This window comes from Vicia villosa, unplaced genomic scaffold (assembly GCF_029867415.1).
Source record: "Vicia villosa cultivar HV-30 ecotype Madison, WI unplaced genomic scaffold, Vvil1.0 ctg.000222F_1_1, whole genome shotgun sequence".
Lineage (NCBI taxonomy): Eukaryota > Viridiplantae > Streptophyta > Magnoliopsida > Fabales > Fabaceae > Vicia > Vicia villosa.
In genome coordinates this window covers 311,457-383,545 of record NW_026705084.1, presented here as the reverse complement: position 1 = coordinate 383,545, position 72,089 = coordinate 311,457, and the positions used below count along the sequence as shown (strand labels likewise).

At 34.3% G+C, this 72,089-nt stretch overlaps 3 protein-coding genes across 5 annotated transcripts; 1 reads left to right on the top strand and 2 right to left on the bottom strand.

Moving 5' to 3' along the window:
• Nucleotides 1-40,504: 40,504 nt before the first annotated feature.
• Nucleotides 40,505-43,323, top strand: LOC131625577 (amino acid transporter AVT6A-like). Its single transcript, XM_058896425.1, has 6 exons — nucleotides 40,505-40,630; nucleotides 40,940-41,319; nucleotides 41,407-41,559; nucleotides 41,819-42,022; nucleotides 42,286-42,754; nucleotides 42,996-43,323. Exons 2-6 carry the CDS (start codon nucleotides 40,944-40,946, stop codon nucleotides 43,123-43,125), a joined length of 1,332 nt encoding a protein of 443 aa, XP_058752408.1. The 5' UTR covers nucleotides 40,505-40,630; nucleotides 40,940-40,943; the 3' UTR covers nucleotides 43,126-43,323.
• Nucleotides 43,324-55,797: 12,474 nt separating this feature from the next.
• Nucleotides 55,798-58,841, bottom strand: LOC131625584 (amino acid transporter AVT6A-like). Of its 3 annotated transcripts, none has more exons than XR_009290908.1 (6): nucleotides 58,035-58,841; nucleotides 57,780-57,932; nucleotides 57,498-57,701; nucleotides 56,914-57,385; nucleotides 56,320-56,830; nucleotides 55,798-56,114 (listed from the first exon to the last, which is right to left on the bottom strand). XR_009290908.1 is itself a non-coding variant. In XM_058896432.1 (5 exons), exons 1-5 carry the CDS (start codon nucleotides 58,435-58,437, stop codon nucleotides 56,707-56,709), a joined length of 1,356 nt encoding a protein of 451 aa, XP_058752415.1. In that variant the 5' UTR covers nucleotides 58,438-58,841; the 3' UTR covers nucleotides 55,798-56,706. The 3 variants fall into 3 exon arrangements, 1 of the variants encoding a protein (XP_058752415.1); XR_009290909.1 differs by having other exon boundaries at nucleotides 55,798-56,074; XM_058896432.1 differs by having other exon boundaries at nucleotides 55,798-56,830.
• A 5,393-nt stretch (nucleotides 58,842-64,234) lies between these two features.
• LOC131625566 (uncharacterized) lies at nucleotides 64,235-64,900 on the bottom strand. Its single transcript, XM_058896417.1, has one exon. It carries the CDS (start codon nucleotides 64,898-64,900, stop codon nucleotides 64,235-64,237), a length of 666 nt encoding a protein of 221 aa, XP_058752400.1.
• Nucleotides 64,901-72,089: the final 7,189 nt, after the last annotated feature.

Here is a 72,089-nt window from a genome sequence, read left to right as displayed (position 1 = left end):
ATCAAAATATTCCTCGAGGATAACTAACTTCGATCAATTTCAAAGCTAGCCACTTAAAAGGCCACAAGTCAAGTTCAACTAAAAAGGTTCTAAGACAAATTAGTGTTTAATGACATTTCGGAAGCCTAATATACTCCTTGATCGTTTTCAAGGGACATCAGTATAAACCAAAGTATCGCACTAACGATGACTACCAGATCAACCGTATCGGTACATGCCGTACAGTTTCCTTGGTCTATTGTCATATACTTAAGGTATCTCGAGATTCGGGTTAGAATCTTTCACACAAGCAAAATACCCAAGCAAGCCTTTGAAAAATAGAGCAATCAAGTCAATCAATTGAAAACATCGAAGTGATCTATTCTCTTAAGGTAACCCCTTTTGAAAACATTTTGTTTTTGAAAGTATTTCCCCAGCAGAGTCGCCAGTTCTGTGGACCTCCGATTTTTTTTAATACCGGGCCATACCTCTGATCTGTAGAGATACGTGAACTGACTCTTTTTTGTCGCTTAATGCTTTCGCATTTTTTTTGAAAATATCACAGAGTCGCCACCGACCTTTTATTTTATCCAATTAAGGAAAGGTTTATAAAAGAAACAGAAAAAAGACCTTTAAGAAATTCTGGGTAAGGGGGTAGGTTATACAAAGGGAAGGTGTTAGCACCCTTCGTATCCATGGTTATCCATGGGCTCTTAAGTTTGCTTAGCTCACTTGTTTTTCGATCACTTTTCAATTGCTCTGAAATTGCTCATATGTGGTTTCAAATACTTTTGTAAATTGAATTTTGTAATGATCCGTGTGTGGATGTATACAAAATGCTTGTTTATCTTTCGAAAGATGTTTTGAAAAGAACGTTAACTTTGTAATAACCCGTGTTTGGATGTATACAAAGTATTGTCTTTTTTGAAAGTTTTGAAAAATCAACAGTGTATGAGAATTTTGTTTGTTTTGATTTGAGCAAGCAAACTAGGAGGTCTACCCTGAGTTGTAAGGTCTTTATCCTATTTCCTTTAAAAATCTATCCTTTCACCGGATATAAAAGCAAGGTTCGATTTTGTACTCAAAACAGTGGAATTTTGACTTTGATTTTGAAAGGAATGAGAAGGGATTACCTTAAGAGGTGCAAGTGTGATTGTGATTGGATTCAGATATTTATCTTTGAAGTTAGTGATCTAACGGTTCAATTTTATCTTTGACATACACGCAGTTTATATGTGCTGGAAATTAAAGTGCGGAAATGTAAAGTGCGGAAAGTAAATCTACGCTATTACATCGATTGTGCGGGAAATGTAAACTAGCCTATTTACATGAATTTGACATCCTATACATTTATCTAGGAATTTTAAATTGCAAGAAAAATAAAAGGCATGTTTTTGGATTTTTTATGATTGATTTTAATTATAATTAATGCATGATTAATTAAATTAAAATGAAGAAAAAAGATGAAAATAGATTTAAACCTAGAAATTAAGTTTAAAATATGTACAAAATATTTGTTAATTAATTTTAAAACAAAACTAATTTTTTTGGAATTTTTGAAATTTGATTTCAAATTGATTTAAGTTAATTAAAACATAATTATGCAAATAATTATACAAATAATTAAAACTTAAAGATAAAATTATTCAAAATATGTACAAAATTAGTTTATAATATATAAACAATATTTAACACAAAGAACAATTTTTTTTATGATTTTTTGATTGGTTAGAATAATTAAAAAGCAAATATATAATTATATACTAATTAATTATGCAAAATAGCCTTAATTTAAATAAAATATTAATATTTTTATGCCTAAAAATAAATAAACATTTTATCAGATTAAAACTAAAAATAAAAATATTTTTGGTGTTTTATGATTGGTTGATTTTAATAAAAATGCAAAATATAGAGATTTATTAATTAAAACCTGCAGGGGGGTGTGCTAAGCAAATCTGGAAAAGAACTATGTTTAGTTCAAGAGATGCTTTTTGGGCCAGAAACCAGGGGTGTGGATATCACTACGTACAGGCCCAGTCCACTTGTTCTTTTATTTTTCTGATTTTTAGTTATGTGGGGTCCACGTTTTTAAACCAGAGCCAATCATGTTATAACGTTTTGCCACGCATGCCACAGACTTATTGACCAGCCAATAGGAGCGAGGGAAGGAGCCACGCGTGCAGTCAACCCTGCCCTAGCTTTGCTGACCGCCGGAATAGTGTTTTCCGGTTGTCTTCTCCGGCGAGGTAGCTTGCCAAACCTGCGAAAACGTTAGTTTAAACACCAAATGAAGGCCCTACCCCCCTAAATCGAGGCCTGGGAATCCATTGGTGAGGTTAGTTTGGACTGAAAGTGCTTGTGTTAAGAGATTCGAAGAGAAACATAAACTCACGGTTGACAATGGCAACCTATGTTCAGGACGTTAGAACTCTCATGCTAGGGTTCAAACCTGATCTGATGGTGATTATAAACTCAACCATAGCCATGAGACATGTTAACAACGCATAAAATTTGAATTTGAACTAAATGAAAGTTTACCAAATCGGAGAGTGAGAGAACTCGAGTTTCAGGCCTCTATGAACTTGGTTATGGATCTGAACTCACTCAAATAAGTTCCAGGAAGTGATTTATGGACTTAGTTTGCTTTGAAACTAGCTGCAAATTTGAATACGAATTTTGAAGTTTCTTTGATTATTTTTTGAAATATGAAGTGTGTTCTTGCTATATCTTTGATCTATTTCGTGTGTAAGCATCTAAAACTCAATTAAAGCTCCAGAAATGATCTACACACCACACCAAGTTCAAATATATGTCTACATCGTGCTAGATATGCTTGGGTTATGAGACACAAGTCAGTTTTAGTTTGGATGAATCGAGACCTGTAGCGTTTGATTCAAGGAGTTTCAGAGCTTGCAAATGATCTGGATATGTTCAGTGAAGCTCAAGGAACGTGTTTGAGTGTTTAGTTTGAATGGAAAGTGACTTAAATTTGGAATTCGAATTTCAAAATTCTTTGAATATTTTGAGAGATTACAAGTGTGTTACAAGCAAGAATTTTGCTCTCTATCTCTGTCTCTTCCATTACTGAAGTGCTATAGCCTATTTATAAGCATTAGAGTGCTTAGAAACTAAGCCAAAAGCATTGATGAGTTTTGTTGAAACTTTGATTTTTAAATATTAAAAATCTTTGAAAACTTGACCAAGTCACCTTGCCTTTACTTCTCTTGCCTTGCTCTTCAATCTTCTGCAGAAAGAGGAAGATTCTTTGAGGTGAGTCATGCTTGATTTGTAAGCTACCATTTATCCATGCATTTTCCTTTTAATTTTAATCTTAAAGTAAGATAAAATCATGCAAAAATGGATAAAAAAAGGTATGGGCTTAGTCTTGGTCGTGGGAGGCCCATAGTAACATGGAAATGATGTTTGAATGCTGAAAACTTGGCCCCATTTGGAAAAAATGCCATTTTGAACAATGTTGATTTCATGTATTTTCCCAAAATTTAGCCAACTTCAACAAGGTGTAAATCCTTCAATTTTTGTCATATGAAGGAGATCTTGCACTTTTTAGAAACCTCAAAGAGTCCTCTAACCAATGTCTTTGGTCTCATGTCAAAATGATTTTTGAAGCTCCTTGTGTGTCCTTTTGAAAAAAGTGTCTTTTTGTTGACTTTGAAAATGACCTGTAATGTCTTTGATCATATTTTTCAAATGGTGAATCCAATGACCATGGGATCAATGGCATTTGAAAGATAATTGAATTTCCTTCAAAACAAGCTTTGGTTTGAATTTTTTGGATGAAGGATGAGAGAGTTATGATCAGTCAAAGTTGAGGTGACTTTTCAGGCAAAAACCCTAATTTTGAATCTTAGGGTTTTGTTGATTTTTGATCTTTCCTTGATGAATTATGATCATCCAATGATCAAATGATGAATCCTTTGACAAAATATGGACTTTGACAAAAAATTTCATTTTTGACTGTCTGTTGACTTTTTTGGTCAAACGGGTCGTCTGTTGACTGTTTGAGCTGCTGACGGTGCGTCTGAGTGAATTGAAGTTTGAAAATTTGTATGATGGTACTTTGAGATATATGGATGTGTATGAAATCCATTTGAGCTCTCAAAAACTTGTTGCTCCTGTAAAAACAAGAAAAACCCTGATTAGGGACTGTTTGTGTAGGAGACAGTTAAGCGTACCTGATTTTTGTGCAGTGCTGAGTTTCTGCTAATCGCGTGATATTCAGAAGACTTCTAACACAAAAATCTTGGAAATTTGAATTGTGAAAGATTGATTTGATTGATGGTACAAAACACTGTGAATTATACTGCCAGCAGTTTGGCTGTCAACTGACTGTCCAGGTATTGATGCAGCAGTTAGAGTGAAAAATCAACAGTCAAAGTTAATTTTCTTTTTTTGTTGTTTTTTTGTTTTTGTTTTATGTGAAAAATGAAAGTTTATTTACATGACTTGTTAGAAAAACACAGACATAATAAATAACTAATATTTACGGTATGCGGGCAAAATTACCGATAATAACCCTGAAAATCATTTAATGCACAGAAATAGGAATATTTGACTGGCAGAAAACACACAAAATATTATCTTAGTAATTAAGCAATATTATGACAAATAGTACAACATTTAATACTGACAGTACAAATATCACATACTATATTGAACAGTACGACGAATAAACGGTACATTTAAGAAATAAGAAATACGGCAAATTTTAAGAATGACGATTAATGACCCATGCTATGAACAATAACATGTAGATAATTGGGAGTGCAACCATTGCAGGTCCACACTCTTCAGGACTATGTAGGCAGAAGAAAGTCATGATCACCGTAGCAATGGTGATGACTGTAAGAAACAGTGTCTCTATCCACTTTGCCATTCTTGTCAGGGAAGAAGAGAAAATAGATATGAGATGGGAATTTGAAAGATGAGTTGGAATTTGATGTGAGATTTTATGAAAGAAAATGAGAGGTATTTATAGAATGGAAAGAAGGAAAGAGACGTTGGGGAATGATGTGATTCCGTACAAAAGGAAAATTTGAGTGGAAGTAAGATTTGAAAGAAAGTGTATGATAGTGTTGGAAAAAAGAGAGATTTGATTTTTTGAAAAAGAGATTTGAAAGATTTTTGAAAATAATGGAATATAGTACAAAAATTAGTGGGAAACAAAAGATAGTAATAATCTACTTGTTACCAGTACAGTCTGAGTTTCCTGATTCTGCGCCTGCAAAAAGATTTAACTTTGTACCAATTGTGTCAGTACCATTTATCTGTAAATAAATAAATAGCATGTGTGAAGTAATACACAGTATTTGGCGTTTGCGTAAGAATAAATTCAACTGCAGGCCAAATTACTGTATACGAAAAATTCTAAAAACTAAGTATTTCATATGTCAGGATATTTGTTGAAATAAAAATCCATGATTATATGAGACCCTTAATTTTCAGATTGGAGTTTTCTTGAAAAATATGTGGGCAAATTTTGGGGTATAACAGTTACTCTCATATATCTGATAATCTTCTAGCTGACTTCTCATCCAGAGCATTTGTGTGCTACAACCAGCAGCAGCAACATATTCTGCTTCTGTTGTTGAGAGGGCAATAGTAGCTTGCTTCTTGCTGTACCATGAGATCAGGTGACTTCCAAGAAATTGACAACTTCCAGAAGTACTCTTCCTTTCTATTCTATCTCCAGCATAGCCAGCATCACAGAATCCTACTAAGTTGTAATCTTTGGATCTTCTGTAAACTAAACCAACATTAGTAGTACCTTTCAGATACCTCAGAATTCTCTTAACTGCAGTTAAATGAGATTCTCTTGGATCTGATTGGAATCTAGCACACAAACAATCACTGAAGAAAATGTCAGGTCTAGAAGCAGTTAGGTATAGAAGAGATCCAATCATACCTCTGTACAACTTCTGATCTACCTTCTTACTTACCTCATCCTTACCTAGGACACATGTTGGATGCATAGGAGTTTTGGCTTCTTTGCTTTCAGAAAGATTAAACTTCTTCAGAAGTTCTTTCACATACTTCGTTTGATGAACATAAGTTCCATCAGAAGTTTGGTTGATTTGAATCCCAAGGAAATACTTGAGTTCTCCCATCATGCTCATTTCAAATTCAGCCTGCATGGACTCAGCAAACTCCTTTCCAAGTGTAGCATTAGATGTTCCAAAGATAATGTCATCAACATAAATTTGACAAATTAAAATATCCTTTTTAAATGTTTTACAGAAGAGTGTAGTGTCCACTTTTCCTCTAGTGAAACCATTTTCCAGAAGGAAAGAACTCAAACGTTCATACCAAGCTCTAGGAGCTTGTTTCAATTCGTATAATGATTTCTTTAATTTAAAAACATGATTTGGAGACATGGAGTCTTCAAAACCAGGAGGTTGATGGACATAAACTTCTTCATCTATGTAACCATTTAAGAAGGCACTCTTAACATCCATCTGATAAAGAGTGATGTTGTGTTGAGTGGCAAAAGAAATTAATAGACGAATAGATTCTAACCTGGCCACTGGTGCAAAGGTTTCTGTATAGTCAATCCCTTCTTGCTGACTATAACCCTGAGCCACCAGTCTGGCTTTGTTTCTTACCACTTCACCTTTCTCACTCAGCTTGTTTCTGAATATCCACTTAGTGCCGATGATGTTAAATCCTTTTGGTCTAGGAACCAAGTCCCATACATCATTCCTTGTAAACTGATTTAGTTCTTCTTGCATGGCAATTATCCAGTCTGGATCTTCTAGAGCTTGATCAACAGAAGTTGGCTCGATCAAAGAAACAAGACCTAATTGACATTCTGCATTGTTCTTAAGGAATGCCCTTGTTCTGATGGGATCATCTTTCTTCCCAAGGATCACATCTTCTGAATGAGCTGAGGCAAGTCTATTGACTGTTGGTTCTTCAGAAATCTTGAGATTCTCTAAAGATGCAGCAACTTGATCTTCTGATCCATTGCTTCTGAGACTGCCAGCTTCTGCAGCTTTGCTTCTTGGTTCTTCAACTTCTGAGATATCAATATCAAAATCTGCAAAATTCTCAAACTGCTTTGGTTTTTCAAGACCAAGCTTATCATCAAACCTGATATTGATTGATTCTTCTACAATCAATGTTTCAGTATTGTATACTCTGTAGCCTTTAGAGCGTTCAGAATATCCAAGAAGGAAACACTTTTGTGCTTTAGAATCAAACTTACCAAGATGATCTTTAGTATTCAAAATAAAGCATACACATCCAAAAGGATGGAAATATGAAATGTTGGGCTTTATGTTCTTCCACAATTCATAAGGAGTCTTATTTAGAATAGGTCTGATAGAGATTCTATTCTGAATATAACATGCAGTGTTTATTGCTTCTGCCCAGAAATGCTTAGCCATATTGGTTTCATTGATCATGGTTCTGGCCATTTCTTGTAGAGTCCTATTCTTTCGCTCTACAACTCCATTTTGCTGTGGAGTTCTAGGACAAGAGAAATCATGGGCAATACCATTTTCTTTGAAGAACTCCTCAAAGAATCTGTTCTCAAATTCGCCACCATGATCACTTCTGACTTTTATGATTTTGCACTCCTTCTCAGATTGGATCTGAGTGCAGAATTCAAAGAACACTGAATGAGACTCATCCTTGTGTTTCAAGAACTTTACCCATGTCCAGCGGCTATAATCATCAACGATGACTAATCCATATTTCTTCCCTCTGACAGATGCTGTTTTGACTGGGCCTAACAGATCAATGTGCAAGAGTTCTAACGGCCTTGAGGAAGAAACAACATTCTTAGACTTGAATGCAGGTCTAGAGAACTTGCCCTTCTGACATGCTTCACAAAGAGCATCTGATTTGTATTTCAGATTTGGGAGTCCTCTGACCAGATTTAGTTTGTTAATCTGAGAAATCTTTCTCAAACTAGCATGTCCTAATCTTCTGTGCCAGACCCATTGCTCCTCAGAAACAGACATAAGACATGTTACCTTCTGCTTCTCAAGATCAGAAAGATCAATCTTATAAATGTTGTTCTTTCTCTTGCCTGTAAATAGGATTGAGCCATCCTTCTGACTTACATCCTTGCAAGACTTTTGATTGAAGATTATATCATAACCATTGTCACTTAATTGACTTATGGACAATAAGTTATGCGTTAATCCTTCTACAAGAAGTACATTAGTTATGGAAGGAGAGTTACCAAGACTTATGGTTCCAGAGCCAATGATTTTGCCCTTCTGATCTCCTACAAACTTGACTTCTCCACCTGGTTTAAGCACCAGGTCTTGGAATGTAGACCTTCTTCCCGTCATGTGTCGCGAGCACCTAGAGTCCAGGTACCATGACATTTTGCTTTTTGTCCTCTTTGCTGCCAAGGATATCTGCAACATAAATTATCTTCTCCTTAGGTACCCACAATTTCTTGGGTCCTTTCTTGTTAGTTCTCCTCAAGTTCTGATTGAACTTGGGTTTAGCAAAATATTTAACAGGAGGAACAGCATGATATTCTTTAGGTTTGTCAGCATGATATTTCTTAGGATGTGTCACAAGCTTCTTGGTGTGAACAGTGTAAAACTTCTGTACATGTGAAGTGAGCCTAATATCATGTGCATGGCCATATTTGAACTGATCATACAATGGCTTGTATGTGATCTTCAGATCATCAATAGGTTCAAATTTATGTGAGGTATCACCCTCATAGCCAAAACCAAACCTTCTGTTTCCAGAAACACCATATATCATAGAAGCAAGATGACTTCTGCCAATACTTCTAGATAAGAACTTTCTGAAGCTCGAGTCATATTCTTTCAGAATATGATTCATGCTAGGAATGGATTTTTCTGTTTCAGAAGGAGATCCACTATCTTTGGATAGATTTAAAACTTTTTCCTTCAGTTCAGAATTTTCCACTTCCAGCTTCTTAGTTTCAAATTCAAACTGCTTCTTCAGCTTTTTGTATTTGATACTAAGATGAGCCTTGAGTTCCAGAAGTTCTGTTAAACTGGAAACTAACTCTTCTCTAGATAGTTCAGAAAATACCTCTTCAGAATCTGATTCTGATGTAGATTCTGATCCATCATCTTCTGTAGCCATCAGCGCAAAGTTAGCTTGCTCTCCTTCAGAGTCTGATTCTGATTCTGATTCTGATTCTGATTCAGAATCATCCCATGTTGCCATAAGACCTTTCTTCTTATGAAACTTCTTCTTGGGATTCTCCTTCTGAAGTTTTGGACACTCGTTCTTGTAATGTCCAGGCTCATTGCACTCATAGCAGACAACCTTCTTCTTGTCAGATCTTCTGTCACCAGAAGATTCTCCTCGTTCAAATCTCTTTGAACTTCTGAAGCCTCTGAACTTCCTTTGCTTGCTCTTCCAGAGTTGGTTTACCCTTCTGGAGATCATGGACAGTTCATCTTCTTCAGATTCTGATTCTTCAGGATCTTCTTCTCTAGCCTGAAAAGCGTTAGTGCATTTTTTAACATTAGATTTTAATGCAATAGACTTACCTTTCTTCGGAGGCTCGTTTGCGTCCAGCTCTATTTAATGGCTTCTCAAGGCACTGATAAGCTCTTCCAAAGAAACTTCATTCAGATTCTTGGCAATCTTGAATGCAGTCACCATTGGACCCCATCTTCTGGGTAAGCTTCTGATAATCTTCTTTACATGATCAGCCTTGGTGTAGCCTTTATCCAGAACTCTCAATCCAGCAGTTAGAGTTTGAAATCTTGAGAACATCTTCTCAATATCTTCATCATCCTCCATCTTGAAGGCTTCATATTTCTGGATTAGAGCGAGAGCTTTAGTCTCCTTGACTTGAGCATTTTCCTCATGGGTCATTTTCAATGACTCATATATATCATGGGTTGTTTCCCTGTTATATATCTTCTCATACTCAGCATGAGAGATAGCATTCAGCAAAACAGTCCTGCATTTGTGATGATTTTTGAATTCTTTCTTTTGATCATCAGTCATTTCGCTTCTTGTGAGCATTACACCAGTAGCTTTAACAGGATGTTTGTAACCATCCAACAGAAGATCCCATAGATCAGCATCCAGAACAAGAAAGTAACTTTCCAGTTTATCTTTCCAGTATTCAAAGTTTTCACATCAAATACTGGTGGTCTAGTATAACCATTGTTACCGTTGTATTGCTCAGCAGAGCCAGATGTAGATGCAGTTGGATTTGTTTGAACTTCACCAACCATCTTTTACTGAAGCGTTTTTCTCTTCCTGAATCTTTTCTAAACACGGTTAAGTGCTTGCACCTTAGAACCAGGCTCTGATACCAATTGAAGGATAGAAAAACACTTAGAAAGGGGGGGTTTGAATAAGTGTAGTCTAAAAACTTGAACGATAAACACAATTTGCACAGTTATTTTTATCCTGGTTCGTTGTTAACTAAACTACTCCAGTCCACCCCCACAGAGTGATTTACCTCACCTGAGGATTTAATCCACTAATCGCAACAGATTACAATGGTTTTCCACTTAGTCCGCGACTAAGTCTTCTAGAGTATCCTGATCACAACCTGATCATTCCAGGAACAAATGCTTAGACACAAGCTAAGACTTTATTAGAGTATCCTGACCACCACGTGATCACTCTAAATACAACTGCTTAGACACAAGCTAAGACTTCCTAGAGTATCCTGATCAACACTTGATCACTCTAGTTACTTACAAATTAATGTAATCAAATAAGAGTTTTACAATGCTTCTGAAAAGCTATAATCACAACAGTGATATTTCTCTTAACGTTTAAGCTTAATCTCACTAATATATTACAACAGCAATGTAGTGAGCTTTGATGAAGATGAAGTTTCTGAGCTTTGAGTTGAATAGCGTTTCAGCAAGTTAATTATCAGCAGATTCGGTCAGGATTTGTTAACCTTGCTTCTCATCAGAACTTCATATATATAGGCGTTTGAGAAGATGACCGTTGGGAGCATTTAATGCTTTGCGTATTCCGTACAACATTGCATTTAATGTTTCACTATTTTGTCAACTACCTCGAGCCTTGTTCACGCTGTGTCTACTGACGTTGCCTTTAATAGCTTCCAACGTTCCTTTTGTCAGTCAACGTAGCCTGCCACCTGTACTTTCTTCTGATCTGATGTTTGTGTATACAACGTTTGAATATCATTAGAGTCAAACAGCTTGGTGCATAGCATCTTCTTGTCTTCTGACCTTGAAGTGCTTCTGAGCGTGATACCATGAGAACTTCAATGCTTCTGCTTCTGATCTCAAGTTCTTCTGATGCATCCATAGACCCATGTTCTGATTCTGCCTTGACCATCTTCTGATGTCTTGCCAGACCATGTTCTGATGTTGCATGTTGAACCTTCTGAGACAAAGCTTCTGAGTGCTGATTTGTGCATACTCTTTATATATTTCCTGAAAGGGAAATTGCAATGTATTAGAGTACCACATTATCTCACACAAAATTCATATCCTTGTTATCATCAAAACTAAGAATATTGATCAGAACAAATCTTGTTCTAACACTACCATCATCAACTTCTAATAAACAACCAGGAGAACCAGATGCCTCAGCCTAGCATCTCTTCTGGATGTTCAGAGCATCAATCTGAAAGTCCTTAAAGATATTCCATAAACTTCGAATAACAACATGATCCAACTTGGAGTCATGAGCAGCTATCAAAGTTTCCATCCTTGTTCTGAATTTAAGCTTGAACAGGTCAAAGTAGATATCAATAGAGGGTTCAGGAGGATTAAAGGTGAAACGATAATTAGGGTACAGAAGACTGTAGGGTTTGTATTTTCTTGAGAACAAATCAGGGGTTAAAGAAGGTGGAGAATCTATGGTGAAGGTGGATGAAGATGAATTTTCAGAAGGTGTTTGAGGGATAGTATTTAGTGGTTAAGGGTTCAGAAAAGGTATAGAAGGAAAAGGTTGATTACTGTTTATGGTTGAAGAAGAGGATGGGGTTACATAAGGAGGAGGCTTTTTTTGAGGGACAGAAGAATCTGCAAGAAAAGCTCTATGAATACGCTCGGCAAGATAATCATCAGATTGTACCTTGAGAGGATCGAAGGGTTTCTTCTGCTGTCATACCCCAAAATTTTCCCTCTTATATTCAATCAAAGGTACCTCATTTCATCCCCAATAACTCAAGGATTAAAGGTTTTCTCAAAAGTACTCTCTCCTATCCAAACTTAGGGTTTGCATTTTTATCAAAGGATTTTGAATCTCTAAGGCCTCAAATGGATCTCAATGAATATCATATGTCTCGAAGTATCTCCATGTCAAATGTCAAGCTTCAATTCCAAGGATTACTCACTCAATGGCTCAGGTGATCAATAATCGACTATGCTGACTTAAAGGTCAACTGTAGTCAAAGCGCAGACAAAACCTCTGATTTTTGGTCAACAAAAAGTATGTGAGGTTATATCCATCATTTGATCAAAGGTTGATCATGATCCATTAATAAAAACTCAGAAATGAATAAATTCAAAGATTCAAATTAGGGTTTTTTATAGGAAAAGTCAACTCAACTTTGACTGGCCATATTTTCCACATGGAGTATCATAAATTTCTCAATCAAAGCCCAATTTGAAGGAAATTGAGCCCTCTACAACTTTGTCTCTCACAAGCCAAGTCCAGAAATGCTTCATTCAAGAGATATGATCCAATATATTATAGGTCATTTTAAAAGTCAACAAAAACACCTTTTGGGTCAAAGCTCATAACTTGAGCATCGAAGCTCCAATTGAGACGAAACCAAAAGGGTCATTTAGAGGACTCTTTAAGCTCTCCAAAATGGTCAAGGTCACTTTCATATGATTAAAAACAAGAGAGATATGATTAGAAGAAGTTAGCTAAAATTTAAGAGATTCATAAAAAACAAGGTGATGAATTTTGAGTTTGTGACTAAATGGGTCTAAGAGATGGATTTCAAACTTGACCATGGGCCTTATAATGATTCTTAAAAGTACTTATTTTACTTTTATAATATTTATTTTTATTTATTTGAATTTTAATTCAATTAATATTAATAATTCATATAGAATGTAAAATAATTGGTTTAAAATCAAAGATTGATTTTCCAATCAAATCCAATTGATCAATATGTCAAATATATGGTACAAATTCGTGGGCAAAGAAATTGGAAAGAGATATGCAAATTTTAGCCAATTTTGGAAACTTTAAAAATCAAATTTCAATCAATATTTGATTTTGATTTCAAGAAAGATTTGCTGCATTCTATTTACCCTAAAGTGCTTTACTATAAGTATGGAAGGAGTAAGGATTGAGAAGGGGGGTTTTTTGGGCCGAAATACATACAGTGCAAAGCTTCAAAAACTGCAAATTCAGTGGCCATGGCAGAAGGAGCTTAAGGCCAATTCAAGCCACCCCACGCATCCCAAACAATCCCTCGGTCATCTATGAACAGGTTTGGATCATCATAAGTCGCCGCCGCTCCTGGAATCGCGTCATAAAGGGTCACGGTTTTGGCAAAAAAATCGTGTTTCGATTCCTATTATACAGACTTCATAAATTGATTTTGGTTGTATATTTGAGTTTATACTGATGTTTTTAATCTTTCTGCAGAGTTAATTGAGTTTTGGTGCTGTTTTGAAAGAACCACCATTGTTAGGGTTCTTAGCTTCGATTTGGGGTTTTCACGAATATGTAAAATTGGACCAAACTAAAGCTATTTTCGTGTTTATAATACAATTGCTAATCGAACCGTGTGATGATTTCGTATTTATTGGCCATGGTATGTGAATGCGAAATTTGCAGAATTGAAGAAGAATGAGGAAGACGACGGGCTACAGTATCCGCGCGCTGCACTTTTTTTGAATTCTGGTCTATTCGTTTATTTTAATATATCAGGGTCAGTGATCGTAGCCTTAACAATAGATGTGCGTAGCGCGTTTGGCTATGGGGATTAACTAGGAATCGCTGGGACCTGGGTTCGATCCCAGCGTCCCTCACGTATTTTTTCTTATTTTCTTTGGTAGCACACACTTACAGATCCAGTGGTTCCCACGTGCAAGAACCCACAATACGCCGTCACATCCGGACCATACAATCACATCACAAGAAGATCTAAAGGCCAAGAGCGCAGTCTTACCATGGGATTTCCCAGGTGCGCTGCACAGAATCACCACCCAGGTTTCTTTATACATTTTATTTATTTATTTGTTATTTATTTATTCAGTTATTTAGGTTAAATGTTAATTTAATTATACTTAATTTATTTAATTTGTTAATTAGGGTTAGAACATAAATTAGGATTAGAAATATGATTATTTTAGAATTATTTTCCCGATTTTTCTCAATGATTCAATTTAATTTGTTTTAACTTTTAATTTATAAAAATCATAAAACTATCAACGTTTTAGGGTTCGCTCAATCCCATTGGCCGGTGGCCAAAGTATTAGGATAAAGGTTTTCTAACCAACTCAGGTTTTAGCCAAACAATTTTAGAATTTTATTCGCTTCGATTAAATTAATTGATCGCGGTGGGTAATAATCAATCCTTTAAATAATTAAATTTAAATTAAAATAACATTTATTCTGCTAAATGGTTTTAACCAAAGCTATTGGTTACGATGATTAGCATTTCCCCTTTATAAAAATTCGTTATTACTTTTAATCAAAGCCATTAATTATGAGGGGTAACGATCAAATTAATTATTTAAAATACACACATTTGTTATTCGTGATAATCGAATCTATCGATTATAGTGGTTAGCAATCCTCCCTTCAATCTGTTAGCCATGGTAATCAAACCTATTGGTCATCGCGGTTAATGGTGACATATTAAACCAGGGTTGTACGCCCAAACATTCAAAAACACACTAAACCACGACACTACGGATTTTCATCTCTTCAATACTGCGATTTTCAAATCTACGACAAGGTAATTCAAGATACCTTCGAACTTCGCATTTCAAAAACTACGATAGGCCATTCAAAAAGCCTTCAAACACCTCCGTATCAAATTCTAAGGCGTACAACCCTGAGCCCGAACTACGTTGACTCTGATTCTCCATAAGGAGATACGTAGGCACTTGGTAACAAGGCGAGTCCCCTTCCTCAAAACCTCAATTCAGTTCTAATCTCACTTTTCACCCTATTCATTTCCTTAGCTATTAATCTTAACAATTTTAGCCATAAACCTTTATTCTGAACATAAAACCTTAGGAAAGGGTTGAGGGTGCCTAACACCTTCCCTCGACCTGATTATAATAATCTTACCCCGATCTCTTAACTGCGTAGGGTTTCCTATTCGCCCTGGTAGAATAGGTGGCGACTCTAAAATTTATATTTTTAGGGCAGGTTGCTACATCTGCTTCTTTGCTGGCTTAGCATTAGGTCCTACTTCTGAGGCCTTTCTCTTCAATCTCTTTTCTTTCTTCTTCTTTTCTTTCATTCTCAACTCATCTAGAGATGAAAGAGTTCTTCCTCAAATCCACACAGGATCAACAGAAGTTTGAGCTTTAACGCATGACTTCAGATAGCGTTTGACAGATTTGTCTAGCTCCTCTTTAAACAAGTGAGAGAAACTCACAACAGGGGTTCTGCGAGTCAGAATGTATGGAAACAACCTTGGAGGAGTAGTCACTTCTTTAATCAGTTGCATCCTTTTCAGAGAATGAGCATTAAGAACGACTCCTTGGATAACAGTTAAGAACTTGGGTGAACCAGCTGCACTCAGAACATCAATCAAACCACTTTCGATCAGAATATCTGAAATCATCCTTCCAAGAGGGATAGTAGTCCTCAAGAGATTCTGATACTTCTGACGTTCTTCATCCCTAGTTTCTTCAATGTTAGTCTCAGATGATGAAAAAGAATGTGTGGTAGATTTACTCTCATCCCTTTTTCAATGCAGAAGATGATGTACTTCTGATCCTGATTAACATAAGTAGCAGCGCTTGATTGCTTCCTATGATAGAGAGATCCCAGAAGAATCTCAACCCATATTCTGTAGGAGGACTTCAAGGCAGTATTGAACGGAGATGCAATACCAGAAGAAAACAATCCTCGATCAACTTTCTCCCAATTAATTCTTCCATGAAGAACACCAGTGATTCCATCCAAACCATCAAAACCATATAGCTTCCTGATCAGTTTCTCAGTGACAACAACTTCATGCCCTAGCACGAAGGAGATGATAGCAGTTGAAGTAACCGTAGCATGTATCCAAAATTGCTTAACCAAAAGTGGATAAACTGGGCCAACGAATCTATCAAAGTAGTTTGTCCATCCTTGAACTAGCATTGCAGCTTTGGATTTGAAATCATGTGCCATAAGATTTTCAAAATCCACCATTGTTTCGCAGAGAACTTCCAATTCATTAGAAGGAATCGAACAGGTCTTCAAAGGCGTGAGAACAGGTGAAACCTTGCGTTGAATGTATGAAGATGAAGCCATTGATTCACACTATGAGATTAGGGTTTTACTTCTGAATGAATAGGATTACGAAATGCAGAAAAAGCAAATGCATTTAATGAAAAGTGACGTTAGGAGAGATTACATAATATTTGAAATGATTTGCACAGTTACCTAGGGCGGCGTCTCATCAACTGCACGCATGCTTGTCCAAATAGAGTGAACACGGGTTCAACTTCTGGAATAGCTGGTGACATCTGTTTCGCTTTAAAAGAGATTATGAATCAACTTAGACATATGAAACGTTAGTAATAACAGAATTAGAATATCTAACTGATCAATATCAGAACTTACAAGATAATAACTAGCAATTCAAATTCTAATCCATATATCAGAACTTCTCATCTTCTCATTCTGGGCATAAATCCATACTGATATTCTTCAGAATGAACTTAAACCTATCTTCAGCAAGGGATTTTGTAAAGATACCAGCCCATAGATGGTCTGTATCCACGAAGTTCAAAGATAGAACACCCTTCTGAACATAGTCCCTAATGAAATGATGTTTAATCTCAATATGTTTAGCTTTGGAATGCAAGATTGGATTCTTAGATAAAAAAATAGAAGAAGTATTATCACAGAAGATAGGAATGTTACTCTCATATATCTGATAATCTTCTAACTGACTCTTCATCCAGAGCATATGTGTACTACATCCAGCAGCAACAACATATTCTGCTTCTGTTGTAGAGAGGGCAATTGTAGCTTGCTTCTTGCTGTACCAGGAGATCGGGTGACTTCCAAGAAATTGACAACTTCCAGAAGTACTTTTCCTTTCAATTCTATCTCCAGCGTAATCAGCATCACAATAACCTACTAAGTTGTATTCTTCAGATCTTCTGTAGACTAAACCAACATTAGTAGTACCTTTCAGATACCTCAGAATTCTCTTAACAGCATTTAAGTGAGATTCTCTAGGATCTGATTGGAATCTTGCACACAGACAAACACTGAATAGAATATCAGGTCTAGAAGCAGTAAGATATAAGAGAGATCCAATCATACCTCTGTAGAGCTTCTGATCTACCTTCTTACTTACCTCATCCTTACCTAAGATACACGTTGGATGCATAGGAGTCTTTGCTTCTTTACTTTCTGAAAGATTAAACTTCTTCAGAAGTTCTTTCACATACTTGGTCTGATGAATGTATGTTCCTTCAGAAGTTTGATTGATTTGAATCCTAAGAAAATACTTGATTTCTCCCATCATGCTCATTTCAAATTCAGCCTGCATAGACTTAGCAAACTCCTTTCCAAGTGTAGCATTAGATGTTCCAAAGATAATATCATCAACATAAATTTGGCAAATTAAAAGATCCTTTTTAAAGGTTTTACAAAAGAGAGTAGTATCCACTTTTCCTCTAGTGAAACCATTATCCAGAAGGAAAGAACTTAATCTTTCATACCAAGCTCTAGGAGCTTGCTTCAATCCGTATAATGATTTCTTTAGTTTAAAGACATGATCTGGAAATTTAGAGTCTTCAAAACCAGGAGGTTGGTGGACATAGACTTCCTCATCTATATAAACATTTAAGAAGGCACTCTTAACATCCATCTGATATAGAGTGATGTTGTGTTGAGTGGCAAAAGAAATCAATAAACGAATAGATTCTAACCTGGCCACCGGTGCAAAGGTTTTTGTATAGTCAATACCTTCTTGCTGACTATAGCCCTGAGAAACCAGTCTGGCTTTGTTTCTTACAACTTCTCCCTTTTCGTTTAGCTTGTTTTTGAAGACCCACTTTGTACCAATAATGTTAAATCCTTTTGGCCTAGGAACCAGATCCCAAACATCATTCTTTGTAAACTGATTTAGTTCTTATTGCATGGCAATTATCCAGTTTGCATCTTCTAGAGCTTGATCAACAGAAGTTGGCTCGATCAGAGAAACAAGACCTAATTGACATTCTGCATTGTTCTTAAGGAATGCTCTTGTTCTGATAGGATCTTCTTTCTTCCCAAGAATAACATCTTCTGAGTGAGCAGAGTTGAGTCTAGAAGATCTTCTGACAGTTGGCTCTTCAGAAATTCTGAGATTCTCTAAAGAAGCAGCAACTTGATCTTCTGATACTTTGCTTCTGGGTTCTTCAGCTTCTGAAATTGAGATATCTATATCTACAAAATTCTCAAACTGCTTTGGCTTTTCAAGACCAAGCTTATCATCAAATCTGATATTGATTGATTCTTCAACAATCAATGTTTCAGTATTGTATACTCTGTAGCCTATAGAGCGTTCAGAATATCCAAGAAGGAAACACTTCTGTGCCATAGAATCAAACTTACTCAGATGATCTTTAGTATTCAGAATATAGCAAACACATCTAAAAGGATGAAAATACGAAATGTTGGGCTTTCTGTTCTTCCACAATTCATAAGGAGTCTTACTAAGAATAGGTCTGATAGAGATTCTATTCTGAATATAGCATGCAGTGTTTATTGGTTCTGCCCAGAAATGTTTAGCCATATTGGTTTCATTGATCATGGTTCTGGCCATTTCTTGTAGAGTCCTATTCTTTCTCTCTACAACTCCGTTTTGCTGTGGAGTTCTAGGACAAGAGAAATCATGGGCAATACCATTTTCTTTGAAGTAAACCTCAAAGAATCTGTTCTCAAATTCACCACCATGATCACTTCTGACCTTTACGATTTTACACTCTTTATCAGATTGGATCTGAGTGCAGAATTCAAAGAACACTGAATGAGACTCATCCTTGTGTTTTAAGAACTTTACCCATGTCCATCGACTATAATCATCTACAATGACTAATCCATATTTCTTCCCTCTGGAAGATGCTGTTTTGACTGGGCCAAACAGATCAATGTGCAGAAGTTCTAGCGGCCTAGAGGAAAAAACAACATTCTTAGATTTGAATGCAGGTTTGGAAAACTACCCTTTCTGACATGCTTCAGAAAGAGCATCTGATTTGTATTTCAGATTAGGGAGTCCTCTGACTAGATTTAGTTTGTTAATCTGAGAAATCTTTCTCAAACTAGCATGGCCTAATCTTCTGTGCCAGACCCATTGCTCTTCGCTAACAGACATAAGACAAGTTACCTTATGATTCTTAAGATCCTAAAGATCGATCTTGTAAATGTTGTTCTTTCTCTTACATGTAAATAGGATTGAGCCATCCTTCTGACTTACAGCCTTACAAGACTTTTGATAAAAGATTATGTCATAACCATTGTCACTTAATTGACTTATGGACAATAGGTTATGAGCTAATCCATCTACTAGAAGAACATTAGTTATTGAAGGAGAATTACTAGTACTTATGGTTCCCTAGCCAATTATCTTGCCCTTCTGGTTCCCTCCAAACTTAACTTCTCCAGCAGATTTAAGCACCAGGTCTTGGAACATAGACCTTCTTCCCGTCATGTGCCGCGAGCACCCAGAGTCTAGGTACCATGACATGCTTTCCTTTTGCTTCTTTGCAGCCAAGTATATCTGCAACGGGAATAATCTTTTCCTTAGGTACCCACATTTTCTTGGGTCCTTTTTTGTTAGTTCTCCTCACGTTCTGATTGAACATGGGTTTGCATGATAATTAACAGGAGGAACATTATGATAATTCTTATTCTGAGTTACATGATATTTCCTAGGTTGTGTCACTGATGAGTGGTAAATTGTTGTGAATTTGAGTGTGAATAATTAGCACTCATCAGCTTAATTCATTTGCTTTTCATCAATAAACCTTAACTTTAGTGTATATTTGGTATAGTTTACGTTATAGTGTATATATTGCGTTATCGTGTAAATATCATTGAGTTTAATTGTTTTCATCTTATTTTTGTAGGTATTCAAGCATTGATATTTATTCATAGTTAGATAGAGCATTGAATAAGCTTTCCAACGCTTCAAACCGGGCGAAAATCGGAGTTACGGTTCTCAAGTTATGGCCGAAACAGTGCAGAATTTTTGCTGTTCTGGTGTACTTCGCTGGGCGGAGCAATTGGCTCGCCGGGCGAAGTAGAAATACTCAAAAATGTGATTTGCTACTGCCTGGAGTCGCCGGACGAACCGTTTGCGTCGCCGGACGAAGCGGTACTGACTGAAACACGTTTTAAGGGCCAAAAACACATTTTTTAGGTTATGGTTGGATATTTTAGAGCTCCAATCCATCCAATAGCATTTTTTGAGTGGAAAGATGCTAGAAAACACATTGGAGCTGTCAAATGGATGATCCGGGGTTGAATCCTTCATCAATCGGAGCCGACAAACCGGGAGATTTTTGGGTTTTTCTTCTTTTCTTCTCTTTGTGGTTTCATTTGTGGGTTTTGTGTAGATCTACTATGATCTCATGTATATTTGTTGACTATTATGTTATATAAATCTTGCTTTCATATTTTTATGGATTATTGTCTTAGATTATTGCTTTGTGGCTATGTGTTTGAGTTGCTATAGAGATGTAGGGCTCTAATGCTTATCTAGGATGATTTTCTATTAACTTAATTGCAGAGATGGATTAGGTTGATAATCACTTAGTGTCAGTGCTTAATGCGTCTGAGTGGTCGTGTTTGTCTGAGAGATCAACATTTACGGGAAGCTCGGATTTCTCATGTGTTGTTTTGGTGTCTGAGAGATCGTCACTTAGATAATGTTGTGGGTTATGTTGTTGACATGTGGTAATATTGATAGGTTACAAGTTGAGTATATTTGGTCAATAAGTTTAAGTTTGTGAAGAGTAGATTATATGTAATACTTGATAGTTTCTTCTATTTGAAGAATGAATTTATTTTATGTTCATATGTTATATTTTTCTTGTTTACTTTCAACCCATTCAATCCAAACTCATAACTATGGAAACTGTTGAACGGGAGTTCAATGCATTGATCCCTGTGGAGACGATAATTTTTCCCGGAGTAATACTTCCTAATTTTTGTTGCTTGCCGCTTTACCGCCTCAACAAAATGGCGCCGTTGCCGGGGATTGGTGTTTTATTGAATTTGCATTGCAAAAGTTTCTTTGGTTTGGAGTTTTATATATATTGAACATATTGTATATTCTTACTTGTCTATATTTGTGTATATGTTTACTATACTTTCACATGTTTTCTATACTTGTACATTTGTTATATTATTGTTTGTTTTCCTTTCACGTTTGCTTGTGTGTGGTTAGGAATAGCCGGACGGAAGTAACTTGAAGGAACGTTCTTAAATAACAGGCGTCGAGCTAACGACGTAAAACAAGCGCTTGTTGGGAGGCACCCCAACGTTTGTAAATTGTTTATAATTTTTTCTTTAGTTTTTGATTGTTTGTGTTCAAAGTTTGGCTCGATAGCTTGAGGTCGCAATTGGTGATTTATCAAGTTTGATCGTTGCGACTTGCGGATGTATGGTAATGATAGAGTTTAACATTTTGTACACGTTCGAGGTATGTGTTTATCACTTTCTAGATTGTAGCATATTCATGATACTTTTTTTGCAACTTGTATGCCATTCATTCTTTCGTATACTTGTTCATTTGTGAATCACTTTAGTTCCCAACCTTTTTGTGAGGAAGCTTTCCATTGTTTACATATGCGGGAGACCACAATTCTTGTTTTAACTAGATGTTATTATGTTTAATCTTTTGTTTGTATTGACTTTGTGAAAGCATGAAAATGATCAAGGCATTTTGTTTGATTTTGAGCACAACTACCTTAGCCATATTGTCATTTCACCTTGTGAGTGTGTGATCTTTTGTTAACCCCCTTTGAGATTTTTGTCATTATCCATTTCGCTTTTTGAACTTGAGAATTAGTTTGCTTTTTGGTGGATTTTGATTGTTGTTTTTTCTTGAACCCTCAACCTTTTGTTGTTGTATGAGTTTTTACCTTGCCTTAGTAAGTGGGAGTATTCATTGTATAACGTTGGTTGAATTTAAGTTGGGGAGAGCATTGATTATGTGCTTGTTTGGTTGGTTGAGTATGTGTTGAGGAAAGGAAAAAGAAAAAAAGAAAGAAAGAAAAATAAAGAAAGAGAAAAATAGAAAAAGAAAGAAAAAGAAAAAGAAAGAAAAAAGAGGAAAATCTTTGAAAAATAGTAAGACAAAGAGTATGGAATAAATTGTGCTAATAAGTTTTGTGTTTGGTGTGAAACTTGTGATGATGAAGAAGTGTGATTTAAATTATATTGTATGAAACTTTGTGGAAGTAATTACTCCCTTAGTTTTAGGCAAGTTTTTGTTTCATTTAGCTTTAGGACTTATCACTTGTTTGTTTACCGAGCCGCATTACAACCTTGAAAAGTCCTTGTGATTTATGTTTTCATGTGTCAATGTGAATTTTTGAGATAAATGCATAATTTTGTCTATTGTTTGCAAGATTGTTGGATGAGTGAAAATTCTTCATTTTGTGTTTTTCATCTACCGATGATTCTTTTTGCTAGGTATGATTCATATGTGAACTTGCATTGTTTTAGAATGTTTGGCATAAATTTTGTATTTAGCATTGGTTTCATGTTTTTATGTTATCATCAAATTAGTGGTAAGTAGTATACTTTGTGTGTACCGTTTTTGATTGAGCCATACATTTGTTTCCTTCTTTAAAACATGTCGTTTCGTGATTCTTTGATTGATCTTTTTGTCATTTCGAGTTGTTTAGTTTTGTTTGAGGACAAACTTTCTTTTGAGTGAGATTTGTTTGTTTCTTGTTTAAGGACAAACAAGTCTAAGTTGGGGAGGGTTTGATGAGTGGTAAATTGTTGTGATTTTGAGTGTGAATAATTAGCACTCATCAGCTTAATTCATTTGCTTTTCGTCAATAAACCTTAACTTTAGTGTATATTTGGTATATTTTACGTTATAGTGTATATATTGCGTTATCGTGTAAATATCATTGATTTTAATTGTTTTCATCCTATTTTTGTAGGTATTCAAGCATTGATATTTATTCATAGTTAGATAGAGCATTGAATAAGCTTTCCAATGCTTCAAACCGGGCGAAAATCGGAGTTACGGTTCTCAAGTTATGGCCGAAACAGTGCAGAATTTTTGTTGTTCTGGTGTACTTCGCCGGGCGGAGCAATTGGCTCGCCGGGCGAAGCAGAAATACTCAAAAATGTGATTTGCTACTGCCTGGAGTCGCCGGGCGAACCGTTTGCGTCGCCGGGCGAAGCGGTACTGACTGAAACACGTTTTAAGGGCCAAAAACACATTTTTTAGGTTATGGTTGGATATTTTAGAGCTCCAATCCATCCAATAGCATTTTTTGAGTGGAAAGATGCTAGAAAACACATTGGAGCTGTCAAATGGATGATCCGGGGTTGAATCCTTCATCAATCGGAGCCGATAAACCGGGAGATTTTTGGGTTTTTCTTCTTTTCTTCTCTTTGTGGTTTCATTTGTGGGTTTTGTGTAGATCTACTATGATCTCATGTATATTTGTTGACTATTATGTTATATAAATCTTGCTTTCATATTTTTATGGATTATTGTCTTAGATTATTGCTTTGTGGCTATGTGTTTGAGTTGCTATAGAGATGTAGGGCTCTAATGCTTATCTAGGATGATTTTCTATTAACTTAATTGCAGAGATGGATTAGGTTGATAATCACTTAGTGTCAGTGCTTAATGCGTCTGAGTGGTCGTGTTTGTCTGAGAGATCAACATTTACGGGAAGCTCGGATTTCTCATGTGTTGTTTAGGTGTCTGAGAGATCGTCACTTAGATAATGTTATGGGTTGTGTTGTTGACATGTGGTAATATTGATAGGTTACAAGTTGAGTATATTTGGTCAATAAGTTTAAGTTTGTGAAGAGTAGATTATATGCAATACTTGATAGTTTCTTCTATTTGAAGAATGAATTTATTTTATGTTCATATGTTATATTTTTCTTGTTTACTTTCAACCCATTCAATCCAAACTCATAACTATGGAAACTGTTGAACGGCAGTTCAATGCACTGATCCCTGTGGAGACGATAATTTTTCCCGGAGTAATACTTCCTAATTTTTGTTGCTTGCCGCTTTACCGCCTCAACAGTCACATGCTTCTTAGTGTGTGTAATGTGAAAACTCTTTGCATGTGATGTGAGCCTAATATCATGGGAGTGGCCATACTTGAACTGATCATACAAGGGCTTGTATGTGATTTTCATATCATCTACAGGTTCAAGTTTGTATGGGGTATCACCCTCATAGCCTATGCCAACTCTCTTGTTTCCGCTAACAGCATATATCATAGAGGAAAGTTGACTTCTTCCAATACCTCTAGATAAGAACTTTCTAAAGCTCAAGTCATATTCTTTAAGAATATTGTTCAGACTGGGAGTAGACTTTTCTGAGACAGAAGGAGATCCAATATCTTTGGATAATTTTAGAACTTTTTCCTTCAGTTCAGAATTTTCTACTTCCAGCTTCTTAATTTCAGATTCAAATAGCTTTTTCAGCTTTTTGTATTTGATATTAAGATGAGCCTTGAGTTCCAGAAGTTCTGTTAAACTGGAAACTAACTCTTCTCTAGATAGTTCAGAAAATACCTCTTTAGAATCTGAGTCTGATGTAGATTCTGATCCATCATCAACTGTGGCCATTAGCGCAATGTTTGCCTGCTCGCCTTCAGAGTCTGATTCTGATTCTGATGAATCTGAATCATCCCAAGTTGCCATATATAATACGGTGGGAAAACTGACTTTAAAAGAAATGTTGCGGATAGCAATAGTCGCCACCGACTTTTATTTTATCCATGGGCTCTTAATTGCTTAGCTCACTTGTTTGTTTGAAAAGTGGGGTATGAATAGAAATTTGAATAAGAACTTTAGCTTGTAAATAAGCGTAGTCTTTTTGAATTTGATTTTTGAAAAGAAGTGGGAAAATATTTTGAATTTAGAGCAAGCAATTAGTAGCAACTACCCTAAGTTTTGAAATTTGTTCTTTTAGCTTTTCAGGGTGAAAGGTCTATCCATACCATGAGAGGGCAGGAAGTCTTTCAATTGGATGTTAAGGGTCATCGAGGTTTATCGTTCGCCCTAAGATTGTCCCTTGCCATAAAGAGGGCAGGTAGTCTAAGGGAAGGATATAATAGTCATTAATCTTTTTAGGCATCATGCGAGGATACCTTAGCAATTGGGACAATTATCACATTTTGCCGAGGTAGCTTCGAGGGAGTTTCAATAACTTTAAGGCAACATTTGCTTTAGGTATCCTCGGAATCGAGGGACTTGACTATTTTATGGCATAATCAATAAGGCAACAAGGCAACAATAATAAGGCAACAAGGCGACCAGAGGGATTACCCTAAAGGTGCGTGTGTGGCACAATTAGGTGGTTAATTCATATATTTTATCTTATAATTAGTGATTCTATGTTCAATTCATGGTTTATCACTCCCTAGGGTTACTAACCACGCAGTTTAAAATTGCAGAAATTAAAGGCAGAAAAATATAAAGTCCTAGCTATTACAATAAACACCTGCGGGGAAAGGGAAATAAAAGCAGAAAATAAGAGGGATGAATAATTAATTTAATTATCTTGAGCCTTGATCTTCCTTGAACCCTTGATCAGCTCTGAAAAAGAAAAATAAATAAAGGTGAGTGCATTACAAATGCATTGGTGATTGGAACAAACCCTATTTTAATCAAAAGGCAAAAATAAAAATAAAAATGATATTTGAACAAAAGGAGAGTTAGAAACTTAGCTTTTTGATCTGAAAGCGCGTGGCTGAAGGATCTTTGATTAACCCTGAAAATTAGGCGCGAAGAAGAAAAATGCTAGTGCATTGACTGATCTACAATTATAACGTGATAGATCAAAAATTAAAATGGTAATAATTTAGTCAAACAAATAAAAGGCAAGGTAAAAGGCAAACCCCGAAGGGACAGAGGTCAAATTATGGTTAATAGAAGAAACAGGTAAAAACCTAGACTAAGGTTAATGGACAACAACTACCAATAACAGTGATTAGTGATCATGATAGAATCAGGGTTTAAGGCATAAAATAAACTTAATTAGCCCAAAATTAAATTATTATCCTAAAATAATTATTAGCTTAAAAAAACAAAAAAAAAAACGATTATTTTTAATGTAATAAAAAAAATCGGGTTTTCGATTAAATAATCAATAGTTATAATTTACTATAAAACTAATTTATTAAAATAAAAAATATAAATAAAAAGAGTTATAATAAAAAAGAAAGAAAAGGAACATAAGTAAAATTGTTTATGTAATTAAAAATAAAAAAAATTAAAAAAAATACTTAGTTGGGATTCAGTGTGGTGAGGTCTGGAGAGTATATGGTGCTCCTGTGCCTTCCCATACGTTAGATCTGAAGCTGAGATCATCTGATGGTCCTTGCATGATGTTCACCATGGTCCTCGCTGGGTGTGCTGTTCTAGATCGGTAAAGCTTGCAAGTGGTAAAAATTAATGTCTCTAGCCAGGTTCGAACCTGGGTCCTGAAGGTTACCAAGAGAATTTCCTGCCAATTGAGCTGTGTCCATTATTCGTTAATGCTACACATTACGTAAAATAAATATAAAAACATATAGGTAAATGTGAAAGTCAAAAGAATTATAACTGAAAAGTGGGCCTAAGCGTCACGATGAAGTCAATAGCAGGCGGAGAGAGAAGAGAATTTGTTTGACTGGCCATTGGAATTACCCCACGCGTGCGGGAAGAGAGTGAATGGTTGACCAGCAAGTGCAGCAACGACACGCGTGCGGTCCACTTTCAGCCCTCCATGTCATTATCTTCAACCTTTTATCTTGCGGAATTTGCTGCGGATTTATCCGCAGAATTACCTGCGGATTTTTCCTCCGGATCCTGCAAAAATCAAAAGCTCCACAAAAATGCGTTAAACGAATTTAAGGAGCACCCAGATTGACTAAAGCGAGCCTTCTGAACACAATGGCGGTGTCCGTTTGGTCTGAATCGGCTTGGAAATTTGAAAACGAAAAGCATTTTCGTTGGTGCCCTAACCATGGTGAACGTTGTTCCACACGTCCAAGCTTCATTCTAAAGCTTTAATTCTCCTCTAAACATCATTAGAACCTCAAATATGCAATCAAATCATATTAAAATAGGACAACATGAGAGATACAAAAATTTGAAACATGTATGAAGATGTAAATCCATGGTATATGAGCTCTAGGTACATTCAAGTATGGTTAATGATCCAAACCTTCTTTGCATTACCTTAGAAGATGAATGGAATGATTTAGAGGCGCTGAAATTGCTTGGTTGAAGCACACGAAAATTGTACCTTCCTTGAATATTATAACTTTGAAACCCTAGCTCTCTTCTCCTATTTTTTTTTGTCCCCTTGTGCCTTGAATAATATGAGTATATATAGAGAATAATTTTAGGGTTACAAGTTTGGAGAGAATCAAATAAAATCATGTGCTTTGATGGTGAGAAATTTGATTCAAAATTTGCTATTTTTGTGTCAATCTCTTGCCAATCATATCTCCACGAATTTCCAATCATTTACCATGATTTGGAGGTTCAATATTTGACACAAAAATAATCTCATCCCAATCTTTGATTATTTATAATATTTTATTCAATTTAAATTGAATTTAAGTGATTAAATTCAAAATAAATAAAAAAATAAGAATAATAAAAATAAATAGAAGGGGCCTATGGGACGTGGATAAGTTTAGGATTAAGTTTAAGAACCAAGACTTAGGCCCATGGGCTCAAAAGATCAAAATTATTCACTTTGCACTTCATGCATTTTCTCAATTTTGCCCAACTTTAATCATGTGTATCTCTCTCAATTTTAACCCTATGGAGATGTTCTTGACCATTTTATAAAGCTCAAGATGTCCTTTAAATCCTTCTTTTGGTTTCATCTCAATTCAATCTTCCATGTTCATGTATGCTTCATTTGAAAAATATGACTTTTGGTTGACTTTTAAAAGGACCTATAATGTCTTGGATCATATCTCTTAAATGGTGCATTTTTAGCCTTGGCATGTGAGAGACAAATTTGTAGAGAATTCAATTTCCTTCAAAATGAGCTTTGGATGGGAAATTTATGATGTTCCATGTGAAAGTTATGGCTGGTCAAAGTTTAGTTGACTTTTAGTCCAAAAAACCCTAATTTAGAAACTTTGGATTTTGTTGATTTCTGAGCTTTTCTTGATGAATCATGATCAACCCTTGATCAAATGATGAATTATACTTCATAATAAGGATGTTGACCATAAATCAGGAATTTTGACTGTACTTTGACCACAGTTGACTTTTAGGTCAATCTAGTCGATTGTTGAATTTCTGAGCAATTGAGTGGTCAATCCTTGGAATTGAAACCTGAGTTTTGTCATGGAGATAGTTTGAAGCATCATAAGCCATATGAAATGCATTGGAGCCTTTGATTCATTGGTTTTCTTCAGAGAAATCAAAACCCTAATTCCTTGAGCCATTGTTTAGGAGGGTGTGTCTTTGAGCCTTGTACTTTGGCATGAGCTTGAATAGAAGAAGTGAAATGGGCAAATTTTGGGGTATGACACCATAAGACCATTCTTCTTATGAAACTTCTTCTTGGGCTTCTCCTTCTGAAGCTTTGGACACTCACTCTTGTAATTTCCCGGCTCATTGCATTAAAAGCACGTGACCTTCTTTTTGTCATATCTTATGCTTCCAGAAGATTCTCCTTTTTCAAGCCTTTTAGAACTTTTGAAGTTCTTGAACTTCCTATGCTTGCTTTTCCAAAGTTGGTTTACCCTTCTGGAGATCATGGACAGTTCATCTTCTTCTTCTAATTTCGATTCTTCAGAATCTTCTTCTTCAGCCTAAAATGCGTTAGTACATTTTTTATAATTAGATTTTAATGCAATAGACTTACCTTTCTTCCGAGGTTCATTAGCATCCAGCTCTATTTCATGACTTCTTAGAGCACTGATCAATTCTTCAAGAGAGACTTCATTCAGATTCTTAGCAATTTTGAATGCAGTCACCATCGGGCCCCATCTTCTGGGCAAGCTTCTGATGATATTCTTGACATGATCAGCCTTTGTGTATCCCTTGTCAAGAACTCTTAATCCAGCAGTTAGAGTTTGAAATCTTGAGAAAATTGAAGGCTTCATATTTCTAGATTAAAGCAAGAGCTTTGGTCTCCTTGACTTGGGCATTTCCTTCATGAGTCATTTTCAATGATTCACATATATCATAGGCAGTTTCCCTGTTAGATATCTTCTCATATTCAGCATGAGAGATAACATTCAGCAAAACAGTCTTTGACTTGTGATGATTTTTAAATTGCTTCTTTTGATCATCACTCATTTCTTGTCTTGTCAACTTTACTCCACTAGCTTTCATAGGATGTTTGTAACCATCCACCAGAAGATCCCATAAATCACCATCTAAACCAAGAAAGTAACTTTCGAGTTTATCTTTCCAATATTCAAAGTTTTCACCATCGAATACTGGCGGTCTAGTGTAGCCATTGTTTCCATTTCCATTGTATTGCTCAGCAGAGCCAGATGTAGATGTATATTTTTCACCAGCCATTTAAGCTATGTGTTTTTCTCTTCCTGAATCTTTTCTAACACGGTTAAGTGCTTGCACCCTAGAACCGGCGCTCTGATGCCAATTGAAGGATAGAAAAAAATTTGGAAAGGGGGGGGGGTTTGAATAAGCGTGACTTTAAAAACTCTTAAGATAAAAACAATTTCACAATGATTTTTATCCTGGTTCATTGTTAACGAAACTACTCCAGTCCACCCCCTTAGAGTGATTTACCTCAACTGAGGATTTAATCCACTAATCAATCTTGATTACAATGGTTTTCCACTTAGATACTTTCTAAGTCTTCTAGAGTATACTGATCACAACTTGATCACTCTAGGAATTCACTACTTAGAACCTTCTAAGTCTTCTAGAGTCTACTGATCACAACTTGATCACTCTAGGAACCTTTTACAAATTAATGTAAAACAAATTCTTACAAGAGTATTGAAATGCTTCTTAATAAGCTATAATCACAACTATGATATTTCTATTAAGTTCTAAGCTTAAATCTCACTAAGATATTACAAGTGAAGTGAGGTTGAAGATGAAGTTTGAGAGCTTTTGAATTTGACAGCGTTTCTATATTTTTGCGTAACAGTTGTGTATTGAGCTTCTCATCAGAACTTCTATTTATAGGCGTTATGAGAAGATGACCTTTGGGAGCATTTAATGCGTTGCATGATCCGTACAGCTTTGAATTAAATGTTTCACTCTTTTGTCAACTACCTCGAGCCTTGCCTTTCCTGCTTTAACTGACTTTGCCTTTAATAGCTTATAATGTTCCTTTTGTCAGTCAGCGAAGCCTGTCATCTTGTACTTGCTTCTGATATGATGTTTGTAGATACAACGTTTGAATATCAGAGTCATTCAGCTTGGTGCAGAGCATCTTCTTGTCTTCTGACTTTGAAGTGCTTATAGCGTGATACCATAAGAACTTCAGTGCTTCTGCTTCTGAACTTAAGTTCTTATGATGCTTCATAGACCATGTTTTGATTCTGCTTGACCATATTCTGATGTCTAACGAGAGCATGTTCTGATGTTGCAATCTTGAACCTTCTGAGTCGGTGCTTCTTGCGCTGAATTGTGCATAACTTATATATATTTCCTAAAATGGAAAATGCATAGGATTAGAGTACCACAATGTCTTATACAAAATTCATATATAATGTTATCATCAAAACTAAGAATATTGATCAGAACAATTCTTGTTCTAACACATTGTACCTCAATTCAAGTTCTACAGTCATCAAATTCATCTGGTCGACAATTAGGGTTTTTTGACCTAATTCACCTGGAAAATTGACTTTTAATCAGGACATGGATCCACAACTCAAAACATGGCTCAAGAATACATCTTAAGCCCATCCACGACCATGAAATATATCTTTTATATTTTTATTGTTTTTATTTATTATTTTGTAGATTTTATTCATTAAAATCATAATTTAATTAAGTAAAATTATAAAAATAATGAGATAAATTACATGGTTCCACTTTTAATCATCCAAGGGCCCAATTTTCATGTCACTTGGTAACCTAAAAGCCCAAGCCTTTTGTTGCCCTAATTTCACCCCATATATTCACACAAATGCTTGCAGCCAGGAAAAAAAAAGGGGGAATAGAGGAGACAAGGTTTCTATGTTGCAATTTTTTCAAGAATTTGGGAGAAGTTGCACTCTTCATTCCAAGCCAATTCAAGAGCAAATAAACATTCCACTCAGCTTTGGAGAGGTTTTAAGGGAAGGATTGATGTGTTGGTATGAAGTTTGGACGTGTGAAACAAAGTTCACCATTGTTAGGGCACAAAACTGAACTCCTTCGTATCTACGACTACAAGCATTTTCAGCCAAAACTAATGCCATATTCGTGATCAGGGAGATATTTTAGGTCGACCTGGATTGGTGATATTTTTGTTTCGCTTGTATTTTTGAGTATTGGTGTTTGCAGGTCGTTTCGCTACAAAATCCGCAGGAAACTTTGTAACAGTTTCCGCAGGTAAACCCGCAGAGACCGAGGTTGAAGAAGATGATGGAGATAGTGGAATCCATGCGGCCTCTTGCCATTGGATGGTCAGCATGTTGGAATCTCTTCCCGCGTGTGGCTTTCTGCCATTGGACAGTCAATAAGATCCGTCTCTCTCCCCAATTCTAATTGGCCATACGAAACAGCAGCGGGTCCCACATCCTGTTTATTTGACTTTTTCTATGCAAAACTTTAATTTAGTATTTCTTGTTTTTCGTTTGTTTCATTATCAGCGAACGAAAATTGGTCAGGTGGAAGGAAATCCGCGTGGTAAGGCATTAGTGTGCAAGGTCACGAGCTCGAACCTTGCCTGGTGCACATTTATTTTGCAAAGCTATTTTGTTATGTTAATCTCACAAATCCTGTGCGCGCGAGCCTCATGTCCTCACATTGCGTCTTCAGACGGCCACCATCAGATCTTCCCAAGAGTGGATCCAACGCACCTGAATAGGGAAGCACACCATGGACCCCCAAGACTCAACCACACCAGATCTCCAACGCCCAGGTTTTTATTTATTTTTATTTGTTTATCTAATCTTTTTCTGATCTCTTTTAATTAAACTAATATAGTTTTTTTTAGTTTTGGTTTTTAGGGTTTTTTTAAAAAATTCTTAAAACTTTTAATAACATTTTTAATTTAGTTTAGGTTTATACCATAATTTTATTTAGGGTTTCTATTTAGATTAATTAACTTAGTTTTTAGTTTTAATTATAATTTAATTTTTAGACTTAGGTCTATTTAATCAAATTAGGATTTTAGGTTAATTAATTATTTTTAGGTTTTCAAACCCTGATTTTATTTTTGGCTAACTATTTTTCATCATGACTATTAATCACTGTTTTTCCTAAACCATTTTAATTTTTGATCTGTTGCCTTATAATTTGTAAGGTTTTATTTTCGCTCCCAATTTTTCCGCTATTTTGTATTTTCCCCAAAGCCTTGTAATGGTTTATTGCATTCCTTCTATATTTTGCCTCTATCTTTCTGCAGGTGTTTATTGTAATAGTTTAGATTTATATTTCCGCCTTTGTTTTTCTGCCCACGCGTGTTTATTGTAATAGCGTAGGACTTTTAAATTCTTCCTTTAATTTCTGTATTTTTTTAAACTGCGTGGTTAGTAATCTTAGGGAGTGCAAGCCTTGAACTAAATTAGCATCACTAATTACAAGATAATATAACTGAATTGAATCACGTGATTGTGCCACACACATACCTTTAGGGTAACCTCTCTTGTTGCCTTATTACTGTTACTTGTTGCCTTAATTTGTGAAAATAGTCAAGTCCCTCGATTCCGAGGATACCTAAAGCAAATGTTGCCCTCAGTTCATTCATCATCAAATTTGTCCCTCGATGCTGCCTCGGAAAAACACGATGATTGTCCCAATTGCTAAGGTATCCTCGCATGATGCCTAAAAAGATTAATGACTATTCTATCCTTCCCTAAAGACTACCTACCTCTACATGGTAGGGACAGTTTTATGGTGAACAATATCTCGATGACCCTTCAACATCAAATGAAAAGACTTCCTACCCTCTTATGGTATGGATAGCCTTTTTCAAACTGAAAAGCTAAAAGAACGATTTTTCAAACTTAGGATAGGTAAATTTTAATTGCTTGCTCAATTCAAATTCAAAATCTTTTTTCCCACTTATTTTCAAATTTATTCAAAACAAGGCTACGCTTATTTACAAGCTAAAGTCCTTAAGGAATCTTTTTCTATTCACACATTACATTTCAAACATTTTTGAAAACAAAGTGAGCTAAGTAATTAAGAGCCCATGGATAACCATGGATACAAAGGGTGCTTTAAACCTTCCCTTTGTATAATTTACCCCCCGAACTCAAAATCTTTTAAAAGGTCTTTTTCTGTTCTTTTAGCCTTTCTATAATTTGGATAAAATAAAAGTCGGTGGCGACTCATGCTTACCGCAACATTGCTTGCTTAAATATAAAAAGTCAGTTCATCGTATTACATGTGGCTACTATGGGGGTGACTCTAAGTTAATCAGGACACGATTAACATGTGCTTCTACTCAAATTCAGATAGAAGTAAAAGCTCAGTGACTCAAGAAGACTCATGAAGGTATTCCTTTCTGATCCTTTGTTAACCCTCTGGCATTTTCCTCTAATCAAAGGAACCAGATATGTGTATTGTCATTCATAACCATAGAGCAGTTATTGGAGCTGAATACCGTGACTCTACCATAGTGAAATATGGTCAAGAATGTGTATTGCCCTAGTTGTTATCCAGAAAGGGTAGTGCTGTTTGGAATCAAGGAAGTCAGATGAATCTGACAAATTCAGTGTCATGCTATAGTTAAGCCTGCTCCAGAAACCTAAATGAGGGAATCTCCTCTATAGGTATAGACTATGACATCCATCATCTCAAAAATCAGAATAAATGTCTGAAGAAAACTTATTGATATGCTGGCTATTATATTCCTTGATATGTCTGGATATTGCTGATAATTGGATTATTCTGTTCTCACCCCGAGTGCTATCAATTTGACATCAATGATGTTAACCAAGAACCATAAAGGATGATGTCATATTTGATGTCACAACATCATCTCAAGATCTTCAGTTTCTTTGTAGTGTATTTGCCAAGAAAAGAAAGTATAGATGTGAAGAGGTAATCAGTCAGAATGACCTAGTGTGAGTAGCAAATTCTAACTGAAAAGCTGGTAAGTACTTTGACGGGAGACTTAGTACTTATTGGGTTTAGAACCTGGTTGCTAGATTGAGAAGAAGTTCTTCTAACCAAGAGTTCTCAATTATCTTCACACATCAAGGAAGAAGGCAAGAGTATCTGGTGTAGCATAATGATTCTGTTAAATATCTTGATGGGAGCTGGATATTTACAATGTTTGTATGAAATAACTCAGACGTGTATGCTGAAGAATAATTTTTTGGTTATACAATCATAGTTTCTTCTACTTCAAGTTGCAGGGTGTGGCAATATGAGTCTTGTGTAGAAAGTAAATCGAGGTTTCTAAACTTAGAAACTGTGGAAAATTCCAAATAAAGGGAACTTCAAGGACGAACATCAAAGATGTCCTAAGGTTGTATATCTCAGGGGGAGTAAAAGAGTATGAAGATCAGCAAAGACAGTGTTATTCCACTTCTATCTAAATGTTAAGTCTTCCAAAGACTAATCTTAAAGCCAGAAGAACAAAGTCACACAAGATGTCAGAACATAACTCAAGTCATGTTTATTCTCAAAGGCCAGCAAAGAATATTCTTTGCATTATCATCTGAAGACATGGATTGATGGTGTGTATCACTTGTTCTGACCTAGTGCATGATCCAACCTATGCACAAGTCCACCTAGTGCAGTTTGTCCTCAAATAACATCTCTTGATTGAGACTTTAGTTAAAGTCCAGGTATGTTGTTTAAATTTCCCAGGTTTATAGATTCTTTTCATTTTGTTTGAGTCTTGTTTGAGTCCCGCATATTCTTCTTTCGGATATGAGAAAAATCTAGAGTCTAGGTTATGGTTGTCTGGTTGTGACAATCATAGGGTTTAAGGGTAGTGTTCAGACATTGTTAAGTCTGAGGTCATTCTTTACATTTGTTTGGTAAAGAATAAGAGTCTTGTTTCGTGTTGTGAACACAAATTGTTTCTTGTGTTCCAAGTCCTCTATAGAGAAGTGTCATCTCTATGGATAGTCAGAGTTTGTTTGAGTTCAGTCGAACTTATGTCTTAAGTGATGTCAACATCACAAAGTGAATTTATCCTGGAAGAAGGACTGGGAATATGCATTAGAAGTTTGAAAAAGCGACATTATTGTCTAAAGTGGCAGTTCAGACATAATGTGGATTAGAATGGGCAGGTTCTGATCTGGATGTAAGTAATTTGTTCTGGCAATACATAATTACTTTCATGATGAATACTTCATTTAGTGAAAATGACTATGAAGACAAACGTTCTATGATCTGATCAACACAGCTAAGGATAAAGGAGAATCCTTCCGGTTCAAGGAGCATGTTAATCAATGTGTGAGATTGAGAAACACCATATCAAGAAGGATTTCGAATTTTCTTAGGAAGACAATGATCTGATTCTAACATGGTAAGATTATGCTCAACAAAGTTCAAGAAGTGGCAGTTCTTTATGTTGAGATTGTGACAACCTCTCTGTGTGTGCTTCTAGTGTCAAGAGGTCATCAACTGGTCAATTTTAAAGGAGATAAGTTAGTAGACAAGGGTCTGTTGAAGAAAGAGATGAACCTTGTGGAGAATACTGGTAGTACAAATGTCAGACACAATGTTATAACATCGTATTTCTGGTGTGAGTATTTAATGTAAGGGAACATTTTTGCAATAGTGAGTGTGTTCAGCAGGATAGTTGAACAAAGGGTGCGACTCTTGAAGATATGAAGATGAGTCTTATATTTTCCATGCATCATTTCAAGCTTATTCCTTGAAGAAGCTCGGACTATCTCAGATAGGGGGAGTAACTTCTTTTGTCAAGAAAAGTCTCTTGGTTAAAAATACTTTAACATCATGAAGAAAATGTGACATTTTTGTCAGTTATTTGTCAATGGTTAAATCTAACCATGTGCAACTGGAAACCACAATTCCTTATCTACACTAATGAGGTATTTGTAAGTCTAACAGTCTCTAGGTGTTAAGAACAACAGAAGTCTATGTCTATGACTAGTGAGTAAGTGGGGAGTCTGTTACTTGGTCTGTAGGATGCTTTGTCTTAATCTTTTGCAGAATCTTGAGCTATGTGCTTAAAGGGAAGAAAAGTGACAATATCTTACAGGATGTCATGACATGTTTAAAGACATTGAATCGTCTAAGTCAAACAAGGGAATCTGTCTTGAAGTTTATATACACATCAGTGGTCGGTGTAAAGTACAATCAATGACTATGCATGCAGTGGTATATCAAGATAACTCCTATCAGAAAAACAGTCAAAAAATGCTTTGGAAAGAGTAATTGCTTTTGGAACTGTTTCCTAATTAACTGTTTGACCGTTGAACAAGACCAAAGACCATCGTTATTTCCTATAATCTCCAATGGCTATATAATATCATCTCCAAAGATTGCATAAATCAAACTTTCTCAAGATGTCGTTCGTGTGTGTTCTTATGAGTCGTGTCTGGGTTTGGTATTGTGATGGGTTGCTATACCAAAACCTCTTCAAAAAAAGAAAAACACAGGCTAGGGATGTTGATGGTCTCTACCATGGGTTTTTTTGCAATAACAACAAAAATATTCCATCATATACTACCTTAAGTATAGGAACTATTTTCGTTGTGATTTGTGATCTGAGTTATGAAAAAAATTGTGATTTGTGTTCTGAGTTACTAGGACTGGTGGACAATTTTCACTCAAGTCCTCTCTCTAGGTCTAAGTTAGGATTTGGTTTCTGGTTCAAGACTGAGGAATGGGTCTCTTATGCCACCATTGGCCCTCCAAGATAAAGGTATTCTCCCATCGTCTTCATCGTGAACATCAGTGCTGCATGAAGGTGTTCCACTGCATATTATGATATCGATCCAGTCTTTGTCATATTATGTCTAAAAAGGGGGAGAGAATATCATCTTCTGATGATTTTGCTACTGTAAAAAGAAACAAAGAAGTTGTAGCAAACTGAAGATGTTATGATGTGGTTCAAGTCCTGAAGAACAGAAGGAATTAAAGCCCAATTCTGAGAATGTAAAATTATGTTCTTCCGTGTTGTCTTGAAATTTGAAGTATTTATGTTTTACTGTGTGTTTTTAATGTTTAGTTTTAGCCAAAATATGCCAAAGGGGGAGATTGTTAGTGCTTTTATTGGCTGATTGACATATATGTTTGGCTAAAACATAATAGGAGTAAAACATAATACATGTGTGAATCTTGAAAATATAAAAAGAACAAAATAGGTACAACCAAGATGTTATATAGAATGTCATGACATCAACTCATGACATCGCGCCTGCAGAACTGGAAGGAAGATTCAGTTTGTACTCAACAGATACAGGATATTCGTAGAATATTTTGTAATCCTAGGTGGCGCAAATTTAAAGGTCAATAGAATATTTGAAGAATCAGATCAGAAGATTGAAGATTCAGGAAGAATCAGATCAGAAGATTGAAGATTCAACAGTTTCTAATTTAGGAGATAAATTAGGAAACTCATGATTAAAAGACCTTAATTGTAGCAGAATATTTCTACAGATTTGTAACAGCAAGGAGTGTTGCGATTTGTAAGCCCAAGTCCAATTGGGATCAGGTTATAAATAGAAACGTTAGTAACCTAGTTTTTATATAGAAAACCTTGTTTAGAAACGATGTAGTCATTAGGGTTTCTATAGGTAGACCACCCAGGTTGTGGGATGGATGCCATGTCCTTCTCGAAACTTGTAGGTAAGAGAAGTGATTGTTCTCACTCGAAACCTGTAGGTAAGAGTTTAGTATTGTATTCTTGATTGAAGCTGTGGAGCAAGATCAAGTTATTGTTCATTGTTAATTGTGTAAATAGTTGTTGCAGGGTTGTAACAATTAGGTATCACTAGGGAGTGAGCAGAGGTTCTCTTGTCTTGGATGGATGTCTGAGATAAAGATTGCATTGGGTAGTGACTAGGTAAATCAGAGGTTGTTTATCTGTAAACTTGAGGTTGTTTACATAAAATAATACTACTGATAGTGAAATCTTCTTCCTGGCTTGGTAGCCCCCAGAGTAGGTAGTTAGACCGAATTGAGTTAACAATTAACTGTGTTATTTATCTTCTGCATTGTGTTGTTTGTTCAGTCATGGATGTTATGACATCGTTTATTACATCAGGTTTAGAAGTGTTAGCTATTCCTTTACAGAACCATATAAACTTTACATTCTAGTTATGTAGATTGAACATATGTGATCCCAGGTCTTATTGACTCCTGTTTAGGAGTAATTAAAAAGTTGGGGGATCTCTCTATTCTGCCTCTGCTACATTAATAACAGATCAAATGTCTTGACATCGGTAATGACATCCAAGTCTGTCATACATGAATTTTCAACTTTAAATCAAAAATAAAATTTGAATCATAAATACCATTTTTCGTATATAAAAATATTTAGATCAATATGTTTAGGTATCATTTAGAAAAATATATAGATCAATAGTAAATTTTCATATATAAAAATATTTAAATTAATAAAAGATTTTTTTTTCCTGTATACCATTTTTTAATCAAAATTTTTTGGATCACAAATATCATTTTTCTTATATAAAAAGATCATTAATATATTTTTCCCATATACAAATATTATTTATGTTTAGGTATCATTTACAAAAGTATCTGAATCAATTGTAAATTTTCGTATATAAAAATATTTAGGTCAATAGTAATTTTTTCCCGTATATCTTTTTTTGAATAATTTTTTTTAATCATTAATACCATTTTTCATATATAAAAATATTTAGATCATTAACAGATTTTCTCATATACAAACATTATTTATGTTTAGGTATCGTTTATATAAAAATATTTCGATCAATAATAATTTTTTTTTCCGTATACCTTTTTTGAATAATATTTTTTGGATCAAATACAATTTTTCGTATATAAAAATATTTAGATAAATAATAAAATTTTCCCGTATACAAATATTATTTTTGTTTATGTATCATTTACAAAAATATCTAAATGAATAAAATTTGATACTAATCGAATTTGACTATAAAATAATAGTATTATGTTACAATTGAATAAATAATACACTTTTTTACCGTATATATATATATATATATATATATATATATATATATATATATATATATATATATATATATATATATATATATATATATATATATATATATATATATATATATGAGGGCATATCATATGAAAATACCTTTTTTATATGAGAATGTGAGAATGAATCTGAACCATTGAATTTTAAAATAAATGGTTGAGATTATGTGTGAATCTTTTTTTATCTCTCTTTAATCTTTTATTTTAATGATGGAGGAGAGAAAAAAAAATATCCAAACATAATCTCCACCATTTATTTTAAAATCCAATGGTTCAGATTCATTCTCACATTCTCATATGATATGCCCTATATATATATATATATATATATATATATATATATATATATATATATATATATATATATATATATATATATATATATATATATATATATATATATATATATACTATTTACATTGATAACATATATTTGTGAAATGACTTCAATAACAAATAATTTTTTTAATATTTAATTTTGCAAACATTATTTTAATTGTATAAACTTCATTAAGTGAAAAATGAAAAACGAAAAAGTGAAAGTGAAAAGTGATTTGGAAAGTGAAAATTAAGTTGGTAAAAACTAACAAAAGACATTTTTTGTCCCCAAATTATCATTTTAGACTAAGATAATAAAAGAGTATTTTTGTGATATCTAGAACAACAAATTTTCTTATACTATAGTTTTTTTTGTCTATAATACCCTTAACTTTTAATCATTTCAATATACTTTTTTCTCTCTCGTAATAATTAGTTAAGAGCAATTTTGACAAAACTATAATAATTACTACATTAAAATTAAAATTTGAAAGTGATAATTAAATTGAAAGTGACACATAAAGGAGAGAGTAACTTTTAGTATGAGAGACCTATGCATGTTGCCCACATGACTCGACACCCTCAAACATCCAAAATCTCAAATTCTCTACTTTTAAAACTTGTTTCAACTCATTTATTCTCATTTTAACTCAGTGCAACTCCTTATTTCAACACATTACAACAACTCTCAAACTTCTGAATTTGAGTAAGTTTCTCGTAACCCCTTATTCTACTATGCATGTGTATAATAAGTTGTTTAAAATTATTTAAATTAATTAGGTTGAAGTATAAATTGTAAAATATGATTGTTTGGTGTAAAAATTGCATCTTTCAGTGATTTAGGTAGAAGCTTCAAAATAGCTGTCGTAAGTGTTTTCGGAAGTTTATCACCGAAAACACTTTTGAGAAGTTTCGGAGATGCACTTTCAAAATTATGTTTGAGTTGTTTTTTTTATTTAAACTTTTTCAAACCTTTTCGTGTTCCCCCCCTTTGAGTACTGGTTATTTTTTTCAGAAATATGGATAACAACAGAAACAGAATTATACTACGCATGCCAAGCCAAACTACTTCTACTCGGTGTGAGAAAGCTGAGCAGGCTTCATTTTCTGGGGCTGTTTTCAATTTGTCAACCACAGTTATTGGTGCTGGAATCATGGGCTTGGCTGCTTGCGTCAAGAAGTTGGGGATGGTGCCCGGTCTTCTTGCCATAATCTTAACAGCATTATTGACAGGGAAGTCAATTGAGTTCATGATCAGATTTTCAAGGGCAGGAAATATTTCTTCCTATGGAAGTCTGATGGGGGATGCCTTTGGTAAATACGGGAAAGTACTGATAGAAGCATGTGTTGTAGTCGCTAATGTTGGTATTCTAATTGTTTACATGATTATTATTGGTGAGACCGTATTCTTAAATCTTTTAATTAAGAATTTATATGGATGGACTCTTACTGTTAACAATTTTGTTTTGTTCATATTTGTAGGTGATGTTATTTCTGGAACTGCCTCAAGTGAAATTCATCATTCTGGTATCCTTGAAGGATGGTTTGGTGTCCATTGGTGGACCGGGCGTACTTTTGTTCTTGTTTTCACAACACTTGCTGTGTTTGCACCTTTGGTCAGCCTTAAGCGAATTGGTGAGTGACTGTACTTTTCCTCATTAATTGATGTGAAAAATAGAACACATATAATTGTGTTACTTAGTAAGAAAATTATCATTGAATTGATTATAGATTAGGCAACAATGTTAGGAAGCTGACTCAAATTGTACTCATATAATCATATGATGATTTTAATACTCACTGTTTAAATTTCTGTACCTTGGTTTTAGATGTTTTGTGGTACACTAGTATACTGCCTTTATCAATACCAGTATTCATTCTCTGGTTGTTGCAGATTCATTGAGATTCACATCTGCATTGTCAATTGGATTAGCAGTTGTTTTCCTTATCATTGCTGTGGGGATCTCAATTTTCAAGATTATAAGTGGAGGCATTGGGATGCCAAGACTCTTTCCAATCATTACTGATGTAGCTTCTGTTTTTGATCTATTCACTGTAACCCCTGTGGTAATGTCAGCCTACATCTGTCACTATAATGGTATGGAAATGTTTGAAACCTTTTCATAGGACTCAATATCTTGTTTTAATGTTTTTACTCAGAATAGACTTGTGTAATTCTTAGTTGTTTATGGATTTGTATATAGAAGGATTGAGGTCTTCTGACTACTTCTTCCATAAGTATCACCTCATTCCTATGTGGGAAGACGTCATGATTGTAGTTAGCTATCTAGATCCACCTGTTTATGTCATGTATGTATTGTTTGGTGGTTGCAATAACTTTCATTTGCTCTTTATTTGCAGTTCATAACATAGATAATGAACTGGAGGATTCCTCATGGATGCCTGGGGTTGTTCGCACTTCCCTTACACTATGCTCTTCAGTGTACGTACTGACAAGCTTCTTTACGTTCCTTCTATTTGGGGAAGAAACTCTTGATGACGTGCTAGCCAATTTTGATACTATTCTTGGAATTCCTTTTGGTTCTGTGCTCAACGACATTGTTCGTATTAGCTATGCTGCACATCTTGTGCTTGTATTTCCTGTAGTTTTCTACGGATTAAGGGTCAACATAGATGGTCTGATATTTACCTCCTCAAGAAGGCCTTTGGTTGCCGATAACTTCAGATTTGCATCAATTACTATTGGCCTTGTTGTCTCTATCTTCCTCGGAGCAAATTACGTACCTAGCATTTGGGATATTTTCCAGTTCACTGGAGCAACAGCTGCGGCTTGTGTAGGATTCATATGTCCAGCTGCAATCACTCTTAGGTGAGTATCATTCATTCTTGAGAGTATTATTCACTTACTAAATAGACTTACTGAATGAATCCGAGAATAATATTTCTGGTACATTTCCAAGAAATAGTTTTACTAGACAGCGCGGTAATGGTTTAAGAATTCTAAAGTACTTATCATTCCCTTGAAGTAGTTTTCTGAAGGTTATTTATTATTCATGCTTTTGCTGATGAATTATCTCAACGATTATGATTAAGCATTTCATTTCTTACAGGGATAAATACAACATAGCAACTAAAACAGACAGGATTCTGGCTGTCCTTATGATAATCCTTGCAGTCTTGTCAAATGCTGTGGCTATATACAGTGATGCCATTGCCTTGATCAAGAAGAATAAAACTTAAGGTGAATTATTTCTTGATTTGATAGTTCACATTACAGGTATTTTAATGCTCTCAGATGAAAGGAACATATCAGTCTTTTTTCTTATAAGGTCTAATGGGTTTACTTTCATATAAAGAAACTACCATGTCCACTTGATTGAAAGAGACAGAAGAAATAAATAAAAACTTAAACCCGTATATTTATACGGTGTTTGAGAATATATTTGTCTTCAAAATATCATCTCATAATATGCTATTCGTCGTTGTAATTGAGGAGGTTTATATTGAATGTGCCTCAATCTCTCAGACTTCATCACCCTCATAAATGTAAGAAAGGCATTTGTTGGCACTTTTGTTGCTTTACTAATAATAATGGCTAAAGGACTGAAGGGATGCCCCCTTGCTTGTGAAAGAATAGTTAAGTTCAAGCATTTTCAGGCAAGATAAAAATTCATCGGTCCAGTTCTGGATTTAGTGTTTCATTGAATATATAAACAACTTGCAAATTGATTCATATAGATTATTTCACCCAACACTTGTAATTGTAGTTTTGACGTGCTATAGTGGATAACTTTCTTTTGATTTTGAGATTGGTCAAAATTTCCAAATATGGTCTGAGATGTGTGTATTGGTGATCGATTGTAAGAGTATGAGGGTGTTAGAACTCGGATGCACGGTTAGCTTTTGAATATTGGTTTCACTATCATGTCATAACTGCTCAAGATGATAGTAGTTGATTTTTAAATCCCGAGTCTTTGTGATTTCTTTGAAGATCAACATTGATCGTAATATCTTTTCTTGTATAAATGTTAAAATATCTTAAGCATATCAAAACTCTTTCAAATTTAAAGGAGGAAATGTTCAAGTATCCCTTACACAAGGGAACCGTTTGAGATAGTTCGCATAACAAAAAAAGAGAATTTTTTTATCCACCTCCCTACCTTCTTGGTCACCCTTTATTTCGGAAATGCATTTTCGAAGTCACTTTTTTATGAGAAAAAATGTGGTTTCGGAAATGCACTTCCGAAAACATGTTTTTTTTAATGAAAAAAACTGATTTCGGAAATGTGCATCCGAAATAATGTTTTTTTCCAGAAAATAGGTGAATTCAAAAGTGCATCTCCGAATTCACCCCCCTTGGAAGAATTCAAAAATGTACTTCCAAAATAAGGTTTGATACAGAATGAAAAATAACAAATAACAACGATTCGATTTATTTAAAGGATGAAGATTACAAAGATTACATTACATAAAATTAAAATTACATATTGTTAAACACGGATAGGTGAGGATGAGTCAACATTTTGATAACGTCGGCCCCCGATCTTTGAAGTTTTGCATCCAACTCGATCGGACCCTTCGAAGAAAATCGGTTGAAAGTTGTCCACAAAACCGCTAAATCTTCGTCGTTCTTGACTTTAAATGGGGTGAATTGAACGTCTCCCTCGTCGTTTAGCGATGGCGAGCGGTACTCAAGCTTGACAACCTTTCGATTTTCCGGATATTGCAATAGCGTGTTGAGCGACGTTATCAATTCCGCAAATGGCGTGTCGCGCGAGAAGTGGAATTGGAACGACATCGGGTAGCCACTGGTGAAGTAGACGAATGCTAGGTGGGGGTAGGTTTATGTCATTGGTGTTTTGTGGTGTGACGAGGATGAAAAAGATTGTGTTGTATTTATAAACTTATTGGAGTAATAATGGCCCAACAAACCTTATCTTACATTCAATGGATGTTTCGGAAATGAACTTCCGAAATAAGTCCAAAAACAACTATATTTCGGAAATGAACTTCCGAATTATGCAGAAACAGAGGTGAAAAATCACATTTTGTGCATTGCATTCTGTTTTGAGATAACAATAACAAATGCATACAAAATAGGCACAACATAAACAATGACAACATTAAACATACTTATATTATATATGTATTGAATCGGTTTGATTTTACATGGTAAACGATAATACATACAAAAAATGATACGCACCGGTCATTACAAAAAAAAAACGGTCCGGTTAAAACTAAAATTCGCCGAACCAATCGGTGGCGCTTAGATCTAAAATCGGTGTTCTTCGGCTGCTCTCTATTTTCCTCACGCTCTTGCTTCATCATTTCTTCAAACTCCGCCATTCTTTCAACGAAAGGATCCGGCCAAGTCTCCGCCTCATTTGTATGATGTGCCGTCCACTGACAATAAGTAGCCGATATAAGACACCCCAGTTTCAAAAAAACTTGCACGAAGTGGCGCGATCTTAGATACCTGATACATATGATGCGGCTCGACGCGTCCAACGGCGGTCGACTATGAAGTGGAAAGAATGTCTCACATAATCCAAATCTCGTCAAATCGACACACACCCGATCGTACGCACTTTCTATGAGATGGCCCATATTGGGGAATGACATCCACTTCAAAACCGGGGCGATACCGCTTAGTGATGGAACAAGTGAATCATGAAGTTTCTCAAAGTTTTCTTGATTTTCATAGAGTCAGACGTAGATGTCCCTATGCGAAGTCAACTCCGAAATAAGTGTCCGTCGAATTAGAGTGTGATTTTCTCCTCCTTTTCCGAGCAAACCCGCAACGGCCCGATATCCACAATTATCGTCGCTTCCAACATCAACTATGTTATCAATATATTTGTGCATAAAAAGCGGCATCTCATCAATGTAGATCATGGGAGATTTTTTGATCAGAGGTGTGCGAGGCGGCTTCGAAATACGCGCTCCTTTGTTACCACTACACTTGGACTTTGGTGTTGGTGAATCTGGGGTCAATGCATCAACATGTTCAAAGTAGGAAGGAGATCATTTGGTTGATGTGTCTTCTTGGGTATTTTTTGACTTTTTCGGCGCACCTTTCGTTTTAACCGGTTGAGATGGCAGTTTCAAATCGGTGGTTTCCGGAAATGTAATTTTTCGCAATGACTCTTCTACCTAGGTTCTCCCTAAATATGGAATATCTCCATTCCACTCCCAATCATAGCAATGATGTCTAGCAGTCGACACCTCAGCCACTACATCGACGACCTAATTTCAAACATTCTAAACACACAAATAAAAATCACTTGAAGTTGCTTCAAAGCTTCCTCCAAGAACAAACCTGCACTCGTTGCTTCACAGCTTTTGAGTGAGTAAAATAAACCTCTTGCCTACAGGCTTCGAGGCACAAATCAGTGACCATCCCACAAACCGGGTGGTTCACTTACACGGCTAACCCTAAAAACTACATCTTATCAATACTCGGCTAGCTTGCTAAAATAGGTTACAAAGCTTCCTATTTATAACCTATTCCCAACTGGACTTGGGCCTTCAATCACAGCTTTATTTGCTGTTACAAATCAGCAGAATTCTTCTGCCAAATATCTTGTAAATCCGTAAGCTCATTGTTGTAGAAAATAACTTCTTAAATCTTGGAAACAATATTAAGTTTCCTAAAATATCTCAACAACCAAATTTAGAAGCTTTAATATATATCATTGAGAACCGAATTAAAACAACTTGTTGCTAAAAGAGCTCCACGATATTCTCCAAGGCAGCTTGCTAAAAACATTCCAAGATATTCTCCTTAAAGTTAAGACTTCAATCATTAGCTCCTAGAATATCTCCACAATTTGAAACTAATTTCCACAATTCAAGGTGCTAAAAACATACCCAATTACTTGGTCTCTTACTGATATACAATCAACACATAATTGTTAATATCCCAAAATATAGCCCGAGATAAATAAGGAAACATAACATAACTTGTAACAGAAAAATATAACAGCCCATGCTGTCATATACTGATGTCATGACATCCACCATGGCATCCAACGGAAAACCTGTATTAGCAACTCAAACACATTCTGCAAAGCACATCAAAGTATGTCATGACATCTATAAGACACACAATGTTTTACCACAAAATGCAACCAACTTGAAAACATTTACAATCTCCCCCTTTGGCAAATTTTTGGCTAAAACATTCTTGTCACCATATCCGAGAAACACAGCAGCAGGAAACAACTAGCAAACTACCAGATATGCAGAATTGCTAATACACATCACAACATCATACCTGCTGAACAAGTTCCACAAACTACACTATCACATAACATGCATATACCAATGGTTATTATTAAAAGTTCTCAGTTTTCATTATAGCCAAAGTTTATATATATATATATATATATATATATATATATATATATATATATATATATATATATATGAAAGTGATCGCGACTTTACGTGTCTATTAATCTTTTGACTGCAAGTGCACAGTCGTGTCGTGTAGTTTTAAAAGATATCGAATTCATAGGGACTATGAATCGATCTACCGTTATCTAAGGTTACTATGTAAAGCTAAGGCTACTAATATTTTGATTGTTTCTAAAGGAATGTGATTGTGAATACTAAGAAATATAATAATAGACGGATATCAGTATGTATTTCGTTTAACTTTAGGTGATCCGAAGGTCCATTGGCTAATGCATAATTCGATTAAAAATCTTTATTAATTCAATTGATTAAAAGTCCTCCTCTCAAACTTTCGCTCTGTTGATTTAGACTACTATCCTAACTCGTAATGTACGCTTTCGCCATCCCATTAGATTTTAGAAAAGCTTTTTGGAAACAACGTAATTAATAAAATGCTTGTTTTATGAAGTTGTTATCTATTTAAATCTCCTAATCTCAAACTTTCGCTCTGTTGACTCGGAACATGCTAATATCCCTAACGTACGCTTTCGCCATCCCGCGCGTGTGTAAAATTTTTTTTTGAAAATAAATAAGTTCTAATTAGTTTTAATACGCTTTCGCCATCCTTAAAACTAATGTCCTATGTCTACTATCCAGTTAAAGATCTCAAACTTTTGCTCTATTGATTTTAACCTTTGACCGTCTTAACCCCTCAAACTTTCGCTCTATTGGTTTTAAGACTTACTAATTAAATTAGAAATACAAACAAAAAACAAGTGATATTTAATAAAATATAATTAAGCCAATTTATTTCGGTTCCCACGGTTAACTTACTTTACATGCCGATATCTTAGTTAATTAGCCAGACATATTAAAACGATTAAGCATGCATAAATTAATTTGGTTTATAATAAAAGGCATACAATATCTCATGCAATAACAATAATAAATAAAGCGGTAAAAGATAAACCTGAAATAAAATAAAGCTGAATTGAATTGAATCTTGAAGTATCGAACTTCCACCACAGGTTGGCTGGATCGTTCTTCGGAAATAAACTTGCAGAAATTTAAAACAAGGAAATAAAAAGGATAAATCTAACGTAAGGCTAGATTTATAAAAGGTTCACAACAATTTCCGGTGTAGAAATTGATGTGAGAAAATAAAACGGTTTAATTGAAAGCAGGAAAGAAAACAGCGGTCGCGGAATAATTTCGGCAGCATTTCGTTAGTAGAAAATCGGACCGTTTGAAGTGAAGTAGCTGCCTCTATTTATAGGCGAGGGTCTGCAGTTGGAACGCGTGAAATGAGGGACGTTTCTTGACTGGGACTTGGAGACGTGCGTCTCCACTTTTTGAGGGGACTCCTTTGAACGACTTGAGACGTGCGTCTCAAGTAGGAGAAGATTTAGGAGGATTGGAGACGTGCGTCTCCTCTTGGTGACGTGGCAGAGAGTTGTTGGAGACGTGCGTCTCCTCTTGCTGGATTGAGTTGGGCCACGTGCAGATTTGTTTCTTCGTGGGCTGGACTTGTACTTTGCACATTTGGGCCTTATTTGCACCCCTTTTTCACTTCAGCACCCCTTTTTCTTCTTTTAGGCACAAATAGTGGTCATTTTAGCTCCATTTCTTCTCCTTTTCACAAATAGTCTCAATAAGAGTGTAAAACCTGAAACAAAGCAAATACTCGCATAATATCATAATAAAACAATATAATAAACGGAAAATGCTATAAATATTTATGGATTTCAAGCGAAATATACGATATAAAATCGTGTTTTCAGAAAGTTTAAAATTTTGGTTGCATGGAGTGTTGAACCAAGGACCCAAAGCAGACGTGAAAAAAAAACCCTGACCACTAAGCTACGCCATAGTTTTTGTTATATTATTGACTTAGCTAATATATAATAGTCACTGAAAACGTTATTAAGAAATATATTAGTTAATAGTTAATATTTACATTATTAATTAATATTATTAGTTAATAATTAGGGTTAAATATGTTTTTAGTCCCTATAAATATGCGACCCTGCATTTTTAGTCCCTATAAAATTTTCCTTCAATGAATGGTCCTTACAAAATTATTATGCACCTAGTTGCAGTCCCTACTGTCAAACCAATGTGTATTTTAGAATGATTATTTTGCAGACATGTTCATAATGTTTTAAAAAGTTCCTGGAAAAAAAAGAAATTCAAAATCTAATTTCTAAGTTGAGATTTTCATTACTTTTATCATTTTTTTTTTAAATTTAAAAAATTCATATTTAATTCTTCTTGTTTTAAAAAATTCTAAAAGTTGGTAAATAAATATTTTACAGTATTCTAAACATATATAAAAAAAAATTATTCAAAAATTTAAAAATTAAAAGGTAATTAAACAGTTTTTAAAATTTTAGAAAATAACAAGGACTGAAATTGCATGATAAAAATTTTAGAAGGACCATTCTTTGAAGAAATTTTTTATAAGGACTAAAAATGCAGGGTCGCATAGTTATAGGGACTAAAAACATATTTAACCCTAATAATTATTAGTTAATAGTTAAGGTTATTAGTTAATATTAATTAAATTATAAAAAATAATTAATATTTATTTTACAGTTAAAGTTAATTAATTATAAAATATAAATTAAATTAAACTAAATTAAATTATTATAAACTAAATTATGATAAACTAAATTAATTTTGTTTTAATTTAAATTTTTTAATTAGTTTTAATTTAACTAAATTAATTAAGCTAGTTTTAAATTAATTAACAGAGTTTTAATATAATTAGTTTAGTTTGATTTTAATTTGGTTAATTCTTAATTACATAAAAATGTTAATATTAACTGAACCAAATAAAAATATTTTTATGTTATATATAATAATTAATAATTTAACATCAATATATTGTAACAATTTAATGTTAAAAAATGTTGTAGCTATTATCCCATTGATATTTTCTTTATATGAACATTATTTTTAAATAGTAATTTAAATATTAAATTTATTTACATATTAACATTTTTAAATATAAAAGGTATTTAATATTTTTTTAAATATTTATGTATTAACATTAATATTTAAACTATTTTATGTAATTAAAAATAAATCAAATTAAAACTAAATTAAACTAAACTAAATTAATTATATTAAAACTCTGTTAATTAATTTAAAACTATTTTAATTAATCTAGTTAAATTAAAACTAATTAAAAAAATTTAAAATTAAATTAAATTAAATTAATTTATAATAATTTAGTTTATAATAATTTATTTTAATTTAGTTTATATTTTATAATTTAATTAATATTAACTAGTAATGTTAATATTGACTAATAAATATTAACTAATAAATATTAACTAATAACAATTAATATTAATTAATAATGTAAATATTAACTATTAACTAATATATTTCTTAATAATATTTTCAGTGACTATTATATGTTAGCTAAGTCAATAATATAACAAAAACTATGGTGCAGCTTAGCGGTAAGGTTGTATTTTAACATTTTAACAATCAAACAATAAGTCAATAATAAAAAATTGTCACGTCAACAATTCTGATGATTAGATTTCTGGAGGGGGTAAAATATGAGAATCTTCATATGTTAGGGGACGAATCGAATTTTTTTTATAGGGAGTTTTTCAAACCTCACTCATATGATAGGGGGCAAAATAGCTATTATATATATATATATATATATATATATATATATATATATATATATATATATATATATATATATATATATATATATATATATATATATATATATATATATATATATATATATATATATATATATATATATATATATATATATATATATATATATATAGAATCGCATAATTAAATTATTTTAATTTACTATTCTATAAAAAAATAATTTGTATAAACTAGTCGATTATATATATTAAAACAAACTCCTAATATATTTGCCACAAAAAAAATTTTGTCATATAAAATTATGTTTGCCACATCACTCATATTCCTATGTGTCATCTTTTAAAATATATCTTCACTTTTCAAAAAGCAAAATCACATAGAGATTGTACATGAGGTCCCGAGTTTCAAATCCTAACAAATACAAAAATATATTCTTTCAAACATATTTTTTTAAGAGAAAAGCTATATGTACACCAAAAATAACAACCACACCGTATGTATATACGGTTTAACATACTTTTTGTTTTTTTTTAATAATATTTTTTTGTCTTAATTTTTGTGTCATGGTAAGAAGTGGTCTGAAATGATTAGAGGTGTATATACGATGTATAAAATTTTAGTGTAAAGATAGCACATTTTTTTTAACACTAAGATAGTAAAATTTATAATTGAATAATCATATATTATTTATATAAAATAAATATAATTCTTTGAAAGACAGTTTAATTTTACATTAGTAAAATCATATCTAAAAAATTAATTTAATTATTTCAATTACTTAAATTATAAAAAAAAAAAAATTTAAATACATCTATGCAACGCCGGGAGTCATATTCTTTTTTTTCTTTTTTAATTTATAAATGTGTTAAGATTATGTCTTTAAGGACAAATTGATATCATGTTCTATATATAGTCAAACATTTGGATTCCAGCTTTCAGAATTTTCTAAATTCGTTAATGCAATGGATGTTACCAAAAAGAACTCTATCATCTTGAGATCCCAATCCTTTACTATCAAGATTGTGAAATCTGAAGCCAGCTGGTTGGACCACTCTGCGTGTTCCTGCAAAATTATCCCAGCATACTGACCTTTGTCATCTTCTTGTTGCATCTCGACCACCACCACATGTTCACGATAAGTTTGTTGGTAACAATGACAAGATTAATACTTAAAGTGGAAGATAAAGATGACTCGTGAGTAACTTTGAATACTTGATTATATTATCTTCATCACTTGTAATTTTGGATTTATTGATTATTTATTAATATCTTCTTACTAAATGAGTAGTTTGTTTTCTTTTTGTCGAAAGGAATATTTTTTGCAAGAATAAAAATGCATCTTCAATAGTTATTAATAAAATTATACAATTAAAAAAAACTTATTTTAAATTTATTTAATTAAGATATCACTACAATAAAAAAATTTCTTTGACTTTAATTAGAAATGGAGTTAACATCGAGGTAACAAAAGATATCATGAAATGTATACCGTTTTATTTCTCAAATCAGAATCTACTGAGGGGAAAGACTCAATAGTCATGGGTTTGATTTTTGACAACTGCATATATATATATATATATATATATATATATATATATATATATATATATATATATATATATATATATATATATATTATTTTCAAAACTAGATGATGTGCTCTACATTTCTCTCGATTATAAGAAAAATTGAGGTAGTACAACAATATTATTATCTCAATTTTTAATATTAATCGAGGGGAAAACATTGCTATTTAAGTTTTTTAAATATATAATTTTCATGTTAACTTGTATTACAGAACCTTATTTTGTTGATTTTTGAAACAAAAACATTGCACCAAAAATATTAATTATTTACATTAATTGCAAAGTCAAAATGGCACACACCCTATAATTTTACAATAAAACTAAAATAAATGATTAACCAACGAAAACAATAACGAAAAGGCAAATTCTTATAAGCCATCAAAAAGTTTTCTTCCGTGATTTTTAACGGGTCGTTGAGTACCTATAATTTGAACCACATTTGAAACTAATTAAATCTTTAGACCAATGATATCAACAACAACAACATTCAAAATTGAATCTTCAACTACAACGTAACTTCAAACTTCAATATCAACAACTTGCATCATATAACACTTACTTTAGGTGTTTTTAATTTTCTGAGTTTTACCTCTAAAACCATCCAACATAGGGTTTCCTTCGACATCTCTACATGTAGAAAAAATAAGTATTAGTAAAATAATATTGATTTGAATAATTTTCTTCAGATGAGAGACGCACATGTGCTGCGAAAGAAGGGGTTTCAAAATTTAAATATTTATTTTCATCACTATCAAAAATATTTTTTTTTGTAGAACAATTGACCATCTAGTCGTATATGCAACATCAAAATCAATGACTTTCTCCCACAAAACTCTTAAATCTTCTATCAATGACGTTAAAAAACATCTATATCAATCCCTGATTGTTTTGGACACGAATTCATCATTGATAACATCATATATTTCCGCTTCATGCACAACCACTAAGATAGGTTGTAAATCATGAGAAGAACAAGTCATGGAGTACAATTAGTACGTAAATTAGCAACCAGGTTTATTTCGTACGTGACAAGTCCAAAAACCTAAGGTTCCTTGGTCAAGGGTAAAATCTAGAAACAACAAGTCAATTTTCTTTCATTGCAATGAATCAGCTACATGGTGAATTTTTCCATCACATACTCTTTCATTTGCATAAAATCTAGTATTCTTTGCGTCATTTACATTAACAAACAGTCTATTGAACCTTTGAATTATTAGTAGGTATCACATCACCTTGAAAGGAACACCTTTTCTAGTTACACTATCATCGTCTTCAGCACCATTGTCCTCCTTTTTGTAGCGTGAATCCTCACACCTCGGACACTCCTTCATGTTTTCATACTTTTTCTGTATAATATACAATCATTACGATATGCATGTACTTTGACATAATCCAAACTCATTGGACACAACATCTTCTTGGCCTCATAACTATAGTTTGACAACGTGTTACCTTATGGAAGCATTTCTTGTAGCAATTCAAGCATTTCTGTGAAACTTTTATCCGTCCACTCACTCACCTCTTGCCTTAAGATTAAATAGTCTTAACACAACTGACAATCTTATAAATTTTTTACATCCAAGATATAACGAATCTTTCATGTCTCTTTGCAAAGTATCTTCTACATGAGCTTTCTTAAAAGCATCTACTCTGATATCATAAATCATATCTTCTAAATTATCATTCATAAATTCATCAACTTCAACTTTATGTGATGCAAGTCTTTTTTTGTAACTTCACCATGCCATACCCATTTCGTGTAATTTTGAATAATACCATCACAACTTAAATGATTGAAATAACACTCGTTGAATGTTTTTGTGTATTTCGGCATTTCTTACAAGGACATTAAAAAATATCATTCTTGATAGAAAGGTTTTTTCTGTGAACTTAGGATTTTGAATCACTCTGTTCTCATACTCTTTACTAATTCTTTTAGCTTTCATCCAACTACGATCCATAATCACATACAACTTTTGAAAATAAAATAAAAATATACACAATCAACAAAATAAAAATTTCATATCTATAAAACAACAATGACATTAAACAACAACAACAACAACAATTACAAAAACCTGAAAAACAACACTACATTATACCCTAAGTCTCAAAAACCGTAACAATAAAATTAACAACAACAACATTACTAGTACAATCATGGAGAAAAATTTTCATATCGGAAATATGATGAGAGAGTCAAAGAAAAGTGTTGGTTCGAGGTTCGAGCTTCCTTCCTCCTCCGAGAAGATGATCGAATAGTGTTTCAGTTCATTAGGTGAAGAAGAATGATGTTTCTTTCATTCGCTAGGTTGCAAAAAGTTTATGAGACATAATTGAAAGTGAATGAGACTTAACATTTTGATGACTGAATAAAATATTATAGAGTTTACATCTCGGTGTTTAGAAAAAACCGAGGGAACACACTGAGGTAAAATCTGGATTTAATTTATGTTACTGAACATTTCATGTTGCTTTTCTAAAAAATCGAGGGATAATATAATTTATAAAATAAGGGCGTCATTTTGATTCTAAGTAAAGCATAAAATTGTAGGAACTAGTAATTGAAGCTCAAATTCTAAGCTACATTTTTTGTTGATTTTCTTCAAAACCGAAGGATAAGATTTAATTTTTAAAAACATGGTACGTTCTAGGTCATTTGACCTCACTATTTCTTTGATTGAGATGAAAGTTTTATTAGAAAATGTATTATTTATAGAAATGTATCATGCGCACACATAATACTTAAAAAAATTTAATAGCTAAATAATATACATATATAAGAGATAGGGGAGTTAAAAACCCATCAACATACATACAGGAGATCAAAGTGAAACAGATACATGAATTGCCTAAGGCTATGTTTGGGAGTTTGGAGGGGAGGAGAGGGGAAGGCTTCCGAAAACGAATTTTTAAAAAAATATAGAGAAATATTTGACATTTTTTGAAAAAATGATTTTGTTTAGAATGATAAAAGAGTCATAATCATTACAAAATTTTTAATTTTCAAAATAGTATAACAACCTAAAAGATATTTGGAAAATTTAAATAAGCCTTTCAAAACCCTCCAAAACCCTCCTTCAATACAATTTTTTAGTTCCCTCATTTTATGGGATTTTTGGTGTTATGAATAAAACCAAACCCTCCAAAACCCTCCTACTCAAAATCCTTTTATTCTTTTCACTCAATTCTTCTTATTTTTTAAAGCCCTCCCCTCCCCTTCCCTCCAAACTCCCAAACATAGCCTAACTGTAAAGGAAAAACATGCAAGACCAAATGCTCAATAAACTACAAACCACATAGAAAGAGCCCAATAAACTACAAAGCACAAAGCAAAAGCTAGAAAAATAAACACAAAGGGAGAAATCACTTCGGATGGAACATCCAAACAATAGGCTCTTACAACATAGAATCAGGATAAACCTTTGACCGAAAACACTACCATCTATAGAATATAATTCCCAAAAGAAAAACCAAAGCCACAAAACAACCTCTGAAACCTCTGAAACAAATATGAACTCTTGATCCGCTATTGATTGAGATATGGTAGAATTCTGGAGACAGTCGGAAAAAGAAGATGAGTTTGCCATTGACCTGCAGAGAAATCAATTCCAAACCAAAAAGAAAACTCTTTTCATCCTCTTTAATGTTTTTGAAAAATAAGGGAAAAATTTATTATTACGTCTTCTCCCGATAGACCATATTACAACATGTCAAATCATAGCAAACTTACTTTATATCTTATCCTTATTTCCTAAAGAGAAAAATTTATTGAAAATATAAGGTTTGGGGTTCATACCTGATTAACATAATTAAGACTGACAAGACACTGATTAGTAACATCTCTAGGGAGATCCCACTAAGTCGCAGCCTCAGTCGTCCCACCACCCTTCAACAATCAAAATCCGATCAACCCTACTAACAGCTCTCCATTAGGTGGGAACCGAGTAAAGTTCCTTCCTAAAAGGGGTAGGTTTAATAGCTCTCCATTGCCAACATATTATAAAGAACTACATCCAAAGCTCCACTCACCTTCAAATACTTTGAAAAACATGGTAGCTTTGTTTATTAATCAACAAGAAAAAATTGATTTTATTTTACACATTTGGCCAATAACCCTGCAAACTCTGTTCTGTTCCTTTAATCAAACAATTGTACAAGATACTATAAAGAAAATCAGTAAGCTTCATTTCTTGTTGATCAACGCATAAACATTGCTGTATATAGCCACAGCACTAGACGTTACTGAAATGACTATCATAAAGACTGATAGAGTCTTGTCTGTTTTAGTTGCTATGTTGTGTTTGTCCCTGCAGAAAAAGAAACTACTTAAGATAATTGTATATTAAGTTAATTAATTAATTATCAACATAATCTTAGTGAAGAAACTCACCTGAGAGTGATTGCAACTGGAAATATAAACGCTATACAAATAGCAGTAGTTGCTCCAATGAATTGGAAAATATCCCAAATGCTAGGAATGAAATTTGCTCCCAAGAATATAATGGCAACAAGTGAAAAAGTAATAGAGAAAAATCTGAAGTTATCAACATTCAAAGATCTTGTTGATGAAGAAGAAAACAAGAGTCCATCAAAGTTGATCCGCACTGCGTAGAAGAGTACTGGAATTATCAACACAATATGTACGGCGTAGCTAACGCGAACAATGTCATTGAGAATAAAACCGAACGGTATATCAAGATCGGTATCAAAATTGGCAAGAACATCATCAAGAGTTTCTTCTCCAAATAGAAAGAATCCAAAGAAGCTTGTGAATAAGTACACTAAGCAACATAGAACAAAAGAAGTCTTCACAACCCCTCTCATCTGTTTCGAATCCTTTAGTTCATTATTTATGCTGTGAACTGCAAATATATAAATCAGATACATCAATTATTCGATAAATTAAAAATCATCTGCTTTTATTTATATTTGAGAGTAAAGAAAATATCGATGAGACCTGAAAATTTTTCATACCAACGGTGTGACAAATATAGGCGCTTATAAGTACAGGAAAAGTAGTGAACAATTCGAAAACTGATGATGCATCAGTAATGATTGGGAAGAGTCTTGGAATCACCATGCCTCCACTTATGATTTTGAAAATTGAGATTCCTACAACAATAACAAGATAAACTCCTGCTAGTCCAACCGATAACGCAGATGTATATCTTAACGAATCTACAAAATCAACCGGACAAACAAGTAAGGTTCAATCCCAAACAACAACATTAACGCAGATGTAAAAAAAATAAGTACCAATTCTTTTAAAGCTTGTCAAAGGTACAATTACAACAAGTGTTGTAAAAAGAAGAACAAATGTTCTCCCTGTGCACCAATGAACTCCAAACCATCCTTCAAGAATACCATAATGGTGTACTCCACTTGAAGATGTTCCAGAAATTATATCACCTAAAATAAGAAATAAAAAATTAAAAAAATTATTATACTGCTTTAATTTAATTTCTTGTGTTAACAAATTGAAGGTACTGAGTATAAGAAAATGATGTTTACCAATAATAATCATGTAAACAATCAAAACACCAATATTATTGACTGTAATACATATCTGGACCAAAGCTCTCCCATATTTTCCAAAGCTATCACCCATGAGACTTCCATAGGAAGAAATATTGCCTGCTCTTGAAAATCTGATCATGAAATCAACTGATTTTTCTGTGAATAATGATGATAGGATTATGGCAATAAGACCAGGGACTATCCCCAATTTTTTAACACAGGCAGGTAAACTCATGATTCCAGCACCAACAATTGTGGTTGACAAATTGAAAACAGCACTAGAAAATGAAGCTCCGTTAAATTCATCAAGCCCAACATCACTTTCTTGAGTCTTGGGTAACAAAGGTGCGTTCTCTTCAACAATTGCCTTCTTCTTCCTATCACTTCCAATAGTCATTTTTAACTTTATTTTTTTTTTTCTATGAAGGGAAAGTTAGAAGCAAGAGAAAGAGGGTGGTTGTGTTGATTATAAATAGTTAATCAGAGACCACTCAACAACAACAGAAAAGCAAATAAAAAGACCTCTCAACAACCATAAACATGTTACTCAAAGAGAGGAAAGAAACCAGAAGAATAATATTGTCTCACGGACACTACATGTGTTTAAAAAAAAAGGTGTGTGCTATGTTTTTTTTAAGCCAAATAAAATATATTAAAGAAAAGAATATTACAGAGATGGGATGAAGCCAAAATCTTGTAAATTAGGAAAATCTAAAAACTCACATGCATAAAAAGATAAGAAGATTTACAGTGTGTTTGTTTAAGAGATTGTTTTAAGAGAAGATGGGAAGAAAGAGGCTGCAAAGAGAAGTACAAGATAAATGATAAACTTCTCTTATTTGGTGGGTAAAAAAATAAAGAGGAGAGACTTAAATAACGTGGGATCCACCACATTTTGTAATCTTCTCTCGTATGAAAAGAAATAGGAAAGACAATGATATATTATTGGGTGTGTTTGGATTGACGGTGAATAGAATTAATTTTAGCAGAATTGAGTTTGGTAGAATTGATTTTAACATAATTGAGTTTAACAGAATTGATTTATGTTTGGATACATTTATGTAAAAGTGAGTTGAACAATAAATTTTAGTGTAAAAGTCACCCACAATCAATTCTGGAGGTAGAAGCTACAAATTCTAGCTTCAAGTAGAATCAATTCTGAAGGCAAAATCAATTCTATTTTTGATAAAACAAACATCTCAAAATCACACAGAATCAATTCTACACCTCTAGAAATGATTTTGGGTATTCCAAAAGCCAATCCAAACATGCTAATTGTATATTTATTTATAGGGTTAAATAAGTTTTTAGTCCTTATAAATATTGCACTTTTCGTTTTTAGTCCCTCTAAATATTTCCTTCAAACAATAGTCCCTGAAAACTTTTCCGTCCACAAATTGAGTCCCTCCCGTTAAAAAAAACTAACGGCTGCATACGTGTCATTTTACATGTGGCATTGTTTATTAAAATTTTACCTACGTGGCGTGTGCTCACATTGAATCAAAACCAATGTGTTTAGTCTATCCACACTTAGGGAAATCTTCATACTTACCACAAAATCTGAGCTCTCACTTAGTCTATCCACACTAACCATTTTCGCCCTAATCCCCAAATCAATCTTCTTCCTTCGTGGCCCCAAATCCACAGAATCTGCCTTTTTAAATCGCCGGTCCCAGTGGTGGTCCCTGTGCGTCTTGGATTCTCTGAAAGCAACATTGTTTAATCGGTGGTGGTCCCTCTTCTTCGTTTACTGCATTCAAAGGTTTGTCTCTTTTGCTCCGTTTTTGGTTTGTTTAACAATATCTGTGGTCCCAATGTTTTTCTATGTTCTGTGCCCTAAACTTGTCCCAATTTTTATTTCTGTGCCCTAACTATGTCCCCCATGTCCCCTTCACGTTTTTGTCGTAACTTTGTTTTTTCTGCATTATTAATGACCCCACAGACTTCAATGGGCAATTTTAAAGTGATATTCTTCACAAAGGGTTCATTTGTAAAAGACCCCAAGATACGATACGAGGGTGGAAATGTGTTTGCCGTTACTGGTCAAGATCCAGATATTTGGTCATATTTCGAAGCTATAGATTTAGTTAAAGGGATTACTCCTGATTTTGATGCTAGCAAAGTCAGGATGTGGTGGAAACATGATGGTGGCAGCTTTGAAGTAGATTTGAAACCATTTAGGGATGATGGAGATGCTGTTGAGCTGGGTGTCTATGCGTATGCAAACGATGTTGATGTTGAGATATATAGTGAGGAAAAACCAGAGACAGGAGAGGCAACATTCATGGAGAAGGTTATAGATAAAGGAAAGGGAAGAAAGAGAGATGAGGTTGAGTATGAATCTAGTGATGAATCAGTCAAGGATGTACACTTTGAAGACAGTGAGGAGGAAAGGATGAAGGAATCTGATGATGGGATTGAAGTTGAAGATGATGGTGTAGATGAAGGTATTCATGGAGGTGATGATGGGCAGGCAGAAGGAGGTGATGATGGGCAGGCAGAAGGAGCTGATGATGGGCAGGCTAGTGAAAAGCCAGATAACATTTTTATCACAGATGAGATGGGTAAAGAGCATGTAATTGATGAAGAATACCTCACTGATGAACTGGATAGTGGGGCAGATGATGACAGTTGTGATGATAGACCAACTACAATTAGGTTCAAAGAAGATGATGGTTTGAGTAAGAACTTCAAATTCAAGGTTGGGATGGAATTCTCTTCACTCAAACAGTTTAAGAAAGTAGTCCTAGAGCACAATGTGTTGAATGGGAGAGAAGTGAAGTTTGAAAAGAATGATGCTGATAGGTGTAGGGTGGTATGTAATGAAAAGAAGATATGTAACTATACTGTCTTGTGTAGTAGGGTTTTGAAGACTACCACTTGTAACTATACTGTCTTGTGTAGTAGGGTTTTGAGTCCCACTAAAAAGGCAAAGATCAAGACTGGATTGGCTTCCACACAATCAAAGAGGCAGAGTGAGAGACTCAAGACACTCAAAGTGAGGGACATTCCTGGCCCAGGTCGAGAACCTGATAATCCAGTGGTCATCAATGAAGATGATGGTGATGAAAACAACTCCAAAAATTGGGAAGATATTTGCAGGAGTATGACCCAGTGAATTGAATGTGGAACTGTCATGTTTTATGCCTTGTCTGGTCTTTTAGTTAATGTAATGTAAACTTACTCTTTTGGTCAAACTGAGAAGATATGTGTACTACAAGCATCTTTTGGTCATGTGTTTTGGTTAAACATCATATTTTGGTTAATTTCATGTTGTAATATTGACAATATTATGTACTGTGACAACTTATGCAATGATGATATTTTTGTTAATCTACTTTGTTTCATAACATACTACTTGTCTTCAATACAACATAAACTGACATATACAACATGTCTTCAACATGTATTCAAAACAACAACTTTAACAACAATATAACCATAGTTTTGTAACAAAGACAATATTACAAGTCTTCAAAACAACTTTTATAACAATACTTAAACCAGAATATTAAACATCATTACATGTCTTCAATAATATCAATTGTTTCAAGTAAACCAAAACCAACATTCAAAACAACATTCATAACAATATTCATAACAATATTACATATAACTAAACCTATTATATAGAACTAAACCAAAAACAGCCTCAGCAATTACATTTCCCTAACAAGTAAATATTGATCAACATTGACACTACAAGTAACATTAGCTTCAATTTTCCAGAAAAAGCCTCAGCCTTCATCTTCATGTTCAACTTCTTATTCTTCTTCAGTGAGGATTCATAGAGTTCCTTCAACATTGCTTGCATTTCTTTCAGTTTGTTCACATCGTCATGAATCTCTTCTTCTTTACCCAGGTCTTCATCCCAGATGAACAAATTGCAGGTTTCTTCTTCACTTTGCCATAGAGGGCATCTCCAGAAAAGCTTCCCTTTGTTAAATCCTTGCTTGCAACGGTACGAAATCAAACGAAGGTTGCAAGCACACTTTCTCCCTTGAACGAAATTCCTTCCTGTTGTGTCCTGGGATGAGGCCGCCTTGCTACGTCTGGTTGAAGAAGCCATGAACTGAAAGAGAAGAAGAAGAAGACTTGGGGATAGAAGACGAACACGGGGAGAGCAGAATAGATTGGGAAGAAATAAGTTTGGGGACAAAATTAGGGTTAATATTTTATGTACAAAAAAATTAAATAATAAATAATTAAGTACGTGGCAGCAACACTAAGCATTATGTGGACAACAAAATTAACTTAAGCACTGCCACGTCTGCAGCCGTTTGCGTTTTTTAACGGGAAGGACCAATTTTATGGACGGAAAAGTTTACAGGGACCATTGTTTGAAGGAAATATTTACAGGGACTAAAAACGAAAACCAAGATATTTATGAGGACGTCAAACATATTTAACCCTTATTTATATCAATACCTATTTTGTAGGGGTGTAATCGGGTCGGTTTTTGGTCAAAAAAGGTCCTGATCGATAATATCTTCATCAGTTTGATTTGATTCAATTTTTAATATTTTTTAAAAATAGAATCGAATCAAACTAATTGATTTGCTTCGGTTTGGTTTAGTTCGGTTGGTCGTTTTCAATGTTGTTTTTTCAAACATTATATTCATCAATATGTTTTCTCCACTATCATATTTTTCAGTATATTTTATGCTATTATTTTTTAAAGTAATACATTTCATGTCATTTATTTCATGCTCTATTTTTCCAAACAACTTACAAGTTGTTCTTAATCCATATGAATCAGTAACATGATTTTATTGTATCATGAAATAAATTCACTATAAAATATAAAAGTTGACACTTGAAATTAGAATGTTGGAAATAAATTTGAAAGTCTAACAAATAGAACATAGGAAAACATACATCAATTAACATGTTTCACACCTCAAATACACATCAAAACTATTTTCTAACAAGACTAGAAGGAGATTTGTTGAAGTAGAAACCAAAAAGTTAAATACAAATATGAAAATTAACCAAGAGAAATCGACCACGAAAAAGGAGACTATAACATATCACAGTGACGATAGTGAGAACAACATTTGAGGCTAGCAGCTAGAGAAGTAGTTTAGTAAAAACAAGTTTTTGTGACTTATGATTTCTATTTTCTATGTTTTGGAGTTTGATTCTATATGTGTGTTTTGCTGAAAGAAAGAAAGTTAAAACAAATATAGAAAATGATTGGACAGATATAAAATTTGAGCTTAATGATGAGTGGAAATAAAAAATTCCGAGCGTAAATATTTTCCTTGGTTCGGTTCATTAGTTTGACAGTTCTTATAAACTAAAACCGAGAATCAAATCAAACCACATCGATTTTTATTGGCTCGGTTCCGTTTCAAAACTAAACCATAAACAATCGATTTTATTTCGATTTAATTTAGTTTGAATTATCGATTTAATTGATTTTTTTTAATTCGTTTATACCGTTACCCAAGTTTTTTTTTTTACAAATCATCAACTAAACTAAAAATATTAGTATGTACGTGCTAATGGACTTGGATCCAAACTAATGTGCTAATAGAATGTCACAGGAAATCTCATTATCCTTGTATATATCATGTAACATAATGACTAATAATAAGATGATAAAGTATAATATTTTTCGTTAGATAACAAAGTATAAATTGAAATATCTAAATAATAAAATTACATGAACTCCAAAAATTTAAAAACTGAAAAAAAAATGAGTTTACATATTAGTTAATTAAAATATTAATTAATAAAATATAGGAAATTAGATAAATGATATAGTTAAAGTAAAAATAATTAAATTAATTAACTAACATTTTAAATAATTTATTTTTTGCTTTTAAAAATAATAAATTATTTAGTTAAAGATATTATTGTCTATTAGTCCAATCATTATACTTTTCTCTTTCCTATTTCTTTATTTCATTTGTAACCAACAATAATATAAATTTATCACATTTATGATGTATTTCTCTCTAATCAACTTCTTTCTCATCTTTCTCTTTTTTCAACTTTTTTTTATGTTGTTTCTAAAATAACTCCACGCTTATTTATATTCTTAAAATCTAGTTATTTATAGTGTAATGCTCAAGTTGTATTTGAATCAAAGGAGGAATATATTAATTCAAAAAAACAATGGAGTACAAAGCAATCCCTAAGGGATTCAGCCCATCATGCAGACAACAGCGACAAAAAACAGGCCCTATCTAGGTCATCAAAACCGCTACATGTTTCCTATACTTCTGATTCATCCACCCCATATAAGTAATTTTATCTATTATATCCTGTGTAATACTAATCGAATTGTTTCTATCAAACACATTCTCGTTCCTATGGTGCCATATACCATAAACACTTTCTACACAGGCTATCTTCAATAAGTATGCTCTCCAGCCCTTCTTTTTCGTACTTTCGATCATCCAGTTTACTTCCTCAGTCCAACCCCTTGGTTGTCGATTAATTTGCAGCCAATCCATCACGTCTTTCCAGATTTGGTTGGTAATCCTACACTCAAAAAACACGTGATTAATGGTCTCATCATCAGTTTTACACATGCTGCAAAGTCTGTCAGTAATGATACCAAACCGACACAACCGATCCTTTGTTGCAATCTTGCCATGGCACAACATCCATAACATCAAAACAGCTCTAGGTCTAGCATGGTTCCCTTGGACAAGGCCCTTCCACACAACATCCTGGTCCTCTTGCAGCATGGCAATATACATATTTCTCATACTGAAATTCCTCCTTTGTTCAGCTTTAGTCCAGACAGAGTGATGTTGGATAGCAAGGTCCTTTTGCTTCAGGATATGTTTGATCACCCATGACCAACTGGTACCAGCCTCACACTCCATAACATCCTTCCCTTTCATATAGTAGGTGTTGATCCACTTGACCCACAGAGTATCACTTTTCACACATAAATTCCATAGACATTTCATCAATGCTATCTTGTTCCACTTTCCCAAATTGATGACATTTAGGCCCCCTTTGTTATACGGTTTACATACAGATATCCAAGCCAATGGGCTCTTCTTTGTTATGTATTAGCTGTTAGACCAAATGTATGACCTGCACAATGCATCAATCTTATGAATCACTGCTTTTGGTAAGGGAAAACATTGCATCCAGTATCGTGTAACAGCAAAACTGATGCTCTTAACTAGCTGGATTCTGCCAGCATAACTCAACAATTTTGCTGTCCAATGTCGGATTTTAGCCACAATTTTCTCAATTAGGGGCAGATAGTAAGCTATGTGGAGTTTCTTACTGCTAAGAGGCACGCCAAGATACTTGAAAGGAAGGGTTCCTTCCTCAAATTCAATTATCCTCTTAATATCCTGAGCAATCTCTCCAGACACACCACTAAAATAAATTTTGCACTTGGCAGGATTAATGACCAACCCTGTGGATGCAGTGAACTTCTTCACTATGTCATTCATCCTTTTAACATAGCTAGTATCTTCCCTGCAGAAGAGCAGAATATCGTCCGCAAAAATCAGGCTTGTAAGATTGAGTTTCTTACATTTGGAGTGGAATTTAAAATCTGTCTCTTTGTGGATACCCTGCAGCAATCTATGTAGATACTCCATCATGATCACAAAAAGGAGGGGGGAGAGGGGATCTCCTTGCCTTATCCCTATGCAGGCTTTCATGGTTTTTGTTCTTTCTCCATTCACATTGAAGACATAGCTGACATTCTTTACAAGGGCTAGGGTCCATTTAATGAATTGCCAAGGTATACCTAACTCATGCATGATTTCTTCAAGAGCCCCCCAGTGCACCATATCATAGGCCTTCTGCAAGTCTAACTGCATCATGCATCTAGGAGTTCCATTCTTTCTACTATATCCTTTGATCAGCTCATAAGCAAGCATTATGTGGTGGTGGATGTTCTGCCCTGGTATAAAAGCAGCTTGGCTCAAACCAATGGTTCCTTGTAACACCTTCCCTAATCTTCCTGTAAGCACTTTAGACACAATTTTGTAAAAGGTAGTACACCCAACTATTGGCCTATACTCCTTCATACTTATAGCCTGCTCAGACTTAGGGATCAAAGTAACTATAGTCTTGTTGAACTCAGTGTACATTCTCCCCTTCTGAAAAAAATTCATGGACAGCTTTTGTCACATCTTCCTTCACAATATGCCAGCTTGCCATATCCATCCACCCCTGGGGATTTCAGATCACCAATCCCTTTTAAAGCTGTCACAATCTCCTTATCAGTGACCTGTCTAATAAGGTATTATCTCTGCTCACTATTCAATTGCTTTCCACTTCTCATTGCTGCAACATCAATATGAGTTATATGGTGTGTAGCCTTGCCCATTAAGTTTCTATAGAACTCTATCACTTCAGTTTCAATATCCTTTTGCTCAGTGAGGATAGTACCATCTTCTCTTTTTATTATTCTCATACTTTTAGCATGATGCTTGGCCTTCAATTAAGCATGGAAAAATGCATTATTCCCATCCCCCTGCCTTATCCACTCAATTTTGGTTTTCTGCATCATCCACCTACTTTCCATCTCATTCATATCAATTACCTCTTCAATGAGCTTTTTGATGTTTTCTATTTTCTGCTGATTCATTCTATCATGGACAAGATCCTGCTGGGCAATCAAGAGGTCATGTTTAGCCCTTGCCAGTTTATGCTTCAGACCAGTCAGTGGCTTGTTCAGAGATTTTAAGTCTCCCTTTAGTCATTTCAGCTTGTTCCATAAAATATTCATAGGGCTGCCCTGTGTGTGTTTTCTCCAGCTGTTTAAAACAGTCTCATTATAGCCATCCATATCCACCAAGTAATTGTTGAATTTGAAGTTGCCCTTCCTATACTTAATCTGATCACTACACAGATGTAGCAGTGCATGGTCAGAGATATTAGGAGGGAGAATCTTCAGGGTATAATTAGTATAGTCTTGGAACCATCTCACATTAGCTATGATCCTGTCTATACGGGAGTAAATGGGATCCCTAGCTTGCTTATTACTCCAGGTAAAGTAATCCCCTATGTTGTCCATTTCTGACAGACCAGTATTACTCATCATCATGTGGAGATCCTCATATTCTGCTTCTTTAACCAACCTACCTCCAATCCTATCTTGAGCCTTGTTCACATTGTTAAAATCTCCAACAACACACCAAGCCCCTGATACTGAATTGGACAGGTCCTCAATATGGTGCCATAATTTTTTCCTATCCTCAATTTGGTTGTGTGCATAGATAGCAGTGAGCCAAAACCTAAAAGTGCCATCAATATCATAGACCTCACAGTGGATAGATTGGCTCGTGGCTTCCTTCACTCTAATATCCAGTTTATCATAATTCCATGCTATCCATATACGACCATTATTATGCTTATGGTAATTATCAATGAAGTTATCATAGATATGGAATTTACCTCTAATGGCTGCAGCCTTATTTCTCTTCACACGCGTCTCCAGTAGAATCATGATATGTGGCTTCAGCTCTAGGAGATGGGAGCATATCTCCATAAGCTTTCCACATTTATTGAGCCCCCGCACATTCCAAGATATTAGAATGGATTTAGAATGGTTGCTTGGTGGTCGTTCAAAACCTCCAAAGCATCAAAGCCATTCTCGCACGGTATTTCTGGTGTTTCAGTTCTTAGGATACTTTTTCCCCTATCACGAGTAGTTTTACTGATTGTTGTCCATTTGTTTTCCTCCACTATGCCTGGGCTACATTCCTTGGCATTTGTAGGGTGAGTCTCCTCAACCCTCGGGGGTGTGACAACTTCAGACGTGCTAGGTTGGTTCAATGTATGTTCCTTTGGTTGCCATACGTTCTTCTTGATTGGCTCTCCACACTTATGTCCTACCCTTTGACATTTGTCGCAGAACTTTGGACGCCATTCATACTCTATACTTTGCTGCAGCTTTCTTCCATCACTATCCTTAATGGTAATTTCATCAAGCAGCTTGCGGGTGATATCTACCTCTACAAGAATTCGAGCGTATGACACCCTAAGCTTGTGAGCAGTACACTCATCCGTTACTAGAGGCACACCGATAGCACTCCCTATTTTGTTGAAACTTCGCGCTCCCTAAAGATGTAGAGGTAGTTGGGGTAGTTTAATCCAAATTGGCAATGTTCGCAACATGTCCCGCTTCAGGTTAAACTCAAGTCTCCATTCTTTGAGTAACATAGGAACATTTCTGATCGTGTATGGGTCTCTCATCATCACTGCATCACAATCCTCCTCCGATTTGAAACGAAGAAGAAAGTAACCTTCGTCATAATAGAACAGATCTGGCAATTGTACAAAGTTCCACATCTTCACCATAAAATTTTTCACAGTGTTCATACTCAAATCCTCCCCAAAGACATAAAGGATTAGGGTATTCTCCCAAAATTGGATTTCAGATGCTATGTCTTCCGCTTCGATCTCAATCTCTACTATCCCTTCAATCACACTCGGTGGCGCATATGACATAACCATCCCCTTCGCCGGATTTCGATTCTCGCTCAGGACGTCAACCCACAGCTTCCTATCTACCTTCTTCTCATCTCCTTCTGTAGGTGTAGATTTCTCCACCCCTGCTTCCGGAGGGTTTGATTCTGTACCAGCATCGTGTCGTTTTTCTGTGTTCGTCACTGTTGGTATGGCCGGTGATGATTGGCTCTCCGGTGATGGAGGAACCGCAAGCTTTGGACGCCCCCTTCCCCTGTTTCGCCATTTATCTTATCTCTATGCTCAAATTGTATTGCTTATTGAAAATTTTGAAATTTGTTTTTGTATTTTTTTCTTTACAATCTAGAACTACTTTTTTGTTTTAGCTACAATTTATCTTCATTCTTTAATTCAACCCTTCCTAAATCTACAAACCCTTCTTCAAAGGACTTAAAGAAAATTATTAAAGTTGCTCGTGAACACATTGAGGATGCAAACAACCATATATGTTACTAAATGGGTGAGAGATTCCATAAAGAAGTTACAATTTAGAACAACAGTTGAAAAACATCTATACTAGAATGGATAATCAACAACAAGTTCTAAATTCTAGACATGAGTCTATCATGATATTCTTACAAATTTAATGGTTCAAATTAGACTACAAGAATCAATCGCCGTTCACATAGCAACATCTTATGCATGTATACCTACCATTCTAAATTTTCCCATTGTTATGAACTTGTTATTTCACCTAATGTTTCACATATCAACCATATTTTTACCCGTGTTATCCTCATCCTTATCCATATTACTGCATTTTTCAATAACTACACTCATTATAATTTTACCGCAAATAAGAAAAATATTGTTGTACACCACCCGCCCCCCTCAATTCCTCTACCTCCATTTATGAGATCCACTTCCATCAATCTCTCAACTTCCTTTCAAACTTACCTCCCTATAATATTCCCACTTTCCATCAATACCTCACTACCATAAATTCCCCCAATAATCTCCTTTTAGAGCACCCGAATTGGAACTTGTTGTGTTTGATGGTTCATACCCTCTAGAATGATTATATCAAGCAAAACCGTTATCTAAATTTTAGTAATTAACATGTGTTTCATTCATGAACTAGAAATGGATGTAGTTGAAGAACTGATGATCTTGAAATGATGTTGTTGATTTCAATCATGGCGGTGCGGGGTAGACCTGCATGGTTAACAATCCAACGCCCAAGTCAGTTCAAAATTCAAGACGAGTGTAGTGAAATGTGGAGATCAGAGTAAGTATCTTGCTTTCCATGTGAATTGACTTTTAAATCTTAGGTCAAGTGGAATGGATTTGAGGTGAATTGGGCCTTAATTATTTAGACATTTGGCTGGTCTAGAACAGTTTCCCTAAGGCTTCATGGGGAACTTAGTGAGTCGGGGAAGCCTTTAGTAATTTGAATGACCTCTGAGACATTGTCTGATGTGGCATAGAACTGGAAAAACATGGAATCGATTGAAAAAAATAGCGGGGAGCCAAGTGCATAAAATGTGGTCCCATCATGGAAACGTTTCATAGCTTCTCCTGACACATGTGCTGACATGACTCGCTAAGGAACACTACAACAGAAAGGGTCTTTCACCACTGTTGGAAAATGGATATCATCACGGGTGATGGACCGTGGTAACATATAATGTAGTAGTAAGTGTGCTATTTTCCATCACGGGCATGTGACTATGATAAGAAACTAGGTAGCATGCCACATTTTACCACAATCATTATAATCAACTGTGGTGAAGTGTTAAAAGGTCATGGGTTTTATTCACAGCCATACCATGCTATATAATATTTGAAGCATCATATTTCATCATGGTTGACTAGTGCAACTATGGTGAAGTACTTTGTTTTTTTAAGGAATTTGTGGTTAATTATGATGGTATTACTACTTGGTTAGTGAATTTCAATTGCAAGCTAATTGTTGGGAAAGAAGTCTTTGATATTAGTCTTTCCCAATGTTCCTGTTATTAATGACTCTAGTCTTGGTACTTTGCTAAGTCTGCAATCAGAAGCAATCTACGGCTGCATCACTGGTTTTTTGTGCCAGGTAGGAACTCATGCTACCTTGGAATGTGGAGAATATTTTCTTTATGAATTGGTTAAACATGTTGCGTCTCATGGCATTAAACCACTTATTAGTGTGCCCTCTCAAATCTGAGATATTTTGAGTGTTAAAAGAAAATACATTAATATTTGAAATTATGAGATTGGTGTTGCCCTGAGTGTTTTGACTTGACTTACATACAGAATGTTGGGAAAGATATGTTTGACATTGTGAAACACATCTATGAACTTGTTAATGAAACTGATCTGGTTTTTGATGGAGAAATGTTGGATCTTTTTCAACTCATCAACTTGTTGATACTAATGCAAATTTGTGGCATGTGTTCTTGTTTTCTTGTTATCTAGCACTAGTTCCTATTTTGGACTATATTTTTCTGTTATCCCTTGCCCATTTTAAGAAAAATATGGAGAGATATTGATATGCTGATTTTCAAGAAAGGATGTTGTTTCTATCTGGTGTTCATAAGAAGTTATGGGCTGCTTTCATCTGCTAGTTGGTTTATCGCTCAATTTGGTAGGTGATACTTTGTCCTTTGTCTCTTTTGAGGAAAATAGGGGTATAAAACGCACCCCACACTTCTCTTTGAGTTGCATGTGTACTATCGATGGTGCGTTTTCTTGAAGAAGTGTTAATATTTTGTGCCTTGCCTATGAAATAGCCAAAGGGGGAGATTATTGTTTCTTTGATTGACATATTTTTATAGGCAAAATGGAAAGCAAGATATTGTGAAATATGTGGAGCACATCTTGGCTCATTTGGTTTTATATTTAATTCTAGAGTTGGTTCAAGTTTGTTTAAGTCCAAGTTTCTGCTAAAGTCGCTTGACAGAAAGATTTGGTTGTAAGCAACTTGTTAAGAAAGACGTTTGAAACATCGATCGCTTCAATATTTGGTTAGACAACCTAATATAAATTTGGTACGATGAGAACTTTGTTAATCCAAATCAATTTGGAAAAGTATTTTATTAAATCATAATCCATAAAGGTTGAATAAGATTTAATTGGATATGGTTTAATTAATAGATTTAGATTTGGTTTAAATAAGAAAATTTAATTGGATATACATTAAAGAAAAGATTTATTTTAATATGATTTAAGGGAAGATTGGATTCAAATTTATCATTAATATGCAAAGATATTGATTGAATATTTATATTCCATGAAGAAATCTTGTTGGATTTGTTTTTTACAAAATTTGGATTTCTACTTAATGAGAAAATATCCCGTCTCTATAAAAAATGATTTAATGTGTTGTTCAGTTTTTGCTAGAGATTTATTCTAAATTATATACTTGAGAACTTGGAATTGTAAGTTCAAGAGTGCGTCTAAGAGGGGGGTGAATTAGGACTTTGAAAATTTATCGGTTTTTAAAAACAAGTTGTTCTTATTTTTCTGGTTTATGGTGAGATTATGAAAGCAATAAAGTACAGAAAAAAATAAAGGACACAAGGATATATCCTGATTCCCCTTATAATCTGAGAGTACTCCAGTCCCCTTTCAACATGAAAGATATTTTACTATTGTTTGTGACTT

Excerpts from the sequence above, each read along its gene's own strand:
- LOC131625584 (XM_058896432.1), bottom strand. The coding sequence starts at position 58,437 with ATGACTATTGGAAGTGATAGGAAGAAGAAGGCAATTGTTGAAGAGAAC. Across the intron at positions 57,933-58,034 it reads TGTTTACATGATTATTATTG|GTGATATAATTTCTGGAACA; the intron begins GTAAACATCATT and ends TTCTTATTTTAG. Across the intron at positions 57,702-57,779 it reads GACAAGCTTTAAAAGAATTG|ATTCGTTAAGATATACATCT; the intron begins GTACTTATTTTT and ends TTGATTTTGTAG.
- LOC131625577 (XM_058896425.1), top strand. The coding sequence starts at position 40,944 with ATGGATAACAACAGAAACAGAATTATACTACGCATGCCAAGCCAAACT. Across the intron at positions 41,320-41,406 it reads TGTTTACATGATTATTATTG|GTGATGTTATTTCTGGAACT; the intron begins GTGAGACCGTAT and ends TCATATTTGTAG. Across the intron at positions 41,560-41,818 it reads GGTCAGCCTTAAGCGAATTG|ATTCATTGAGATTCACATCT; the intron begins GTGAGTGACTGT and ends TGGTTGTTGCAG.
- LOC131625566 (XM_058896417.1), bottom strand. The coding sequence starts at position 64,900 with ATGAAAGGGAAGGATGTTATGGAGTGTGAGGCTGGTACCAGTTGGTCA.